The following is a 72,089-nucleotide window of genomic DNA, read 5'->3' as shown; positions in this document are numbered from 1 at the left end:
GTAATAAGAATGTTATGAGAGCCTAAAATATTTATTTAGTTGTGTTGCAGAATGTTTTGACCTGCCCGCAAAAGGAGAATAAAACACAGCTATATAATTTCTGAATACATCATAGCAAAAACATATGCGTGAAAGAAAAACATGATACAATTAACTACATGAAAATATGACATACATGTTCCAAAAACCAAGAAACTTAGAAATTAATGTGTAATACACATAACCAATGTTACAGTTACACAAATACTAATTTCTTTTATTGAAAAGGAACTCCTACAAATCAATAGTCAAGAACCCAGTAGAAAAATTGTCAATGGACATGAAGAGACACTTCACAGAAAAGAATGAAAATGACCAGTAAGTAGATATTCCATGACACTCATAATTTAATTAATCCAAAATAAAACAGAAGAATCATTTTTCTGTCTACTAAATTGGCAAATGATAAAATATCAAAAAATGTTACTGGTTGTCGAGTATAGGAAAACTTGCTCACAAATATATTGTAAATGGGTGTGTAAATTGGTCAAAACTTTTTAAAATCTATAACAAAGTATTATTTTTGTAAAGACAAAATACACCTGAAACATTATATGTTTGTCAAATATGCACTAATGTAAAATCAAGGACATTCGATGGGGTACTTACAGAAAAGAGAGAGGTATATTTGTTCTCAAGCAAGCTAAAGTGTTGACATCCCTTCAAACTGATATTGTAGCATGTTTTTCTAATAGTTAATGAAGGGCAGGAAAGCCAAGGATCCAGGCCCATTAGCAGAGAGCAGTCTCACTTCTCCTCTCTGACCCAGAAAGTGCGAGCTCTCCTCAGTGCTCCGGAGTCCTGCCCTGGAGAGCCATTTAGAGATCATCTGTAAGATTGTCTATTCAAGCATGATTCCTGGTTTCTCACCTCCTCAAATAATTTTTACAGCACTTATTCCTAACAGTGCTGGCAAAAAGAGTTGCTTTCACATTGCGTTTTGTGCTCCAGCAATGTCTAGGGACCCACTATAGACTTACACGTTGAGAAGCTGCCCATCTGGCTTATCATTCAGTCACGCACACCAGTCATTTTCCAAAACTAAACTTATAAACATATATCATTGTACAGAGAAACCAGCCCTTCTAGCAAAGTAAATAAGTTGAGATTTACTTTGAAATAAAAATTTTTAAAAACCTAATAATTACTTCAAGCCTAATGCATTTGCACTGGGCTTGAATTTCAAAGCCTGTGTATGCCCAGCATGTGTAGAATGACCATTCATTCCTGTTGGCTGTTGTCCCTGGGTAAGAAACACCCCAAGAGAGAGAACAAAAAGCCTTATAAATGTACTTCCCAAAGAATGACATTTAAAAAAGCCATTAAACCTATAAAACATGGCTCAACCTAAGGGAATGGCTAGTAAATACCTTACCCAGCGATGCCAGGTAAAAAGACTGGTGAGGGTGCGGTGCAACTGGAACTTTTGTCCGCGGCTGGTGAAAGTATGAAATGACACATTGGTCTGAAAAACTTTTACTTTCTATTAAAACGAACACACACATGCCTTATGACCCAGAAATCCCACTTAATGGTACATAATCGACAGACATGCATACAAAAGTCCATCAAAGGATGTAGTGAATCCTTAAGTGATAAATTCCTTTTTCGCATTGGCAAAGAATTGAAGATACTGGTTAGCAGTTTCCTTGTATAACGCAATCACGGGAAGACAAACCAAAGGTATTGTTTCCCTTGTGTATTGCGACTCATGGTTCTCTCTTTTCTCCTGATGTGAAAAAGCAGCCTACTGTTACTTGATAACATCAGTCCCCCACTAAGTGGTCATTTTCAGTATGCAATTGACTGATATTTGCATGTATTTTATCAGGTCTCCATCTCTTCAGAATAAAGATTTCCAATATATATATTTCTTTCCTAATTCAAGAATAAGAATTTAGTAGTCATTATGGTTTCTGTTTCCTGTGAAATTGGGTCTTTTAATTTAGTTAACATGAAAAAATCCATCTTACTTGGATTATTGTTAATGTTATACTAAAACAACATATTTATTTAAAACGCTTGATCATAAAATGCTTTTCCATGATTTCTGCACTGATTGCAAACTATAGTGAATTAAAGTTTTATTTCTGTAAATTTACTGACTCAGTCTAAGAGTCTTTAATTCATTAAGATTAATGTTGATATTCTACACATCATTCTGGCTAATTCCAAATCCTGGGTAAACAAACAAACAAGAGTGAGCTGCTTTCCTAATTACCTGACACTGGCATTAGCTTGTGGCAGATCTAGAGCTGGAATGTGTTTTGTCGGATGGTCCCCCCCAGGGCACTAGCTGGAAAGGATTGAGAATGACAGGGGATGGGCCTTAACTCCTTAGAATGGTCAGAGGAAGAGATGAATGTGGACAAGTTTTCATGGAGCATGACCCACCAAAGATGCTCTGGAGGTTGAAATTCTCCCGATCCATTTCCGTTTCCAATGAACTGGAAACAGCAGCTGAATGTGGAGTCCCCAGTATCATGATGTTTTCTGGAAAACAGTCTTGTGCCACGTCTCAGGTTTCTGGTAGGCATGACGGAGCTCATGGCAGACTGAGTTCCAAGGAGAAGAAGAAACAGGGAAGGTAGGCAGCTGGTCAGGCTGATCATCTGCATTGTCTCAGAGAGGCCTGGTGTGTGGAAAGAGTGATTGTGAGGCAAGGTGGTTCCAAGACTTGCCTGCCAGATCTTTAGATCTGTGCCGCTCCCTACCTTTTGCCTATGAGGAGTCCCTGTGGTATTTCTATCTATCTTTTCATTTCTTTTAGATAGATTGCCCCCAAAGAACTGATGAAATATGAGAAACAGAAACTGAATTGCCACAGAATGCAAAGTGGGCAGAGTGTTGGATTTTTTAGACAACAGTGGGTTGAACACAGGCACCACTCTGCACGTGCTTTTTGAAAGCACATTTGGTCACCCATTTGTCTACGGATTGAATCCCCTTCTCTGCGGATGGTGAACAGTGGACAGGTAAATTGAAACACCACCTTTAAAAATTAGAAGCCGTAAGGTAGGTAGCTAGACCTGTCTGTGGGGGCAGAAGGTCCCCTGAGTTGGTGATGCCGCAGTGGAGGTAGGGGGCATGCTAGAGAACACGTGCATTTTGGTGTGGGCAACAACGCCACCATGAGAGTGCTGCATTAATAGAAGAGATACGATTCAACGTGTGTCTGTGGTCATCCAGGGGAAGACAACGGCTTAAATAATCCATTGTACTGCCACTTAACCCAGAGACAGGCATCACAAGTATCATAACACAAATCACCGCCCCTACTCTGAACCACATTTAACATGTTGGGAGAGCCGCGGTGACTGATTGTGGTAATGGATCCTGGCCATAGGCTGCCCCATGAAACACCCATAGTCCCTCACTTTACACAGAGTGTTTTACACGTGACCTTGGGGTTTTTAGCTACGTAGACTGCTGCATGTAGATATTGAATGCTCGCAATGCTTCACTCATTCGGTATCAAACAAAATCAACAGAAGCGAAGTCCTCAGAGCAGAGAGGTGTTTATTCCCACATTTGGGCCTCACCTAATACTTCCTGGTAAATTGGCTGCTGGGGTTCCAGAGGGCTCTACAAGGTGGCTGGTGTTACTGCTGTTGTTGCTGTTTTGGGGGATGCCCTTTTAGCATGTAGCACATGTATGGTGCTAAAATCCACAGGCTGTGGGACAAAAGAAGGAGGGGCTTCTGGGTTGTTGATAGCTGCTCCCAGCTACAGTGCATTATAACAGGCTTAGTGTCACAGAGCCCAGAAAGCCGATTTGGCAAGTGATGTTCCTGTTTAGATGAGAGATTAATACTTCTGCTGTGAGTGTCCCAGGCAAATGCTGCAGGGACAGAAGTTCTCAAGACTAAGACAAAGGATCAGTTGTCCAACTGGAAGAGGGTCCTGGTGTAAGTCTGGATGGATCAGGGTGCCTCACAGGCCAAGAAGTAAAGGAATCTTTTCTTTCCTTGAACATCTGTAGTAGCCATCTCTAAATACAAAATGCCATGAGTACCAGGGTATACACACACATGCACACACACATGCATGCACATGGATGTGCACACAGACACACCTCTTCATCTTGTTTTGTCAAAGAGAAATTACTTTTATTTCCTTCTTATAAAAATGTGACCTAGTGCCCTGACTGGTGTGGCTCAGTGGGTTGGGCATCATCCTGCAAAGCAAAAGGTCATTGGTTGGATTTCCAGTCAGGGCACATGCCTGGGCAGTGGGTTCTGACCCCAGTAGGGACATACATGAGAGGCAACTGATTGGTGTTTCTCTCATACATTGATATTTCTTTCCCTCTTTCTCTCTTTCTTCCCCTTCCTCTAAAAATAAATAAATAAAATGTTTTTTAAAAATGTGACTTACTTTAAATGCTCCCCACTCCTCTAATCTCAGCATAGTAAAGCAACCTAGACAAACAGAGACCCAGCTCCAGAGATCCTCGGAAGTAGTTCCAAGGTTTACTTGGGTTCCTCTTGAGAAGGCAACCAATAGGGATTAGTATTTTAGAACACAGCAAGCCTTCCCCCAAATCTTCTACTTCCCACAGCAGCTGCTCATTTTCCCTCCTTTTGCTCATTCTCTTCTCACCCTCCCTGCCTTCAGCTTCCAGCCCAAATTCTGCTCTTAGTGGGAGTCTCCTTTCTAACCTACAACATGGTCAAGAACAAACATGAACAAACAGTATCTGGCCGAGCTGGCAGGTGATGACCCTGAACTTTATTCTCACAGTCCTGGAGGGCAGAAGTCTGAAATCAAGGTGTCGGCAGGGCCGGGCTCCGGGAGAAGTCTTCAGGGAAGAATCCTCCCTTGCCTCTTTCAGATTCTGGGGGCTCCAGGCATTCTTTGGCTTGTGCCCACAAATGTCTTATTCCTTCTTCACATGGCCTCTTTCACTGTGTCTGCTGTTCTTATAAGGGCACTTCCTTTGGATTTAAGGGCCATCCAGTTAATCCAGGATGACCTGATCTCAAAATCCTTAATTACATCTGCAAAATCCCTTTTTCTAAGTGAATGTACTTTCCCAAGTATAAATGAACACTTCAACTCACATTCTCCTGCATAACTACACACAAAGTAAAAGCCTAGATGGGTATACATCTCCACCTGTTATGTTCCCTGACATGGTCCAGAGTGCAGGCTATTTAATTTGGCTGAGCTGTGTGTGAATACAGGGAGCTCGGCTCTGCAGCCTCTGCTCCTAACCTCTCTGCCCCAGCATTAGCCAATGCTCCTGAGAGTGTATAATTGCTTCCACCTGGTAATGAAAATCCCTGCTAACCAGACCTGCACTAGAACTTGAAGCAGCTTTTCCATAGAAAGAATACAGAATATGAGTCAGAGCAGAAGTTGAAAAATGGGAGCGTCTTTCTGTCAAGTAAGTTTCAATCTGCCAAAATGAAGATTGTACCACCACCTCTCCTTGTCTTTGTCAGGAGCGGAGAGGAATTGCTCTGGCATCTTGAGAAATCCTGAGCCCATCAATGATGGACCATCTATGTGTTTATCTCTCAGACAATAGGAAGATTGTAACCTTGCAACAGTTTAACATGAACAATGTCTTCGAAATGTTTTAAAGAAGGAAACCATAGACAAAGTGAGAAATTAGAGGCTCAGAATTTCCCTGAACATAGGGCTTCATGCTTTTGGGAGGCCAGGGCTGTTGATGAGCAGTGTTCAGCCTGAACGAAGGGGGCGGTACACATCTCTCCACCTTCTCCAGGGACAAGCCCACCTCCCTGCCTGGCTTTCTTCTTTCCATCCTTCCTTTTTCCTTCTTTCTTTCCTTTATCCTTCTTTCTTTTTCTTTTTTCTATGTATTTCTTATTATGTAGACTTCTTTTCTGCAAAAGTACTTTTCTAAACCTTTTGTTAGAACATTTAGTAAAGCAAGTTTTGATAAATAAGACAAAAATATTAAACAGTATGTATAGCCCTTATATGAAACAGAATAGCTGCTTTATTCATCATCTTTTGCAGGAAATCTATTGGAATTATGAAATGAAGGTTACTCCCTAAAGAATATCCAAAAAGATTTCTTAAGACATATTAGTTCTATCTTGAGGGCATTATGCTAAGCAAAATAAACCAGACAGAGAAAGATAAATACTATGTGGTTGGTGAAATGCTTTTTCAAACACAGTAGAACTCACAGAAACAGAGTGGTGGTTACCACGACCTGGGTGGGAGAAATGGAGAGATTTCGGTCAAAGGGTACAGACGTCCAGTTATTAGATTAAGCAGTTTTAGGGATCTACTGTACAGCATGGTAATTAAGCTAATAATATTCTACTATATACCTGAATGTTGCTAAGAGAGTAGATCTTAAATGTTCTTACCCCACACACACAAAAAGAAATGGTGATTATGCCATGAATGGAGGTGTTAGCTTATGCTGTGGTGATATCATTTTGCAACACATAAATGTAGCAGTCAACACTTTGCACACCTAAAACTTATGCAGTGTTATATGTAACTTATATCTCAATAGAGCTGGGGAGAAAATAAAGTAAGAGAGAGGAAAAAAAGGGAGATATTGCTGTAGGCTTGGGAGCAAATATTTTCCCAGAACAAACAACAGGCCTTCCTTATCTCAGTGCATGTGATAAATTTGGATGAAGTTATATAGACTGGTTACATAATGGTTTACTTACAAGTTGACTTTGAACTTCACTCCTACCTTAAAGTCATTCTTTATCTGTTTCCATCATTTTTATAACCGTATGATAGCTTGCTGAAAATATAAATGCTTCACCACAAATCATGTCATAATTGAGTGGTGTACATTATTCATATTAGTGAAAATTTAGAGTTGTATATTTACTTCAGAGATATAGCTTGTTTTCCCAAAGCATGTTCTCTGCCTGTTGACCCATTTAGAATGAGATTAGCAAATATAAACTCTTTCGGGATCATCTTAATTTTCATTTTATATTTCATTTTTTCTTTAATTTTCAGAAAGCATTATTAATTCATAAATAATTTATCTAGACTCTGAGTCCATGTTTAGCCAAGAGTGTGGATTTCTATATGAAACCATCAGTTCATGTGGTTTGAGAGCAATCAGCAAAGAACCACAGAATTCTGCACTGAGAAAAAAATTAGGCCTGAGAAACAGGCAAAGAGCCTTTGCTTCCAGCAGAGCTCAACATGAAAATGCCCAGGCAAGCATTTCTTTGTTAAGTTTGATCAGTCTTCACCATTTTTCTTCTAATGTGAGGAATAATTTCCCAATGATAATGACATATCCAGCCACTTTCCCTGCATAGATTTCATTTAGCATATATTTATTTAGTATCTGTTAAGTGCTAAGACATTGGAAAATGTGAAAGGATGTGTAATGTTTGAAATTTGACCTTTCCAAATGTGAATAAGACTTCATAAAGTGGGAATAAAACTATTTTGCCCTAATTAGAAAACTTTCATTGTCAAGGTGTATGAGAGAAATATTAGAATCTCTCCTTTGCCCCATTACCTGATATATGCTTTAACCCTAATCCTTACATGAGTCATTCATTTCTTCAAAGTAACTAGCTCTATTGAATGCCATTGATCTATTTTATGTATACCCACGTCTTAAGGATGCCACATCTGTTAGCAGTGAAACAGAACCAGATGCTAGAAGTTCGACCTGGGTGTTTGAGTTTGGCTAAGAAAGAATTCAGAGTCACGAATTCTCTAATGCAAACAAATTATTTAGAAAGTCACAAGACATAGAAGTGAGCCATCCTGGCTGCATGGGCTCAGGAGACAAGCTACGGAGGTAAAAGCAGGGCCCTTGGAGTTTTGGAGGAAGAAAGCAAAGATACACGCCTAGAGGGAAGAAACAGGGAAGAAAAGGTCTGGGTGTGCTCTAGAGAGGGAGGGAGTTCACATTGGGTCCTTCATCTAATGGCTTTTATCTGGTTTTCAAAGGTGGGGTTTTAGGCAAGGTCTTAGGGGAGGATCTCACTAGAACATTCATCAGGTTTCCAGGTGTGTCCTTTCAGAGTCATGGTTTCTACAGATTGGTTGGTGCCAGGATAGGGGGGTCATTAGTCAATAGAGGTGATTCTGAAGTCAGCCACAGTCTCACTTGGTCTGGTTTTGCTGCTTTTCTGGACCTGGAGCTAAAACACAGCTGAGGCCTAAATGGTGTCTCCAGTTTGACGAAAATTCTGTCTCTCTGGTCAACAGACCTGAGGCTTTGTTATTAATTCCTGTTTGATGCAGGCCAGACCCTCATTGTCCTGAGGGCTTGTATTGGAGTCATTTGAGGCTATTCTCCCACCCCCTTGTTCATCCTCTAAGAGGGTCTACCCCCTGATTAGTGACATGCAAAGGGAGGAAAGGTCAGGGAGAGTCCGAACCACATGACCAGAGATATGAAAGGTCAGGGGGTCTAAACCGCATGACCAGTGAGTGATATGCTAGGAGAGGAACGGCCACTCTGGGTGGGTGGAGGTCCCACCCCACAGTCTTTGTTTCCCCAGTTTTTCCCACTGCTAGGCATCTGGGAATCTCTGTCCTGCTAACCTTCTGTACCTACCCTATTGTTTCTGCTCTGCCCACGTCCGCCTAAGTGCCCACCATATCACATCTAAGAAAAATAAGCAAGTGACCCAGGGAAGAAGAATGCCAGTAGCATGAGGAGGCTGGGATGGGGGTGGTGTCATTAGTAGCAACTAACATTGATCCACTCCATATGATTCACATCACATTCCTCTTCAAGAGTGTTTATGTTCTAATTTCTTGGGTCTCTGTATGATGTGTTGAATATATATAATACATATTATAACATATTGAATGTATATACCTCCTTTCTGTTTCTATCATCTTCAGCTTATTTCATATTTATTCAACAGCTGACACTGAGTGCATAAACTTTGTGCTGTGGTGATGTAGTCATGAGGGAAGTAGGCACAATCTAGTGGGAAAGTCTGAGAATTTAAGAGAAAATTTTACCACATTTAAAGAAGCCAGTCTTGCTAAGCCAGTCTTGCTAAGCATAGGAGGGTTGGTTTGGATTTTGAAGCAGGGTGGGATAGGAGTGGCTCGAAGTGACATTTAAGCTAGACTTGAAGGATAAGTAGAAGTTAGCCTGGCAAGAGTTAAGTAAAATTGTTCTGGATGAAGAGAGTAGTGGAGACAATGGCAAAAGAACCTGCTGGAGAATGCCTCATGTTTGAGGAATTCAGAGAAAGTTCCTGTGGAAAATGCTCTTATTTAGTCAGTGTAGTTTTCACTTCTTTCTTAGAAACAGAACTCTGATTTTATTTAAAGGATCAAAACATCCAGAATAAAAGAAACAGAAAAATAAGCAAAAAACTACATTTTCCTTTTGATTTAGAGGGAAGGGCCACTTAGCAGAATTCTGGCAAGTGGAAGCTGAACAGATGGTTAAGTGACCTATGAGTAGGTTTTTCTTTTTTGATATAGGTGTTATCTCTTCTTCAGTGCTGCTTCCTCCTTTGTCCCCTACCTGGAATGTGGCTGTATTGCTGGAGGTGAAGCAGCCATCTTGTAACCATGAAGTAACCAGAGAAGGAAAGCTGTGAGCTATGAGTGGCAGCATAGGAGGGCATAAGGAGGAGTCTGGGAGGTTAAGGATACCTCCTTGAAGCCTCTGTTCTAGTCCTGCCTACTAGGGACTCTGTCTACCCCTGGATTTCTTCATATGGTAAATAATAACAATAATAATAATATCACACATATCTGTTCAGTTATTCAGGTCACTGTGTATATGTGGCTGAATGTAATGATACAGTGCACATGGCTGTGTGAAAATTAAGGCTGACAAAGCAAGCAGGAAGCAAGGTCAGTGAGAAACCTTCAAATGTTAACGAGCTTCGACTTTATCCTTGGAGACTGTGGGATATACAGGTAGAAGATTTTAGATAAAGAAGCCAGCAGCCAAATTTGTGTGATTGAAAGTTCCCCTTGGCTGCAGACTATCCTAAAGAGAATGTACTGGAGGGGGTAAGAATGGAGGCAGGAGGACCGATGAAGCAGGCAGCCATGCAGATGTGAGATGGGAGTAGCATGAATCAGAGCAGTAGCTTCAGGAATGAACAGTGAATTCTACTCTGCTGAAGTGGAAAAACAGTAGGAAGAACTCTGCAAGTGATTGGATGTAAAAGGTGAGAAAAACAGGTGAATGAAGGGTGATAGCCTGTTTCTGGCTCAGTCAGCTGGGAGGGTGGTGGTGTCATTCCATGAGAAAGACACGATGTGAAAACAGGCCAGCCCTGGGATGTCCATGAGGCTACGGGAGTTCACGTGTTGGAAACACAGGTCTCAGCTTCCAGGGCTGTCCAACCTTTTGGCATCTCTGGGCCACACTGGAAGAAGAGGAGTTGTCCTGGGCCACACATTAAATACATTGTGACACGTAATCACAAAAAAAACCTCATAAAGTTTTAGGCCACATTCACAGCCATCCTGGGCCACGTGCAGCCCGCAGGCTGCAGGTTCAGCCCCCGCACTTCAGTGATATCTCTAGGTTAAAGATATAGATTTGGGAGTCATTGTCATTTAGTTGGTATCTGGAATCACAAGCAGAAACATGGAAGCCCGAGGAGGCATGTAGAGAAAGAAAGGTGAGGTCAGGACAAAGTTGGAGGAATAATAACATTTAAGGGAGACACAGTAGGGAAAATAGAGCCTACCAAGGAGTCTGAGAAGAAAGGCCAAAAAAAGGAGAGAGAAACCTGGAGAAGAGTGGTGTCAACAGTCTCCAAGCTGCTGAGAGATCGGGAAGGCCAAGTCCAAACTCTGTCAGCTTCAGCTCGAACAGCCTTGCTGACTTCTGTGAGGACAGTTACTGTGGAAATGCAGGGGCTAAAGAGGCGAGAACGTAAGAGGCAGTACAGGAAACTCTGGAAAGAAGTTCAGCATGGTTCTTGGCAGCGCAACCTGTAAGCCAGGCTCTCTCTGGCCCTCCTGCCGGTTCAAAGAGCTACCGAACATCCTTATCCAGCCCCTTTCTACGAACTAACTAGAACTGATTTCTTTGGTTGGGAGCTAAGAACCCTGACTGCTACGTGAAGACCAAAATGTTGGAGGTGAAATTTTCTTGGGGAAAAAGAAAAATGAGATGTAGCCATTTCTCATTCTGACGTCAGCGAGGGCTGTGCTTCCAGAACACTAGTGGATAATGCAGAAAGTTCCACTATCTCAGAAGAGTTCCCCAAGTTGCCTTAGCAACATTTATCTAAAAACTCTGAAAAAGAACCAATAGTTTCTCCCTTCTGTGTGTGACATGATTTGTTATTTGAGCTCCTCAGGACAGAAAAAGAGAAATCTGGAATCCTGATTCCCTTTAAATCACTTAGACTTAGGTTCCTAGGAGGGGCATAAGGGAAACACAAAGCAAATTTAAACTTTAGTGTTCATTACATTTGTTTAGGGATTTTTTTTTTTAGGGTTTTTGTTTAGGGTTAACATCACGAAGGGAGATTTATGTGGTGAGGTCTACTATAACAATGGTTAAAGAACATTCTGTATTTTTTATGCATGTTTTTATAAATAGGTATCATGATGCATTTTATTTCTTCAGATACTTGTACAGTGCTAGCAAGAAGGGAGACTATAAATATGGCATATGTGTACTGATACACTCTGTCTTTGCATTTGTGCATGTTTAATTTCCAAGACATAAATATCAGTCTGTCAAAGAGATTCATGTACATAGCACTGTCTGTGTTGATGCCAAAGTTTTACCGGTCCCATCAGTGTTCAGCTTGGTGAGGAGTCCAAATTGTATACATGGGAATGTATACAACACGGCTGCCAAAACTGAGATTTGCGTCTTTATCCACTGGCACTGTGGTTGCCAAATACCTTTGATTAATCTGTGTTTAGTCCGCTTCTTTGATGCTGTAGTGGTGCAATTTTTATTCTTTATTTGGAGTGGATTCTCTGTGAGATGAAAACACAAATGGATACGATTCTAAACTGGACCCCTGCAAGGCATTCTGCTGTTTTATGGTGTTTCCCATATATAGCTGGAGAGAGTCAACTAGTGTGTGGTAATTATTTGCTCATCAAACAGTCACCCTTCAGATGAGCAGATATTCTGACACAGAAACTCAAGGAGATCTGTTCAAGCCTGATGATATTTTCCCTCTAAAGTAAAGGAACTATAATGAATTCAGTTAAAATGTTAGTTCTTTGGAATGCAACATGAACAAGAGCCTACATATCTATCCTGAAAAGCATGAGTATTGCCAATATATATATTTTTTATCTCTCTAAATGTGCTAGATTTAAATATCCTTCTACTTGGGCAAGCGTGTAAATCTTTTTAAAAGAGACATGATTTACTTGTATAAACTGATTAGTTTTGGAGTTACTGGTATTGCCTCCCTTTTTTTTTTTTTACCAATTTAATGATTTTTTGTATAATCAGTATTTTATAATCATCATCAGAATCAAGTTCAGGATGTGTTTATAACCCTAAAAAGAAACCTTACACCCATTAGCAGTTGCTTACCCTTTTTCCCCACCCGCCCCCTTCCCAGCTTTAGACAGCTACCACCAGTACACTTTCTGTCTCTATAGGTGTCTTGTACTAGATGCTTTATGTAAATAGAACCTCACAACATTTGGTCCTTTGAGGCTCACTTCTTGCACTTAGCGTACTGTTTTCACAGTTCGTCCATGTTACAGCACGCACCAGCATCTCATTTATTCTTATTGCCAAATAACACTTGTTTGCATAAATACACACATTTTGTTTCTCCATTTATCCTGTCATGGACATTTGGGGTGTTTCCGTTTTTGGCTATTATGAATAATGCTGCTACGAACATTCACATACAAATTTTTGTGTGAATGTATTTTTCATTTCTCTTGGGTACATACAGAGGAATGGAATTGCTTATATGGTAGTTCCATGTTTAACCTTCTGAGGAACTGCCAGAGAGTTTTTCAAAGCAGCTGCACCATTTTGTATTCCCATCAGTGGCTGCATGTAACTTTTAATAAAACATTTCTATATTCTTGGAATTTATTAAAACTTCTAACTTCATGTTCAATAATATACTCTTTAATATTTGAATAAAATTTAAACAAATACAATTTTTAATATTTTGAAAATTTAAGTTTCAGATACAAAGTGTTAAAAGGTATTTGATTTTTAGAAGACTAATTTTAATATCTATTTCTCCAAGGAAAAGAAAATCTATTGTTTGCTTTATTACATACAAGTATACTTTGTAAGTTTAATATGAGTTTCAAGTTGTATATGAGCTTCAGAAGATCTAGTTACAGTCTGCCTTTCATTCCCGCATTACAAACTAACCCAATGCCCACCTCAAATCTCTAATTAAATAAATCAAAAGTCCACTTAGTGACAGAAAGTAGAAAATATTAACCATGTCCATCATTTATAGTTTTCATTTTTTTTCTAATTTTGATTGTTATTCCATTACAGTTGTCTGCCTTTTCTCCCCATCCCTCCACCCCACCCCAGCCAAACCCACCTCCCTTCCCCACCTCTACCCTCCCCCTTGATTTTGTCCATGTGTCCTTTATAGTAGTTCCTGTATTGTTTTCATTTTTAATAGAATAAACAAAATTCTTAATATTTGCCAGGCATATTTACTTCTCATTTTTTTTAAGCATTTGGCCCCTTTTACCCATTTCTCCCACACCACCCCCACCTCTGGCAACCACCAATCAGTTCTCTGTATCTATAAGCTTCGGTTTTTGTTTTGTTTTTAGTAGGGGGTAAGGATGGGTGGTGGTTGTTTTTAGATTCTACATGTAAGTGAAATCATAAAGTACTTGTCTTTCTCTGTCTGACTTATTTTACTTAGCATAATGCCCTTGCGGTCCATCTATGTTGTTGCAAATGGCAAGATTTCACTCTTTTTTATGGCTAAATAATATGCCGTTGTATATGTGCACCACCATTTCTTTATCCATTCATCCATCAACGGGCACTGAGTTTGTTTCCCTATCTTGGCTACAATAAATAATGCTGCAATAAACATGGGAGTGCATATATCTTTTCAAGTTAGTGTTTTTGTTTTCTTCAGATAAATACCCAGAAGTGCAATTGCCGGATGATATGGTAGTTCAATTTTTAATTTTTGAGGCACCTCCATACTGATTTCCATAGTGACTGCACCAATTTACATTCCCACCAGGAGTGCATGAGGGTCCCCTTTTCTCCACATTCTTGCCAACAGTTGTCACTCATGCACACCATTTACACATATAAATAAACAGGACTAAAAGTAATTATGATTTTATTCTTAGATACAAACATTACATTTTAAATTGATATGTTGATACTGATAGTTCAGCAACTATTGATCAGATTTTAACACACGCACACACATCTGTAGTCATTTCAAAGTAATCTTGTGGATCCTTTACACTTTTTCTATACATCTGTTTTAGAACAAAATACAGTTTTGTCACAGTATGAGACTAAAATGGTAGATTTGAGTCCTATTTTGTGGTCTATATCACAAATTATTTTATATAGATCAGGATTTCAAATTGAATGCTACTTATCTTTGTAATTATTCATTACATAGCTTTCTAATATTTTAGATTTTCCTTTAGACAGTGATGCCCTTTTATATTTAGTGTTTAGGGTATCTTTTTTAAAAAAAATGATTTTAGACAGAGGGGTAGGGAGGGAGGGAGAGAGAGAGAGGGAAAGAAACATCCATGCAAGAGAGAAACATCGATTGATTGCCTCTTGTAAACACCCCGACCAGGGCCTGAACCTGCAGCCCGGGCATGTGTCCTGACCAGGAGTCAAGCCTGTGACCTTTTGGTTTATTGGATGACGCTCCAACCAACTGAGCCACTTTGGCCGGAGCAGTGATTAGGATATCCTGGAGACAAGTTTAATTTCAGAATTTTAGAAGTATTTCAGAACCTGTCTTAGTACAACATTTCTAACTAATGTCTTAAGCTATGGTTTAAAACAGGGTGATATCCCAGTCTGAATATCTGAGTAATTTAATTTTTAGGTTCCTGAAGAAGTGTATTGCCTCTAAGTTTCAAAAGGCATCCTTCATACTTTCCATTTATATCACAGAAAATTACTATTCTAAATAAAATGTAAAACCCATTGCTTTCACGTGTGATGATCACTGGGGAGCTAAGAAAATGCCCAATTTTTTTAATTAAAAAAGCAGTTTTATCTTTAAATAGAAGACAGCTGGGCAGACCCCCAACACTAGTTATTTTCATGTGAGGGTTAAATTTTAAACTTATTTCATTCCCTGATTTTGAAACTACATCTGGAGATAACAAGACCATAAAATCCTTCTGGATTGAGAACATAAATTTGTTGCCAGCTCTCAGTACATTCCAGAGTGACAGTTATTAATCTTTAAATATTACGTCCTCATGACAAATACAGCATACCGAGAGATTATTGAGCTAAAAACAGGAAATGTACTTTTAAAACAAGGACATGATGGTCTTCCATATTCTTTTACTGCCCTAATTGGTTATAGTGGAAACTTTACGAAAGAATCTTTTTCCCTCCACATCCCGGAGTGAGTCAGCATGTGGTCACAGGCCCAGCCCTTACAGGGAGTCAGCCAAGCTACATCTCTAAAAGACTAGCCTAGTGGCCTCAGCAAACAAGTCATTTAACCTCCTGGAGGCTCAGTTTCTCTACTTCTTATAAAATCAGAATAAATCACACAGATCTTGCTTTCCTTATGAGGCAGTCAGAGGACACTTGATAAATAAAAACTCCTTTTTAAGTAACTTTATATACTAAATGCTCTTTATTCATGTACTTAACAAATACTGATGTTCATAAAAATGCAGATGACTTATCAGATGTCAAGTTTAGGGTTCAGTTTTCTCATTAAATTACTTGAAAGTAGGCAACAGTTTTATCTTTCTCTTCCATGGAAGGACAGAAATTAGAAAGTAACTTTGCTCAGTTTACCTGGTTCACACCAAACATATCCAGTACCTTAAAATAATTCTTAAATCCTAAATACTTATGAGTAAAACACTGCTGAGTTAATAAATTTTGTGGCCTGCAGGAAGCTAAAAATAAACATACTATACTGATAAAGTAGGTTTTATCTAACAATTATTGGTGTTGTGCATAGCATAACTTTATTTTATGCTCCCCCCCCAAAAAAAAAACCTCAAGGAGGAAATGGGGCACAAAGACTCTAAACACATTTAATTTGCTAATTTATTCATCCTACAAGTATTTTCTAACTGCCTGTAAGTTGTCAGGTGCTAGGCTGGTTGCAGAACACAGAAAATTGTTTCCCTTTGAGTCTTCCTGTGATCCTGTGCCACCTACAGAGGGCGCCCCTCCTTCCCACTCCTGTCTCAGATCTTCCCTGCCTGCTTCTTCTACCGTACTTTCACAGCACAGCCTTCTGGTGAAGAGAAGACCCCTCTGTTGGTCACCTAGCAATAGTAATTCAATGTAGCTGAACAGTAGCAATTTTTTCCTCAGGCCCCACTTGCGCCCTCTTTGAGTTCTGTACACAAAGATCACAATATTGATACACACTGGGCTGATTTGTCTACAAAATGGAGCAGCGTTCTCCCCTGCCAGAGCAAACACACCTCTTCTTCTGACCCCCATCGCTTTTGGCCCGATCTCTTCTGACCCTCTCCTGACAGCTGGAGAATTGTATCAAGTAATCTAATTTTTAAGACTGCTATGCATGTGAAAACACAGGCTTTCCTCCAACTTTCTGCCCTCCCGTCTTCTCTAGTAATCACACCTACCTTGCTTCTGAGCCAGAAAGTCTGGAAATTTATCCGGCACCCAATTTTATCCTCTGCTTCAATCAATGATTTCCAGCTCCTTCTCATGCCAAAAGCTTTGAAAGACCTCACCCCTGGGTAGTCCGATTCAGTAGATCTAGGTCAGAAGACTGTAAAATCTTTTGACCATACATTAGAGTTGTATTTGTAAAAAGACCAGATATTATCACTAAGCGTGCTATTAAAGCAACTATTTCAATGACAAATCAAAGAGACTGGGAGCTAAAAAGTTTTAGTCATAAAGAAAAATAATTTTTCCTGCACCATTTAAAAAAATGATGAGCATGGCTATACAATTGATACAAAATCAAGGAAATCCACATATGACTTCATATATATTCACCTCTGATTGCCCTTTCTCAACACCAGAACTCTTATTAGCACTGGGACTCTTATTCACAACTTACCACTTTTAATAACTGTTGACGTAGGAGGCACAAAGACACACAAAGCGGCTGTTGCCCAAGAAAATGGCATTTATTTTAATGCCTGCTGCTGGGTTTCCAATCATTGTTTTCCTGCTACTGTTTGTGATAGCACCATAATCAATGGCAGTTTGTCGCAGCGTGAGGAAATCGAAATATGCTCCCTGCTTAACCAATTATGATGTATCAACCCGTAATCTAAAAATTCCAACCCTAACAGAAATCTGTGCATTAAACAAACACACAAGCAAACAGACCTCACCAGGCGATTCTGATCACAGCTTTGAAAACCACTGGGCAAGACTGCTCCATATGTGCGTGCCTCACTCACCGCCGCTTCTACCTCCACACTTACTTCAGACTCGTCGTCTTTTCTACCACACTGGCTTCAACGTGGGGCTTCCCATTGTCTGTTCATGGTTCTACTGTTTCTAGAGCTACTTGGGCTAAATACACAAAAGAGCCACATGCTGTCTTCCTTGTATCATCCATCCCATCAATGACTAGGACCTGACAATGTTCTCTCCAAATTATTTAACAGTTTTACCCTTGGTAAAGGGTTAAAAAAACCCCACATGCTCCAAATGTCATTGGCTGTGGGTAAAACCCATGATACCAAACCTTCACCAGAATGGTAATTTTCATCAACCAGTCTGGAATGTTCTGGTCTATACCAGAGAGGCAATCTGTCACATGGGACCTCTCCATAGCACCCCCCACACACACACCCTGGAAGAAGGGGTGATCCTCATGATAAAACTCTTGCTGTTTCCTTCCCCCTAAAAAGATGTCCTGGTCTAAACCTTTTTTTTTCCTTTGCTTATAACCCCTAAAAAAATGAAACAAAACAGAAACAAACTCATAGATACAAAGAACAAACTTATGGTAGCCAGACGGGATGGGAGTTAGGGGGCTGGGTGAAAAAGGTGAAGGGATTAAGAAGTAGATATGGGCAGTTACAAAATAGTCTCAGGGGTGTAAAGTACAGTGTAGGGAATATAGTCAATACTATTGAAACAATTTTGGTGTTGCCTGGGTGCCAGACTTATCAGGGGGATTGCTTTGTAAGTAATATGAGTAAGTATCTAACCACTATTCTGTACACCTGAAATTAATATAATATTCCCCATTAATTGTTATGAAAAAATCTTTATAAAGATCAAAACAAACAAGAAAAAACTTTCCAGTGTGTACAGTCCCTCAGACCGCCATTTCTAGATGCTGGATGGGGTGCTACCTGAAGCACCATCACTTAGAAAGCCAATTAGATCTTTAAATTTACTCAGTGGAATGTTGTACATTAACACCGTCAGTCCATTTTCTCTGTTATTAATCTTATTTAGGAATTTAATGACCTCTAACCAGGAGTCTTACCAAGCCTCCTAACTAGTCCTCCCTCTAATCTCACCCATTTTTTTTTTTTGCTAGAGTAATCTTCCTAAACCACAGATCTGAGATTGGCCTTCTAATAATAATAATAATAATAATGATAATAGTAACTTTGATGAATATTTATTGTGTGATTGATATGATTCACCTCAAGATCATGGGTATAAATAAGGCCACTGATATTATTTTTTAATATAAAACCACCGATCAACTATGAGGTCAGCAGGAAGACCAGTGTCTCTCCTGGGGACTCTCATCTCTCGCTGAAGGACCTCATCACCATGAGAACTTAAACAGCCCAACTTACTTCTAAACACTGAGAGGAGTCCAGGATGATATGGCCAGTCTTCCATCACCTCTGCTTTTCAGCCCCTATTGTTTTGCTTTCTACTGCAGTGTTGCTGCTCCAAAAAACAGGAGGTTTTCAAAAAACCCTACTGCCATAATGTGATGATTGATCGGGGTCTCTGCAGAGGCCGCAGTGGTCCTGGCCCACGGGAAGAGGGGGCGGCTTCTGGAGTATCCACCCTGCTAGGAAGACAGGGCGAGGAGGGGCTTTTATTAACTACCAGGAAGAAACAAGTTTGTGCGACAAGAGCCAAAGCCAGAACAAAAACATTTTCTGAAGATTTTTATTTATTTAGTTTTAGGGAGTAGGGAAGGGAAGGAGAAAGAGAGGGAGAGAAACATCAATGCGAAAGGGAAACTTCGATCAGTTGCCTCTTGTCAGTACCCTGACCAGAGGCTGAACCCACAACCCAGGCATGTGCCCTGACCGGGAGTCAAACTGGTGACCATATTAGTTATAAACCACATTAGTTATAAAAACATAGAAAGTACCCGAGGATTAGTCTTGGGAATACTGAAATAACTGTTAAATGTAATGCAGATATTTTATACTGAGAAGAGAAGCATTCTATTTTGTAACAAAGGGAATTCAAACCTGTTTCTACAGGAATTTTTGCCAATTTAAGAATAAATAGGTACGAGTCATTTGTTTTCTGTATGAAATTGTTTCTTTAAAATTATTACTTGTTTTTGTGGAGACCTGTGGGTTCCTGTTAGAGCAGCTATTCTTAGGATATTAAACATTCATTCAATAAATTCACCGAGCTCCTACTAGGTACAGCACATGATTGACGTTATCCTTGCCTGCTAGAACTTTTAATGGAAAAGAAGGGGCCAGTTAGTGAGGGCACATGATAAACCAATACACCTTATACCAGGTGTGGCAAGTGCTAGGAAGAGAAATAAAGCGGAGTAAGGGATAGAGAATGGCGGCAGGAAAGGGTGGGCATAGCAGATGCTTTAGATAAGATATTCAGGGAAGGCATCACACAGGAAAGAGCCTGGGGAAAACCGCTTTCTCCAAGGAAACGCAGAGAGTACATTCGAGGACGAGGAACACAATGGACATGAACTAGAATGACAGCAGTGGAGTGGTAAGAAGTGGGCACGTTTGGATGTGTGTGTCCGCAGAACCTGCTGATGATTAGATTCGATGTATGAGGCCAATTCCTAGGTTCTTGCTCTGAGTAAATAGGTAAATCAGGTTGCCAATGTATAGGATGAGAAATACCGAGTATGAAGAGTCTGTTTAGGAGTTGTTAGAGGTGCTTATATTCAGTTTTGGATTTCAGGGAAGAGGTCCAGGTTTAGAGACAAATATTGGAGAGTAAAGGACTTTTAAAAACTTGGTACTGGAGGGGAAGACCTAAAAACTGAGCCTTGGAACACTCCAAGGAGAGGACATGAAATCTGTGACAGAGATGATTAAACTGTTTGTGATAGAAGATAGAAGTGTAAAAAGGATTGAACAGAACTGGACTGTTGAAATCAAATATAGCGCAGAATGCTAGTTAAACTGAGAAGAATCAGGACTCATCTGCTCTGATGCAATAGCTGCTTTGGGGCCCTGTTGGACTGGACATTCTCTTTGTCAGTCATTCTAGAAGAGGCGGATCCAAGACCAGGATCTGGGACATAGGAAGTAGGCCTTGTATAGAGTGCTGTATGACACCTTTCTACCACTGGGCCTCTTGGCAGTTGGTGTCCAGATGCGCATAAAAGCCCTCCACCTCCCAAAGGAGGAGATAAACGGTCTGTGAGGTCAAACCGCAGGGAGCTGGACCTCAGGGTTTTGGGAGGAGGGTTTTGGGCATGTGTTTCTGAGGGATTCTTATCTAGGAGTCATTCTAAATGAATTTTGGGTTGTATTTCTCTTCTGACATCCTCTTTTTACAGACTTGTCAAAAATTGTACCCTGTGAATCAAAGTGAATTAATGAAATGTGGACCCCTAGAGAGTGATGACTAAGAGAACAGACTCCAGGGCCAGACTGCGGGGACAAATCCCAGCACCATTTCCTATTAACTGAGAAATCAGTGGAGAGGTGAATTAACTAGTTTAGGGGAAACATCATGAGAACCAGGTGTATGTGGTGGAGAGAAATGGATTAAAGAGACAGTGGGGGCTAATCAGGAGTGGGACATAGAATAATTTTAAAAATAACTCTGAGGTTTCTACTGGAGGCTAGTAAATGAATTACTATCAACCAAAACAGGGACTGAACAGAGGACCGCATTGAGCAGGTGTGACAATCAAGTTTTGAACATGCTGGGTAGTTGAAGAGGAGTTCAAGAGGCAGTCAGAAATGGAGTCCAGCTCAAAAACACATTCTAATTATAAGGTAATGACGCATGAATAAATTACCACGAGTATGAATGATACTGAAACACATTAGAAACATAAAATTATCAATTCTTCTATCATTATATCCAAAGGCTCAGGAAAAATGTCTTTTATAACACATCCCCACCTGGCTTCATTGAGATATAAGTGACATGCAACTTTGTGTAAGTTTAAAGTATACAACATGGTAATTTGATATATATGTAATGTATATATCAAATATATAAATGTATGCAGTGAAATGGTTACCACAGTGCGGTTAGTTCAGACATCCATCATATCACATAGTTTCCATTTCTGTGTGTGTGTGTGCGCATGTGTGTGTGGTGAGGACATTTAAGATCTCCTCTCTTTGCATCTTTCAAATAACAATGCAGTGTCTTTAACTACAGTCCCCATGCTGTACATTAGATCCTCAGAACCTACCTTAGAACTGGAGGTTTATACCCGTATATGACTTGACCAAGCAATATCTGCCTATTTCCCCTTCCTCCCTAGCCCTTGGCAACCAGCATTCTACTCTCTGATTCTCTAAGTTCAACTTTTTAAGATTCAGATGTAGCCCTGGCTGGTGTGGCTCAGTGGGTTGAGCGTTGGCCTGTGAACTGAAGTGTCCCACATTTGATTCCTGGTCAGGGCACATGCCTGTGTTGTGGGCCAGGTTCCCAGTTGGGGGCATGTGAGAAGCAACCGATTTATGTTGCTCTGGAACATCAATGTTTCTCTCCTCTTTCCCCCTCCCTGCCTGTCTCTCAAAAACAATAAATACAATATTTTTTAAAAGATTCAGATATACGTAACATATGGTATTTGTCTAATTTTATTTAGCATAATGACATACAGGCTCATTCATGTTTTTTTTTGCAAATAGCAATTTTCTTCTTTTTTAAGGCTGAATAATACCCCATCACGTATATATGGTCTCACGACTTGTGTATCCATTTATTCATTGACATTTAGGTTGTTTCCATGTCTTGTGTATTGCGAATAATGCTGCAATAAACTTGGTGGTGCATATTTCTCTTCAAGACTGTTTTCATTTCATTCAAATATATACCCAGAAGTGGGATTGCTGAGTCATATGGTATTTTAATTTTTTGAGGAACCTCCATACTGTTTTCCATAGTGGTTTACATTCCCACTAGTGCAACACAAGGTCTCCCCTTCTCTGTATCCTTGCTGACATATTATCTCTTGTCTTCTTCTTTTTTTATAATGACCATTCTAACAGGTTTAAGTTAATATCTCATTGTGGTTTTGATTTGCATTTTCTTGATAATTAGTGTTGTTGAGCACCTTTTCATATAACTGTTGGCTGTTTTTACATCTTCCTTGGAAAAATATCTCTTCAGTTCCTTTGCTCATTTTTAATCAGATTTGTTTTGAAAGGAGAAAACTTAGCCATTTCCTCAGAATGTCTGATCATTAATTACTGGGATATTTGTTAAAAATACAGATTGCCAGCCCCTCCCCTGATGATTCTGATTTGGCAGGTCCCTAATGAAGACCAGGAATCTATAGTTTTACAAGCACTACCAGGTGATTCTCATTATAAGCCAAGTTTGGAAAACCAGAAGTAAGGACAGAGTTTCACAGAGTCCCTAGTGCCTCAGTCATTTTTTTCATGGTGACTCGGGCCAAAAGAAATACCCGAAGGTTCCCTTAGGTAGTGTAGATAGATCCGGACACCTTAATAGTTGTAATTTTAACAGAGTCCAACAGATGGCACTGTGCTCCCCTCAAAAAGTTAAACTATCCCATAGAGTCCCTTTGAGTTCCCTGAGCTCCTCGGCAGAGTTGATCTATAGGCTAACGGGAATATTTTCCTTGCATAGCATCTAAATAATATATCTGAATGGGCCTTCTACAGAAATATTGTGCGACAAAGTAGACAGTGTGTTTAATAAATTTCATCGCTTTTTGTATCATTTATTGCAGTTATATATGATTGTTATTGCTTATATACAGAGAAGTGTCATTTTCCTATGAAGAGCCAGAGAGCAAATATTTTTAGGTTTTGTGGGCCACAGATGGCCTCTAATGCATATTCTTATCTATTCAGTTGCAGCCCTTTAAACGTAAAAAAACACTCTTATCTCTTGAATTTGGCCCAGGGCTGTAATTTGCCACCCCCTGTTCTAGTTATAAGGTTGGTTCTGACTAAAGTGCAGTTCAGTGAAGATGATTTTGCCAGGCTGGAAGCTCTCAATATTTTCCTATCTCATCCTTTCGTTTCAGGGAAGTCTGCAAAAATGCACCCCTGCAACTAATATGGGAAGGACCTACTTGATTTCAAAGCTACTATAAACAGAAAGCTGTCATTGGATCGTGCTCTTTGTCCAGTTTAGTAATGAATCCTGTTAAATTTCCAAGAAAAGGAGACTAGTCATTGCAATGAGCCCTTTATCACTTGCTTGATGATTATTGTAAATGGCTAACGAGATTCCAGAATTAAGGCACGCCTTAACTTATACTGCATTTGCTCACTACTCTATACCCAAGCACATAGAATTGTTCCTACTGCCTATCAGGTGTTCAGTAAATATTCGCAAGTTTATGGGTCAAGTACATGATTTCATTTAATCAGAATTATCCGTTGGAAGGTATTATGCATTCGATGAGTAGTAGAATTACAAAATTAAGTTCCAGAACCACCACTCATTTTCCTTGGGACATTAGAAGCAGCAATTTAATCTTTCAGTGTATTTCCTCATCTATTAAACCAGGATATTTCCACCCGTAGCCACCTCACAGAAATGTTGCTAGGATCATGTGAAAGAGAATTTATTTTCTTTGCAAAAGGAAGGTGCATTTCAGACACCAGTTGGGTGAGAGGCACGTCCACGTCACCCGTTATATAAGGTGACCGCCCGTCGCGTGTCCTCTAAAATCCCTGACCTGCGTCACCGGCCACCGCCCCTAGGAAGCCCTTTAGTGGCCTAAAGATAGAAGGTCGAGTGGAACACCGGGAGCGGGACCGAAGCTGGTCATTGGCTGCAGAAAGCAACGGCTCCGGGGTTGAAACCAGAAGCCCCACCCCAGCTCGCCTGCTACCCGCCAGCTCCTGGACTATCGAACCTGACCTTGTTTTGTGGTTGCTAGGAGACCTGGCTTCCCTGCGCCCCCCACTGGCCCGCTCCAGGAACCGAATCTGGAAGGGGGCGGGGCCGCGGCAGGTTCGGAAGCGGTCTGCGAAGCACCGTTAGGACGGCCTCGCCCGGGGCGCCCGCCCGGCGCCTCTCGAAGCGGCGTCGGGCCCCTGCCACCGCCCAGGCCTAGCTGGTGCCCTCTGGAGCGGCTGTGAGCGATGTGGGGTCTGGACGGGACTGGGACGGTTAGCCAGGTGAGCCTCCGCCGGGCAGGCAGCTGGTGCGGCCACGCCCTGCCGCGGGAGACTGGCTGGCCGGGTGTGGAGGGGCGACGTGAAGGGATCTTGCAGCGGGGACGGTGGGGCTACTCCGGGCGTGCCGTGGGTCGGGTCGTTCACGCCTGGGCGCCGGCACGGCCGCAGGGAGCTCCCTCCCGCCAGCCGACAAAGGGTTAACGCGCCAGCAGCGACTGCGGGCCCCGGATGTGAGAGCCGCGGCGTGGCGTCTGTGGCCCGCGTTGCAGGTGCGCCCAGGCGGGCGGAGCGAGCAGCCAGGCGCCCTGACCTACCGGCGGAGGCTCCCCTGCGCTGCAGGGGCCACTCGGCTACCTGCGCCGGCGCCTTGTTTTCTAACTTGAAGGCAACAGGTGGTGCCTGTGGACCTAGGGAGAGCAGGGCTCGCCGCACGGGGAGCGGCAGTTACTCTCACTGATCAGGGCGCGGGGGCGGGTCCTGCACAGATGAGTTTACTGGGATGACCAATGGGATTTGGGCTCCTGGGTGGGCCGTGAGGAGTGGGCGTGGTCGGAGCCTGAAACCACGGTTTTAGTGCAGCAAGCGCCAGAGCTGCTTGGACAGCTAAGCTGTGTGGACGTGCGGGGATTCCCCCCACCGCGTGGAACCGCCTACCAATGCTTTCTCATTTTGAGACTCCAGTTCGGGAGGTGAGCCTTGTGGGTTTTGGGGGTGGGGGTGGGGGTGCAGGGGCAAGGTAGGAGGTTACCAGTGACCTTGGGCATGCTGTTAAGTGTGTGGAATTAGAGCCTTAAAATAGGATTATGGGTTATGAGTTTTCTGCCCCCCAAAAGGCACTTGTGTGGTTACTGCGACCTGGAATGGGGTCTTTGAGGTTTGGGGACTCAGAAGGGTAGAGAAAAGTACACATTACTACAAATTCACGGAATGTTAAGGAATTCGAATCACAATGATTGTACTCTCGTTTGCCTCGGATTGCTCACGTTTCATATCTCATTTGGTTTGTTTACCGAAGCAAGTTTTATTTATCAAGTTCCTCGTGTTGTGTATTTTAGAGAGAAAAACGTACATTATTTCACAAGAATAACTTACTCATTTTCCCCCTCAGCAGTCTCGTAGCTGGATCCCCTAGGAGGAGAAGTTGTAAAGCAGTAAGAAGAAAGCGTTTCAATTTCGAAACACTTTGTTTCAACTGGAAATGGGGAATGGACTGTCAGACCAGACTTCTATCCTGTCCAGCCTGCCTTCCTTCCAGTCCTATCACATTGTTATTCTCGGTTTGGACTGTGCTGGAAAGACAACTGTATTGTATAGGCTGCAGTTCAATGAATTTGTAAATACTGTACCTACCAAAGGATTTAACACCGAAAAAATTAAGGTAACCTTGGGAAATTCTAAAACAGTCACTTTTCACTTCTGGGATGTAGGTGGTCAGGAGAAATTGAGACCCCTGTGGAAGTCATATACCAGATGCACAGATGGCATTGTGTTTGTCGTGGACTCTGTTGACGTTGAAAGGATGGAAGAAGCGAAAACTGAACTTCATAAAATAACTAGGATATCGGAAAATCAAGGAGTCCCTGTACTTATAGTTGCTAACAAGCAAGACCTAAGGAACTCATTGTCTCTCTCAGAAATTGAGAAGTTGTTAGCAATGGGTGAACTGAGCTCCTCAACTCCCTGGCATTTGCAGCCCACCTGTGCAATCATAGGAGATGGACTGAAGGAAGGACTTGAGAAACTACACGATATGATAATTAAAAGAAGAAAAATGTTGCGGCAACAGAAAAAGAAAAGATGAACGGTGATACCGTTCATATCTGTGTGGAGTAGGTTTTCTGTGGTCTGATTTTGACAAATGGAAGAGTGTCTACAGCCTGGTTTGCCTGCCTGCCCTCCTGGATGCTGTTAAAGCTTTGTTTTTCTGAACAGTCAGATGCCCAACTTCGTTGCCTTGTGAAGATGAGTAAATGCAGTGCTTCTTAAAATGGTCTCTTCTCCCTACCCCACAAATCTTTTTGGTACTACCATTTTGGGAAGCCAAGCAAAGATAGTAAATTGACAAGAAAACAGTTGTGGAATTTGAAGTTAGTGAAATAAAACTTTGAAGAAGAATATCTGTCTAGTATTTTGTGCGTATGTCTTCTTGGGGGATGCCTTCATGAGGAAATTGCTTACGAGGCTTTGTATGTATGTTAAGATAAAATGTTAATGAATGGAAATGTTAAGGTAGATTAATATATATATACAGTTATATTGATCACATTGGTCCACTCAGTAAGGGACAAGGAGAAAGTGTGTGGTTTTTTAGGTTTTAGCCAAATGAATTTTGACATTTTTTTGCAATCAAATAATGTAATGCTATATCTTAATTCTAGACATGTTTAGGTTGGTCTACCTTAAAATAATAAAGTATTTGGGGCATATTCAAGTGCATGGATTAGTTTTCCCAATAAAGCATGTTTTGGTGTGTAGTCTTCTACTTTTTAGAATAGCTATACATCTTTCTACACAGGTTTAATACACCTTTTCGGGGTGGAGGGGGAGGGCGGTGGTGGATTTAGAAATAGTTTGTTACCAGAAGCACTTTCACTTGGAGAACCTAAAATAATTTACTTAACTCTTTCATATAGTAAATTTGGGTATGTAGACTAATCATAATTGCCTATGTTTGGATGTATGTCTGGATTTGTGAAGAAAGCAATTGATGAATCCAGACAAGAGGATGTAATTACAATAAGTGGTCTCTAAAGTATTCCAGTTGTAAAATGTTTTAGTAATATTTGCTGGCTAACCACAGATGTGGTTTTTCATATATTTTTGTAGTGTTTTAAGAGAAGCAGAAGCTTTATAAACAGCACCGGATGCACTGTGGAGTGAAAATGTAAGAGATATATTATGCTCTGAGCTTTAATTTTTTGTTTACAAACTGAACAGTGTTACACAGGCAGTCCAGTCCTGATTATAAGGTAGGAAGAAATAATACAGTACTGCAGAAAAGAATTAGGATTATCGAAAATGAAGAGGAAAGTAGCAAAGCTATGTTTTGTGAAAAGTCACTGGTGCTGTTTACATTGGAATCCAAAACCCTAATAAATTAAAAGGAGGAAAAACCTTTATCTGATTCTTATCTACAGGCAAAGAAGTAACTTCCAGGGACCCTATATGAACAAATCAACATGATTCCTATGTGTAAAGCCAACAGTTATCTGTAATGAAGATAATCAAAAGAAATTCACTTTGTTAGCAAGGGTTTTTTTTGTTTGTTTACTTTGTTTTGTTTCTGGCACAGTTTTGGAGCCTTGATTCTTGTTACACACAAAATAAAGTAGCTTCCTGTGGAGCTTCCATATGTTAAATGTACCTGCACTAGTGACAGTCACTTAGAATGTTTATATTTATAGAAATGTGGATAATTAACTACCAATAAACTACTTGAGGCACTAGGAGAACAGTGTTTGAGTTTTACTGTATTTCCACTTTGATGAAGCTTTTGATTAGGGGATGAAAACTTTGACAGTGGGTTACATAGTCCTGTAGTAGTTTGGTTCTGCTGAAGTGTGACAGGCACTGAAAGTGTTTTCTGGGAGGGCCTTTATTTACCCTTCCGTGGTATGAAATCATGGTGTCTACTACAACATACTAGATCAGTAATTGATTCATAAGGCTTGCTGGGAAAAAAAAAAGTGAATTTAGATTTTCAGCCTTTCTGTGCTTTTTACATACTTGCTGTATAAAATAGTACTGTTTTAACTGTCTCTTGAAAGTTTGCCCTTATTTTATTTGTGCGTTGCTACTTATTTTGTAGCCTAAGAATTAGATAAGCAAGTCTATGTTATCTAAGTTTTTTATATTTAGCAAATGATGAAAAAGAATGTTAACATCATACCAGCTTTTATTTATAAAGTATAGTTTTCAGTTACAAAACTCATTGTACAGTTTTCTAGGTGGTTAAATTCAAGTTCCTCACCATCTATTCCATTTGTTAATACCATTAGGATAGTAGGAAAATGAGGCTCAAAATAAACCCTGAAGAGTTTAGACAATGTTTTCGTATCTAGTTTTTTATTAAGGTACACTTTTTCTGAAGTGTCTTTCTAACATTTTCTTATAGTTGAGGTTATTCAGTTCAATACCAAATATTAATCAAGGACTGGACAAATCCAATTTCAAATTACTATCAAAAGCAACATTAAATTAAAATAAAACCTTTTGATACTTACGGGACTTAAAATTAAAAAGTCCAGAGGTGTTCTTAAATGGATTATAAGCATTTAGGAAAAAAGGTATACTTTAATTATAAAAAAATAAGTCATCAGAAGCTAAGAAGTGAAGTTATTAGTATAAATATATGTATATAGAGAATCACTAGTGTCTAGAAGAATGGTGGCTATAAACTAAGGGAAAGGCATAGACTTAGAATGTTCTTGTTTTACAAGGCATTTGACACTTAAAGAGTGTTTCATTAATTATTCATGTTGACCTGGAAGGAGATCTTCGGTAGATGTTTCAAGGTTCTATTTAATGCAATTTCATCAGTAACAGAAACAATGGTTTCCTCACACACACAAAAATGTCTCTTTTAACCTTTTTAGTGATACAGCAGTTAACATTTAGCTACTACAACATGGAATCTCGAAGTTTAAATTTAGCCGAACATTCCATAAATGGTGACGATGCTTGTGCAACGTTGTGAATATACTTAATGCCACTGAATTATACATCTAAAAATAGTTGAAATAGTAAATTTTATGTATATGTTACCACAATAAAAAAAAAAGCAGAATGTTGAATGTACACTTAGTTTCAAAATCAGCTAAGAGTAGATAGAGTAAGGGCAACCTGGTTTAAAGACCAGATTTATTTACAAATTAAATTGAAGTTTGGGATATTGAACTAAATTAAAGCTTAGTATGAACTGATACAGCATGCTAATCTAATAAATTAATATTAAAATATGTCAGATAATCCCAGCTAACCACAACTGAAGTATGCATCCAATTGTGTGTATGTGAGTTAGAAATGCACCTACTTGGGAGGCTCTGTTAGGGGAATGTTAGGTGAACTAGCTTAAAACAGCAGAAGCTTTGCATTCATATTAGGGTTCATATCCTGGCTCTCCCGCTATTACACGTGGCCTTTTGGCATGTTCCTTGAAACTTCTCGTGGTATGAATGCCTTCCTGGTAAAATGAAGATTCACACAGAAATTTGAGAAGTTTGAATGAAATAATGTAAACTATTCAGCACGTCACCAAACATTTGATAATTCAGAAAATGGTAGATATTATTGAATCAATATATGTTTACAGGCAGTGTGATACAGTTGATGATGGCCATATAAGTGCAGGTTTGAATCCTGGACCCACCACTTACTAGTTTTATCTTGGATAATTTGTTTAACTATTACCAGCCTTAGTTTCTTCATTGGTAAACTGAGGCATATACCTATACCTACCATTTCAGTTTACTTGGTTGAAAGAATTAAATGAAATAATATATGATATCTAGCAGAGCCCCTGACACTTAGTAAATAACTTAATTTATAGTTGTTACTAATAGCAAAAATATTTTCTTTGCATATTTAAAAAAATACTTATTTTAAAGGGGACTATTTCAGAAAAAGTTCTTTTAAAAAATATTTTTTTTCCAATTATAGTTAACATACATTATTAGTATCAGGTGTATACCCCAGGGATTAGCCATTACATAAGTAAGTGACTATCCCATAAATCTTGTACGCATCTGACACCATACATTGCTATTAGAATGTTATCAACTATATTCCCTATGCCGTACTCTGCCATCCCATGACTATTCTTTAACAACCAATTTCTACTTCCTAATCCCTTCACCTTTTTAACTCATCCCCCAATTCCCTCCTATCTGGCAACTGTCAAAATGTTGTCCGTATCTATATTTATTTCCATTCTGCTTGTTTATTTTGTTTGATTTACTTTTAGATTCAATAGTTGATATGTATTTATTGCCATTTTATTGTTTATATTTTTGACCTTCTTAAAGACAACCCTTTAACATTTCATATAATACTTGTTTAGTGGTGATGAACTCCTTTGCTTTTTCTTGTCTGGGAAGCTCTTTGTCTATCCTTTGATTCTAAATGATAACTTTGCTATATAAAGTAATCTGGGTTGTAGGTTCTTGCTTACATTGCTTTGACTATTTCTTGCCGATCCCTTCTGGTCTGCAAAATTTCTGTTGAGAAATCAGCTGACAGTCTTATGGAATCTCCCTTGTAGGTAACTAACTGCTTTTCTCTTGCTTTTAAGATTCTCTCATGTTTCACCTTTTGTATTTTAATTATGATATATCTTGGTGTGGGCCTTTTGGGGTTCATCTTGTTTTGGGATTCTCTGTACTTCCTGAACGTGTATGCTTATTTCTTTCACCAGGATGCGGAAGTTTCCAGTCATTATTTTTTCAAATAGAATTTCAATTCCTTGCTCTCTCCTCTTTCTGTCATGCCCATGATACAAATATTGGCATGCTTGAAGTTGTCCCAGAGGCTCTTTACACTGTCCTCATTTTTTTGAATTCTTTTTTCTTTTTGCCTTTCTGATTTTTTTTTTTTGCTTCCTTATGTTCCAAATCACTCATGTGATTCTTGATTTCATATACTCTACTGTTGAATCCCTGTAAATTATTCTTCATTTCAGTTAGTGTATCCTTCATTTCTGCCTGGGTCTTTTTCATGCTGTTGAAGTACCCAATCAGTCCTCGAGCATCCTAATAACTAGTGTTCTGAGCTCTGCATCTGGTAGCTTGCTTGTCTCCATTTTATTCAGTTCTTTTTCTGGAGTTTTGTTCTGTTCTTTCATTTGGGACGTGTTTCTTTGTCTCCTCAATTTGGCAGCCTCTCTGTGTTTATTTCTATGTGTTAGGTAGGGCTAGTATATCTCTGAGGCTTGGTAGAATGACCTGATGTGGGTGTTCTGTGGGTTCCAGTGGCGTACCCTCCCCAATCACCTAACCTGTGTGCTCAAGGTGCAGCCCATGGGTGGGCTTTGTTCACCCTCCTTCTTATAGTTGATCCTTGATTGCTGTTGGCATGTCAAAGGGAGGTATTTATCCCCCTGGCTGATCAACTGCAAGAACTGGCTGTGACCAGTGTGGAGGATCAGCTGTGCAGGGGCCCACTTGTGGAGGTGGTTGGGTGGTGATGCTACAACATAGTCTGAAGCTGTCCACTGGCAGCACTGCCTCTGAGGCCTCCCCGGAGGTACAGCCCAAGGTCAGTTGCTGCCTATGTTCTGCCCAGGGCCACTCAGCGTGAGCTACAAAGAAATCTACAGATGGCTGCTACTTGTGCTGGGCTTGGAGGTGCCCAGGTGAGGCCAAGCTGTGAACCAGGGCCAGCTACTGCTAGTGCTGGGCCCGAGGCCACTTAGCAGGAGGTACGGGGCTCACTGAGGCCAGATGCTACTTGTTTGAGAGATTTTAGGAAAATCTAAAGCATGAGTTAAGACAGGCCATTTGTATGGAAAAGTTACTGGAAACAGCTTGGGTTGGACCTGAAAGTTGGGTGGTGCAGGGCCTCAGGGAATCACCAGGGTGGCACAAACAGTGTGAGCCAGGTTGATGGAGTCTCAAATATGCAACCCACCCACCTGTTTTGTGAAGAAAGGGCTCATCAAAGGAACAATGGTCTAAGCCAGCACTCTCGTCTGGGGGAAAGCTGCCCTCTCAGCTCTTGCCCTGATGCCAGACAATTAAGTTCCTCCCTGTATATCTCTGGTGCATTTCAAGCTGCTATTCCAGTGCTGGTGCTCAGAGGGAATGAGTCTGAGTAAGTCTGTGTGGACCTTTTAAAAGGAACTGCCTGAGACTCTAGAAATTTGTCTTCCACAGCTTCAATCCCCACTGATTTTTACAGCCAGAAGTTATGGAGACTTATCTTCCTGGCACTGGAACTCTCTGCTGGAAAGCTTGGTGTGGGGCTGTGACCACTCACTCCTGAGGCGGGACCTCTGCAGCCAAGATATCGCTCCCAATTTTTATTTACCACAGATGGGTGTGTGACCAGCCTGTTCCACATGTCCGCCCCTCCTACCAGTCTCTATGTGGCTTCTTTAATTCCCTAGTTGTAGGACTTCCATTCAGCTAGATTTCAGGTAGTTCTGAATGATAGTGTTCTGTAGTTTAGTTGTAATTGAGATGAGGTTGTGGGATGAGGCAAGTACTGTGTTCATCATCATTAAGCATCATCATTACCAAAGAATTTGGCTTAAAATGGAAGTTCTCAGGCTTCATTCCAGACCTACAAATATATATTTGGGGTTAGGCTCAGCAATCTCTTCTCACAAGCCCTCCAAGTGATTCTGATATTCACTAAAGTCAACCGTTAAGAGAAAATCCAGTCATGTCTCATGCTTCAAAGAAAAGAAAAAAAACCCCAACTGAATTACATAAACGTTTAAATAATTGCAATATTATAAAAATTCAGGCTTTTAAAAAAAGTGCTTTTCCAAAAACCACAATGTTTGCTTTATTTGCAGTAGTTATCCAGTAAAACTTTCTTGAATAAACTTTAATCAATGCCAGCAGAAACACAGTACACTTTAGGAGCCTGTCTTTTATAAACTGAGCTACATGGATATTTTTCACAAGCAAGAAGAATTTTCTTCTAGATATTTTTTTCCATTTTTAGTTTGAACACATACTATAATTGTTTCATGAAAATTTAAGTTCACGTAGGTTGCGTTGGAAGACACCTGATAGAGAATACCCTCTGGTTGAACATGGACTCTTGCCATCCTACTGTCACTCTAAGTAATAGCAATAAGAATATACATAGTTATTTTTTAAAATTTAAATGCAGAAACTGATTGTCTAAGCAACATGTAATTAGAAAGCATGGCATCCAGTAGACCAACATATTTTTTAAATATGAAAATGAGACATACTTGTTTCCCTTCGTCTGTCATCTCTGTAGATGCCCTGAAGTGGGTCAATGACAACATGGAGTTCCCCAGAACAGCAGTTTTCAACCTGGCTGTACTTCAGAATGGCTTAAGGAGCTTTTTAAAATTCCTAGACTCTACCTCAGACGCTTTTAATCAAGTGTCTAGGAGATGGAGTACTTTATGATTGTAACTCTTCCTAAGTTTTTAACACACATCAGCCAGATTTAGAAACGACTGCTTGGTTGGAAATGATGGAGGGATGGTACTTTAGGAAGTCACGAATAGAGGGGTCATGAATTGAATTAGCCTAGTGAAAATTTACCTGACTCTGTTTGAGACCTTTTCTTGTATATGGTGTGTTTTTGTTTCTTTGTTTGTTTTTTAACCTACTTGACATTGGTGTCAAAACAACTAAACTAAGAACATGATCTGATCCAGGGATGTCTCAGATCAGATGGTTTGGGGCAAATTTGAGAGTGTCCAGGGGGAAGGCAATGTGGAATAGAGAATAGAGACTTTCCCTTATGGCACCTTGAATGTACTTTGTGCTACGAGGCACAAGGTGCCCCAGGATTTTACAAGTAGTTCTGTGCTCCTCACAAAAGGTAGAGACCAGTCAGAGACTAGAGATAACTGGTGCTTCCTGGGCTACTTTTGCATAATCCACTGGGGGACTTTGAGTGTCAGACTTCAGTGACCCTAGCCACGTTGGGACCAACAGGTGTGATAAGGAGAAATCAAAAGTGTACCACAGCAGCAGCACCTGAAGAAAATGGCCATTGTCCAATGGCCTCGATTAAACCCTGACACATCTGAATAATAAAATAAATAAAACACTTCGTCTCTCAGTTTGGTAGACAAAGATTATCCTTCTTGCTCAACCTGTCAACAACTCCCCAGGCTCAAAACAGGGTGTTTTAAACTTTACAGAGAGAGGTTAAATCATGATCTTGACATGCATTAGCTGTGTGACTAAATGCAAGTTACTTAATTTCTCTGGGCTTCACCCTTCTCACTTTGAAATGGTGAGACTACCTCTCAAAGTGTTAGGTAATGAAAGGTTTGTAAGTCCTCTGGCATGGTTTCTGGTACATAGATCATTCAGTCAAGAAGTATTTGAGTGATTGCCTCATACTGCCAGGTATTTGGGATACAGCAATAAGCAAAACAGAAATGAGTACTGTGTCTGCCTGCTGCACTAGTAAGTCAGCTCCAACAGGACATTAATCCATTGTATCCTTAGCTCTTAAAACACTGCATGGCAAATGCACACCATGCACATACTAAAGATCCTCATATGTACATAATGGATAAATAAAACTTAATTTTGATTGGGAAGCCAGGCAAAAGTTAGTAAACAAAAAATATACACTATGAAAGTACTAGAAAGGAAATGAAGGGCTGAAAAATGGAAAACAATAGGGAGGACTTTCTTTCGATAGAACGGTAGGAGAACATTTTCCTGATCTATCTGAACAGCCATGGGAACACTAGAGGGAAAAGCATTTCAAGCAGAGGGAACATTATGTTCAAAGGCCGTGACATGGAAAATCTCTCAATGGGGTTGAGAACCAAGGTAAACTAGTGTGACTGGAACTTGTGAGCAAAGGAGAGAATGGCAGGATGTCATATTGAAAGATCAGAGTAAACTTTTATCCAATCTGACAATTGTATCTTTAATGAGAATGTTAATTTGCTTTTATTTAGTCTTCATATATTTCATTACAGATTACTGCTATCTGTGCTTCAATCTACCACAACATTTTTCCATTTGTTTGACCATTTCTATTTATTTTTAATGTCCCTTTTCCTTCCTTTTTGATTCATTAAGTATTTTTATTCCCCTCCCCCCATTAACTTGCTATGGATTCTTTTATTCTTTTTGTTGTTAGCATAATTACAACATATATTCTTGATTTACTGAAGCCTAATATAATTTACTACTTTGTCCTGCTGGTGTGGCTCAATGGATTGAACACCAGCCTGAAAACCAAAGGGCCACTGGTTCAATTCCCAGTCAGAGCACATGCCTGGGTTGCTGGCCAGGTCCCCAGGAGGAGGCACTAGAGAGGCAGCCGCACATTGATGTTTCCCTCTCTTTCTCTCCCCCTTCCTCTCTCTAAAAACAAATAAATAAAATCTTTAAAGAGAATTACTCCTTTGCCATTTCCACTTTTTGGACAATACAAAAACATAAAACACATTTAACTACATTTACCTCCCTTCTGATATATGGGTTATTATTATCGTATATTTTAGTTCTGCACATTAAAAATCCTCCAAGACACTATTATTTATTTAGTGCATGACACCCTTTCTGCTATTATTTTTGACTCTCTTGGAGTCTAATCTGGTATAATTTTTCTTCTACCTGAATAATTTTCTTTAGTATTTTCTCTAGTATTATTTTCCTACAACAAATCTTTCCATTTTCGGTATCTGAAAATACTTTTGTTTTTATTTGCAACGGATATTCTCACTGTATATAGAATTTAGGTTGGAAGTTCTGTTGTTTTTAGAGATTTAAAGAAAATCATTCTATTGTCATCTTGCTTCCATTATTGTTGATAGGAGGTTGGCTGTTAGTATAATTTTGGCTCTTATGAAGGTAGCATGTCTTTCATTCTCTGGTTGCTGGAAAGATTTTTCTTTGTTCTTAGTTTTGCATTTTGTCTGTATGTCTACAGGTGGTTTTCTTTGTATGGATTTTGCTTGGGATTTGTAGAGCTTCTTGAATTTATGGCTCGAATTGCTGTCAGATAACAACAATATCTGATAATCTGTGAGCCTATTTGTCTTCTGTTTTTCAATCAAATTTTGCCCTATTGTATTTCTGGTTTTCTTTTGACCACCATACACCATGAATGAAATTTTAGTCATATTTGAAGCTCTAGAGGATGTCGTCATTCTCCAGAGAGAATTTGCTTTTGTTACTGGCGGTCAGCAAGGGTTAGGTTAGGTTCTCTCTCTGGGCTTCCTTTTCCTTTTGCATCTTTCCCCCAAATTCTCTATGTCTTTGTAGCTTTCTGATTCTGTTTAATAGATTGAAAAACAACAATTGTCTAGTTTCTCTAGTTTCTTTTAGCTGGAAGTTGGGTCTGAAAGAGTTTAAATAATAAATTTTATTATAAAAGCAATAGAAAAGTATTAAAAGTATTTTAAGAATTGATATAATCAGCTTCCATTTTAAGATGATCTTAAATAAATTACTTTGTTATCTCATCCCTTAAAATGTCTATAAAGTTCCCTTTCATCTCCATTTCCACTGTTAGAATCTTGTTCTAAACTCGAGCTTGGATTATTGCTTTTATCTCACTTTCTCAATTCTTGAAGGCCATCTAACATATCAATGTTAGATTTCCCCCAAAATATACTATTTCTATTATATCTAGATTTCAAACATAAAAATAGCTATGCAATCCTTTCAATAAGTAGTTTTGTTAGTCACATTTTATAGAAGAGCAATGAGCTTGAGGTGGTTAAGCAATTCACTCAAGATCACACAGCTGGCGAAGCTACATATTGAATGGAGCTACCTTTCAGAAGGTAGATCCATTATTTTATTTACAAAGATAGATTCTACTCAAACTATATTTACTGTAAGTGTAGCAGCATGTATAGTCTGCTGATGCTACAGACAAAACTTAGTTACAATTTAAATTTTTAAAAGTTAAAACTCTTATTGTTGTTCTTGCTCTATTGATGTCTAAGTTAGAGATGTTCACAGATACTTTCTTCATGGATGTTTAACCCTGACCTATATAATTGTTTGAAATATTTCAGAATGAATCATTTCTACTTATACACAGATTTAACATTATGTTACATGTACACACAACACACACACATGCACACATGTGAGTAGTTCAAAAAGAAGGTATAAGATATAATTTAGTGCTTTGTAATTACTTACTATCTAATTTTTTTAAAGGACCAGAGAAATTTGTTTCCTGGACTATAGATTTTATCTTTAATTTAATATTTCCTAGGTTCTATGACATTTTTATTTTGGAGTATTTTTAGATAAATTGAGTACTGAAATCACTTATTTCATGATTATTAGGATACATTATTTTTACAAGCCCGAGCATTGGATTGGGTAGTGTGGGGAAGCAAAGATTTTGTCTTTTTAAAAAATAAAATTTATATTGATATTCTCTTCATTAATCTATGCCCTAATATCTGCTGTTTATAATTATTAAAGTTTCAATTTCACTTCAAATATACTTTAAATTCTTGATACTTTAAATAACTGGATTTCCATGTATTCCAGAGTGTGACTATTTTTCATTCCCCAGATTTAAAATGCTCTAATTTCAGATATGATAGACAAAAATAGAAAAAGTTGTGCTAAAATAGTGGTGGTCATGACCTGTACAGCTAGCTCTCTGAGAGAGAGCAGTCCGATATTAAGAGCTTGGGTTGTGGAACAAAACTCCTTGGGTTGAAATGCTGGATTTACCATTTAGCAACTGTGTAACTTTGGATAGGTTACTTAACCTCTGTGGGCCATAACATTAAAGTAGGATAACAATAATACTCCCTGTTAGAGTTGTTATGAGGATTACAAGAATCATTGCATGTTAAGTATTTGGAAATCTTGTCCCACCCTTAGAAAGCATTCAATTTATTATTATTATTATTATTATTATTACTACTACTACTACTACTACTACTATTACTATTATTATTTTACCAATAACATTTTCTCTGAAGTGTCTTCTCAGATAGAATAGAGTTTGTGTAGATCTCTGCAGTCCCTGGCATTGTGTCAACTGATGTAATTTTTAGAGATTCTTCAGCAATTTGAATGAGCTATGACTCTCTCCTGTATATGGCAATTTGTGGTCTGTCTAATAATAAGTAAATGTTTATTTAAAACTTAGTATTAGAAATGGGAAGGGTAGATTTTGACATAGATAAGGATGGGAGAATTGAAAACATTTTTCAAGCAGCAGCACTTAAATTTTGCCTCCTGGCTGCAGTGGGGAATTTTCAGGAAGCTCGTTCTAAGGCAGGAGCCGCACAGCCACAGGTTTGTCCAGGTTCTCTGCCTTTACTGGGCTCCGCTGACCCCATTTGTAACTGAAAGTCAGGTAGATGAAGGGATGCTGCACCCTGGAAGTCACCCATAAATGTAAGTAGTAAGTGATACCTCTGTAATTACACAGTCTCGCTGAGATGTTGATGGCCTGGGGTTGCACAGGTGCACTGCAATACTGAATTGTTCATGACCACAACAGGAAGTCATTGTCATTCTTTTCAAATTACAGAGCAGCAATTTGGTAATGTGTGAACACCTGGATCTGTACCGCCTTTAATGTGCAGTAAAAGGGAGAGGGATGGCTGAGTCTAGTTTTGTCTTTGTGAGACCTGCCCATGGCTCCCTGTCCCTTTACACACTAGTATTTGGATAGGTATGTTTTTGCTTTTTTAGAAGAGCTCTTTGAGGGAACCATTACTTTTGCCATATTATGTAAAACAATGTGGGTGCTAGATGAATGTTAAGTACTAATAATAACAATACTAGTAATTCACAGATGAGGCTTTTGGTGAGTCACTATTTACTGAGCGTTTACTGTTTAAACTTGGTTTTGCAAATGTATTAGATTGTTTCTTCGATGAACTTGATTATTCCGAAATTCAACCATTGGAGTCATGGTCAAAAAGTAGCAGCACTTACATTTTTTTGTCACTTTTAATTCTGGAACAATTTCAAGCTTGTAGAAAAGTTGCAAGAGTAGTAAAAAAAATTCTGTATACCCTTTCCCCGGAGACTTTATCCACACTCAACAAGCTGTCTCAGTGATGTTCTTTATGCCTGAGAGACAATCCAGGATCCTTTGTGGCACTTGGCAGTGTCATTTATTCTGAAACAGTTCCTCCCTCTTCCCTTGACTTTCTCAGCCATGCCAGGGTTGAAGCTTATAGGCCCAGCTATTTTGGCAGCTGTTCCTCAATCTGGGTTTATTTAATGTTATCTCATGATTATATACAGGTCATGCAATCTTTGGACAAAATTTTACAGAAATGATGCTTTGCTTTTTTCCTTACATCCAGTCAGGTGGCACATGGTGACAATTTTTTTATTTTTTATCACTGATGATGTTTACTTTAATCACTTAAGTAAGACAGAGATGGGTATCTCTCTGTGGTTTCTCTACTGTAAATGCGATTTGGTTTTTTCATTTGGAACTTAATAATTATGTCGTGGGGAGAAATTTTGAGATTATACAATCCTCTTCCTCAGCCCACATTCACCAATTAGTTTTAGCATCTTTTGCTGTTTCTTGCCTGATTAATTATTATTATATTGGTTGAAGAATGTTAATTTTCTAATCCCTTCATTCCTTCTACATTACAAAATATTAAACTGTAAGGAAGAGCTTTTTTGTTCTTCCCATTTATTTATTTACCTTTACCATTGAGAATTTGTGAATTCCTATTTTATTGGATGAACTATAATTCAGTACAGCCATGCACTGTATAAATGGCACTTCTGTTAATGATGCATATATGACAGTGGTCCCTTAAGATTATAATAAAAACGAGACACTCCTGCTTAGTGACATCTTAACATTGTAGCGCAATTGCTTGTGTGCTTGGTGGTGCTGGTTTAAACAAACCCACTGTGCTGCCAGTCCTATGAAAGTACTGCACATACAATTATAGCAGCAGGCTATACCATCTAGGGTTATGTAAATTCACTCCATGATGTTTTCACAAGGACAAAATCACCTAGTGACACATTTCTCAGAATGTATCCTGTTCATTAAGTGGTGCATGACTGCACTGTTATTGTGGATTTTGATGCTCAAATTGACCCAGACATGTCCAGTAGGAGCCCCTTCAGACTGTAATATGTATCCATCATTCTTTGAGCACTTCCTTACTTTCTGGCACAAATGATTCAAGCTCATCTTGTTCTTTCCTTGTACCATTCCTGGGATCAGCCATTTCTCCAAGGAGCCCTGTTCTTTAAGCAGAGTAGCATCTAGAAACAAGGATCTGGGTTTTCAAGGTGTGCTCATTCTGGGATATTGCTACTTGTGGACTCCTCTAGTGGACAAAGGAAATTTTCTTTCCTTCCTTCCTTCCTTCCTTCCTCTCTCTCTCTCTCTCTCTCTCTCTCTCTCTCTCTGTCTCTCTTCCTCTCTGTCTCTCTTCCTCTCTCTCTCTCTGTGTATCAGTATATGTGTGTATATGTATGTATATATACATATACACGCATATTTATTTAGAACCACAAGTACACACCAATATCTCCAAATTCTATTTCTTATCACCGCAGCATTTACTATAGTTTCCCCTTTTCATATCTGTACCTTTCTTCTCTGACAGTAAGAAACTGGTCTTTCATTATCTCAATATGTTATTTGCTGAATCCACCTGTATGTAGCCAATCTTGCTGGGCTGCCTTCCTGCCCTCTTGGGCCTGCCTAATGGCTTTTGCACTGAATAAAGGTATGGGGCAGAGAAAAGAATAGAAGAGGGGAGGGAATAACCTATTTTTAAATCTGAATTAAATCTAAATTAAAACTGGAAAAAAATTTCAGGGCCTGGCACAAATAATGCCCCTTTTTATTATAAAATCTTTTATTGCAAAGTCATGAGCGTGTAATTCTGTAATATAACAACATCATACTCAAGCATACCATATGACATTTTAGGTGAAATGTTCAAATTAAAACTATAAATTATTACACTTATATTATTACCCTCCAACCACACTCAAGCAGGCCTTACCTCTGCCTGACCCTGTACTTTCTGGTGTTTTTTTTTTTTTTTTTTTAATGTATATGTACTGTAGAAGTAAAGTTCTTGGAATGGAGTTTAATTTTTTCAGATTTTGAAAGTGTATTCTATTAGTTTGTCTTTATTCATTCACAGCACTTAATGTAATAGGCATTAGGCTTAATGTAATAGGCATTAGGCATACAAAGATGAATGAGACACAGTCTACAGAGAACCCAGCATTTGATAACACGAGTAGACAGGTTGACAACTCCTATGACAGTATGGTAAGGTTACAGAAGAGAAACATAAAAATCTCCAGGAACACAGAAAAGAGACCAATAGATCTGACAGAGGCAGCTAAATGAGTTTCTTCTCCATTAAGAGTAATACTCAGCATGCTAAAAGGTTCATTTCTGGTTGGCCTTCTGAATCCTGCCTTTTTCTTAACCTCCTTTCCCTTCTGCCCTAGTACGACTGCAGAGACCAGGAAGGCTAGACAGGACGGTCTCCCTTCATGGTCAGCTAGGAGTATTACTGAGCCATAGAAAACACAACTGGATTTAGGACCCTGTTGTCCCATTTCTGCCAGCTCTGAGGTTGGGGGATTTTGGTATATTTTGAGTGTAGCTTCTGATTGCAATGGATCAGAATTTGTTATATTTAATACAGTGTAATTCTTTTGAAAATTATATTTTCAGTAATTTTTAAAGCCACTATTATAAAATTTCTTTTATTATTAAATAATGTCAATCTTCTAGAATTTTTGTGCAAATCAAATGTGTCATATAAAATGCATGGACTTCTAGGCAAAACACTTCAATTTTTGTTATTTTAGGTAAAGCCCTCTTCATTGTATAAAGTGCCTTTAAAACATGTCATTAGTTAAGCCTCTCAACAATGTGGAAATGTGGGCTGGTTTCATTGCTCTCCAATTAAAAGTTATTGCTCCATGGCTTCCAAGAAATGATGTTAAAGTACTTGGAGAAATTGGTTCAATTTTCCATGATGGGAGTAGAATAAATCAGTGCAGATGAAGGAACCTTGACCTGTTCTCTGCCCCAAGCCATCTGAGAGATAAATATGCCCCCTGCTCAAACTGAGTATCAGATTCTACCACAGAAAGCCATTGTGCTTTCTTAGTACTGGCCTTCAAAATTTGAGATGCTCAATTTTTAAATGAAATTAATCTACAATGAAAAAAATGTTCTTTGAGAGTACAAAAAAATTCAGTAGTGATGCAATTTAAAAATCCATTCAAGTTATCTCTCTCCCTGCATTGCAGTAATTGACAACTCTTTATGTTATAGTAACCATATTACACCACTGTTTATATATTTTACAACATAAAGATGTTTCTTAAGTACTAATGTCACTTAGAACTGCAGTCATCCATCTGTATTGATGTCAAGTGCAGACACTGATCAGATCTTGACAAGGATCTCAGGCCTGTTGAAAGATGATTGAAACTCAGGGTGGAGTCTGCATGAGAAGCCCATGATAATTATATATCTTGGATACAACACAGTGACACTTTCCTTACAGCTTACAAGTGCACAGAGTTCATAGGCAATTCATATAAACTCAGAATGTTTGAGTAGCCATGTAAGAGACTATTTGTGTCCTGGGGGCACCAGGATCTCAGTTTTCAATTCATTTCTGTATACCTAGAAACTGCACAGTTATCACCTTAGAATTCTGTCTTGGTGGAGGTACAATGAACTCTCATTACTTACTTTGGATTTGGATGGTTTTAAAACCAGAAATTCACTAAGTACAGCACGCTCCCCTTGTTTACTCTGTTAAAGCTTTCTTCTTTTAAGTAGAGAAGAGTTTTTGAAAATCTGTTTTCAAAGCTGTTAAAGGAAGATACTCTTCTGAGATGTCCCACCTGGATTGTTTTAATTGGTAGAATACTATGATAAGATATTTTCACAGTTATCTTATCAAGTATAATATTCAGCAAATTATAATATTAACCTTATTATACAACCTTATTATAGAGTCTTAGGAAATAGGTAACAAGTATTATTTGGTGCTTAGTGATGGAGACATTAAGGCCGACAGTAGCAAGTGATTTTTAACTAATGATTAAGTTCCAGCTAAACCAGTCTTTTGACAAGCATTCACTGAAAACACGCGTTTGAGAAAACAGCAGTGTAATGGTGGCGATAATACGACCCAGCAGGATAGACTCGCCTCTTGCCTGCCTCTGACTCTGGCGCAATGTGTGCAGGTGAGGATCATCGAAACCACGGGAGCAGCATCCCGTGCACGGTGCAGAGACCTTTGTCCTCAGATTACTAGCTAGTGATACTCTATAATGATTTGGTAAATCATTGAATTCTATTGATTCTTGTATAGTTGGGAATACATACTTAACAGTATAAAAGTCTGACAAAGGACTTGGAGTTGGCACCTTTTCTTTTAGACTCTTCACAGTAACCTCCCACCATGCTCTCAGCTTCCGTGGAATGCCTAGTGTTTGTCTCTCAATAGATGCAATGAAATGTCAACAAGAGACTTTCATCTGGAAACTCAGCAATTTCATAAGCCTAATGAAATTATGCTCATTATTACAAAACTCTACTGGTATTAATATTACATAACAAAATCTTGAGTTATTCGTAAATCAATTCATTGGTACTTTCATAACACAAAGATCAAGAAACATAGCATAGTCTGCATTTTTCCTGCTAACAAATATCTATTGTGTTTTTAAATTATATCTGAAGTTATAAGAAATGTCACAGGTCTTTAAAAATATATGATTTTAAGAAATAAAAGTTATATGAGATGTACCAACTCACAATGGTAGTAAGTACTACTGTTAAGCTGAAATATGAAAGTCTGGCTGAGCATTTGTTGAGGATAAATTTGTAAAATATGTTTTGTTTTTGAGGAAAAAATCATATAAAATAAATTGAAAGTATTTTGTTTTAATGTGGTTTGGATTTAATTAAAAAAACAACAATAAACCATTTTTATTACCTTCTCCTGATGTATTGTAAATACAGCCACTTTTTAGGATGTTCTATCTGAGAGACTCTCAGACTTTTCTGGTTTATGGCATTCTTAGTGTCTCCGTAACTTTTTCATGGTGACCCTAGGACCAAAGAAATAACTAATATTACATTTGCTAAGTAGTTAGGCCCAAATGTAATAGCAGCATTGCAGTAGTAGTCTGTGTAGTATCTGACAGATACTGCTGTGCTTCCTTCAAAATTTAAAAATATCCACGACACTCCTGTGAGTTCACGGCAGCCAGCACAGCTTGAGAAACACGGTCCTGGGAGTATTACTGGAAAACCACTGGTTATGACTTACATGCTCATTAATTGGGTGATGTTTAAAGGATAGTGACTCTATATGATGTAAAACTATATGAAAGTTAACAAGAATGAAATAGATCTGTATGTACTGATTTAGAAAGGTCTCCAATACTTATCATTGAGTGAAACTTGGAAATTTACAGAGGAATAGTTATATGATACCATTTAAAACACATGCATGTATATTGAAGCAAAACTGCATATATATTATATATACTTCACTATACCTATGTACATATACACACACACATGGATGCATAAAAAAAGGCCTGGAAAAACTTATCTCTGACTGATAAAAAAATATTCCTACATGGACTATAAGGTTGAAGTTAATTGTGAAAGGTCCCTTTAGTTTTATCTGTAATGTTTACAAGTTCTATATATATTAAATTTATTTAGATTAAGAATATTATAAAATTTATGGTACATTTACACAATGGAATTCTACGCAGCAGAGAGAAAGAAGGAGCTTATACCCTTTGCAACAGCATGGATGGAACTGGAGAGCATTATGCTAAGTGAAATAAGCCAGGCGGTGAGGGACAAATATCATATGATCTCACCTTTAACTGGAATATAATCAACAGAAGAAAAAAGCAAACAAAATATAACCAGAGACATTGACGTTAAGAACAATCTAACAATAGCCAGAGGGGAGTGGGGAAGGGACAGTGGAGAGAAGGGTTTTCAGGAACTACTATAAAGGACACATGGACAAAACCAAGGGGGAGGGTGGTGGTGGGGGAAGGAAGTGGGTTTGGCTGGGGTGGGATGGAGGGGTGGGGAGAAAATGCAGACAACTGTAAATGAACCACAATAAAATAATTTAAAAAAAGAATATTGTATAATTTAGTTAAGGTCTGATATTTTTCTAACAGCTGACAGTATAAGATAATATTATGTGAAGGCCTAGATCTACCTAAAATCTAAACAGAAATAAATAGAAGTAAATATTGAAAAAAAACTCATCCTAAAATCGCTTTAAAGATATATAGGAATAAAAACATTCCTTTTTCCTGTATACCTCGACCTATGAAAACAAGATATGTTATTTAAAATAATAATAACAAGGTAACACAAATAAAAATGATTACAGCCTCAACTTCCTCTCTAATCCCAGTCTTTGAATCCATATACCTCTGCATCTAAACATAGGTAGTTCTTTTTTCATTTTGTAACTGTTCATGTATGCCAACTTGCTGGCGTCACTTAACATGGCATTGGGGATCTTTCCAGGTTGCCCGGCTGGTCCAGGTTTGTCAGGGAGTGAGTGTCCTTACTTTAGCACTGGAAGTCCTGAGCGTTGGCCTTATCCCCAGCCCGAGACAGAGCGAGAGGCTAGTTACCTCAGATCTCTGTCAGTCTATGTCCTCGTCTATCTGCCCCAGTTTCAACAGATGCGTGATTGTCCCTAAAATGGTAATACCCCAATTACTAGTCACTGAGATTGTTTTCCATTATGTTTGTTATTATAAACGATTAGATTTTAGTTTCTCCTTCATAGATTATATTTGTTATGCATCAAGTACCTGAATCATTCTTGCCCAACTTGGTTCTTTTGACCTCAGGTTTGCACATTTCTCTCCAAGTGCCTCCTCCTCCTCCTCCTAGCCTTTCCTGTGAGGGTCTCTCACACATTATACAGGGACTCCAAACCCTGCTTACTCCACAGTTGCATTCACTACAGAATCTTCCCTCTCTCCTCAATCGCCTCCACATCCTTCCTTAGTATGTTCCCCATATAGAACTAGGTCTCCCCTGCAAGGTGAGAAAGGGTTCCCTTGGTCAGTTCTGCCTGCCACGACTTCTCAGCTCTGTAACTTGCATGCATGCTGTTTCTGCTCTAAAGCTTTTGCTATAGCTTATTTCTGGCATGTTGTCAGTATTGCATTCTCCCAGAGGCCTTCCCCACCCTCCCAATTTAAGAAGTCTCTCACGTAGGGATTCCAGATAAAATACAGGAGGCTGAGTGAAAATGCAATTTTACATAAGCCATGAAAAAACTTTTTAATGGAAGTACATCCCAAATATTGCACGGAACATATTTATACTAAAAAATTACTTCCAGTTTGTCTAAAATTCAAATTGAACTCAGCTTCCTGTATTTTTATTTGCTAAGCCTGGCAGCACTACCTCTAGTTATTTCCAAGTACAACACTCTGTTGTAATTTTCTCTGTGCACTCACCACTCTTGTTGATGTAGTTGTCCGTGTGTTTCATGCCTGTCTTCCTCCACAGTAATGTAGTGTCCATGAGAGCTGGGACCGTGTCTGTCTGGTTCCTCACTGGAGTCCCAGGATCTAGGACCTGCCTAGTGTACACTAGGTGTTCCAGACACTGTCTTCGGGGATGAATACATGCCTGTCAAAGACAAATGTTATTCTCAAGGGTAGTGCATTAATCTTTTTTAAAAATTTAAAACATTTCAATTACAGTGTACATTCAATATTAATGAGTAGATATTTATGTAACTTAGGAGGGGATGCCCCTGTATTTCCAGTACCCACCTGGCACCATATCCTCCTATAGTTGTTACAATATTATTGACCGTTTTCCCTATGCTGTACTATCCCTATGACTATTCGGTTACTGCCAATTTGTACTTCTTAATTCCCTTCAGGTTTTTCACCCTCAACCACCCTCCCCTCTAGCAACCATCAGTTTGTTCTCTGTATCTATAAGTTTGTTTCTGTTTTATTCATTTATTTTGTTTTTTAGATTCTACATATAAGTGAAATCTTATGGTGTTTATCTGTCTGTCTGACTTATTCCACTTAGCATAATATCCTCTAGGTCCACCATGCTGTTGCAAATGGTACAATTTCATTCTTTTTATGGCTGAGTGATAATATCCCATCATGTACAGGTACCACCTCTTCGTTACCCATTTGTGTATTGATGGACACGTGGGCTGCCTCCGTGTCTTGGCTACGGTAAAGAATGCTGCAGCGAACGCAGAGATGCATGTATCTTTTTGAATTAGTGTTTTGGATTTCTTTGGATAAATGTCCAGAAGTGGGATTACTAGGTTAAATGGTATTTCTAATGTTAAATGGTTGAGGAACTTCTGTACCATTTTCTATGGTGGCTGCACTGATTCGCAGCTCCACCAGCAGTGTACGAGGGTTAATGGTAGTGCATTTTGAACAGAAAATTCTCCACTTGCCTTGTATTTTGTAAGAAACCTCACCTTTCATGGATTTCTAGTGTCACATAATTATAGACAGTGTAGTTTATCTTTTATTGTTCCCACTGTGAGCTTCAGAAGTTCTAGAATAAGAAGAGTCATGTAATCAGCCATAGAAAAAAATCTTTAAAAAGACCAGTCTAAAAAACCTCACCCAAACCTTATTATATTACTACATTTATTGATCTAGATGAAGGGAAGGGAAAGCCTGTATTTTACCAATTGTATGTATTTTAACTATTTTTTAAAACCTTCATGAAAACATTCATGAATGTTTAAAAATTTAACGCATAGGTTATTTCCTGGGGTTAACTTTGAATGTTTTTTTTGGCACGAATCTCACAATATAGCTTCTCTTAATGGTCTGTTTGTATTTTTGAACTTTCTTTTTGGTAAATGTAGCATTATATCTAATTCATGAATTTGTTAAAAAATTAATTTGTTCTTAATCAGTTTTCTGATAGTTTAAGGAAAGGTATAAGGAGGTACCCCCCAAACTGCAATTTACTTATAAAAAAATTGTGTATTTTTTCTTATGTTTTTAAACTTCAATCACCTTCAAAGTACTCGCCATTTGATACAATAATTGTTTTTTCCACTGCTCAAAACAGTTTTTGAACTTGTCAGTTTTTATGCCTTTTAGTGCTTCTGTCATTTTTGTTTCTCCTCTTCCTCATTGGCATAACATTTCCTGTTGAGGACTTTTTTCATCCAGGGGAACAAAAAAAGTCATTTGGGCCACAATCAGGTGAATAGGGAGGGTAGGGCACAGGGATCATGCTGTTTTTGCTCAAAAACTGCCGAACATTCCATGTGGTGTGGGCAGGTGAGCTCGTGAATCACCCATCATGAAATGGGCAAATGCACTGAAAGAATCTTCAAAACTGATTAAAAAATTCACTAAAGCAGAACGCAGCCTCTCACAACAATACCAGCTGGTATGCTGACACAGATGAGTTCCTAGAACACTCACCTAGTGGGAGAAGCCTGTACTACAATGGGCCTGCCCTCCAAAGGATAATTCTGGGGGGATTTTTTAGGGGGAGGGGTCCCTCCCTTGTAAAGCAATAGTGTTTCTTGTTCATCATAATAAATGACTTTTTTTCCTGAATATGTTTCCTTGGATGTAAGTTCCACAGAACATTATTCTTATTAATAGAGTAGAAAGTTCTATATTGACTTTTTCACAAAAAAGTTTCTACATCTTCTTTAGGTGACGTTGACTAAGTGGTATTTAGATAAAATGATCGGATTCAAATTAGAGTTCAGCAATTATAGGACGAATCTAGTCACTATGGACTGATTTGCATAATTCAGACCTCCTTTTTTTAAATTTCAGGTACAGAGGTCAGAGGGTGAAAATCCTCTTAACAGTTTCTAAAATGTGTCCTGTTTATTTATATGAGACCTAAACTAGTGGTGGTAATAGTGTTTGTGTAGAACCTAAAAGAGTACATGAGTAAAATCTTTGATTGATTTTAACTCACCAGTCACTTTGTACACAACAAATGTGGGGCTTATTGGTATTTTGCTTTCAAAAACATAGATCTCTTTTGCACCTTGACAAACAAAACATCTATCTATCACAGTATCCAGAAATCCCCCCAGTATTAACTGGGGATGTTCGATGTGGTGATCTCTCTCACTGCCCCTAATATGGGGATTCAGCACAAAGGGCCTCCCTTCCTCAGTCCCTGAGAGCAACTAGATTTTTCTTGAATGAAGCAACGGAAAAGCAGGAGACTGGAGAGAGGTAGCAAAGAGCTTGCAGTGGGCTCCACCCGAGTGTCCAAGGGCGTATCTCATCTTCTCTTCTGCTCAGTGCACGAGTGTGTGTGTGTATGTGTGTGTGTGCACAGAGCTGATGAACCCCTTCCTGCTGCACTGTGATGGAACTGAGAGGGGAGGGTGTCGCTTTAGAATGTTCTGAAATCTAAGAACAAGCTTCCTTTCCCACCACTTTCCGCTGAGTCAGTTCACTGCAGTGCTGGGCAGGATCTCCAAGCCTTTGTGTTCAGATTATTTTACTGGCAGCAAAAGCCACACCCTTGTGCTAAACAAACAGAACACTTTGTCCTTCCAGGAGGTCGTACTTTGACCACAGCCCTGGAATTTCTAAACTGCCTCACAGTGTCTCGCCTATTGGGATGGAGAGTGTTAGGCCCGGGAGAGGCTCCCATCTTAATGCAGGTGCTTACAATTACTAGCTCAGGGGCTTACAGGCTGGTGCAGGCTTTGAACAAAGATCGACTCTACCACTTAAAACTGGCTCAGAAATCCGTTTATTATGCACTCAGAGAGTGCCCCAACAATGAGAAACAAATGAATTAATGTGTTTTGATTTAGAAAAATCCATATTTTACTTTAAACAACATATTAATCCATAGCAAACACCCGTCTATATGTTGGGATAGTAAATGACCCATTGGTCTACACAGGCAGCTCTAGGAAAGTAGTGTAGCTAGAGGAGGGCTGGCCTTGGAGCCTGAGCTGCAACTGGCAAATAAATCTCCTGCTTCCTACCATAGCAACAATCACATTCATGAGATTTTAATCATCTTCCTATCCACCTCAAACCCTGTTATAGGTTCAAATGCATCTTGTGTAACACTACATTCTGAACTCAATAAATCAGATAATACAAAACTACCTTTTATTGAATGGTGAGTTCAGGCACTTTGCTAAATGCTGTTAAAAACAAAATTCAACTAAGTAAACTTGAAGATCTAATTGGCTTCATTAAGTGATTCAGGAATCAGGCAGCATCCCATTTAGCAATTAGAAGGATGCTCTGAAGGGCTGCCCGGACAGAAGGTTTTCATACGAAGAAGGGTGGGGCCACGAGCTATTAACAAAAGAAAACAAAGGATTATTTTTAGACCAGGACAGCTTCTTTAGGAGGGAAGAAATGGCAAGGATTTTTATCATGCAAGGCTTCTTTCTGTAGGGGATGGAGAAGGCCCAGGCGACAGGTTGCTGGTGCTTGACCAGAAAACTCTAGACTGGTTGATTAAGATTACATTTCTGGGAGAGGTTGAAACTGCAATTAAGTCAGGTATTTAATCTAGGTTTGGTATCCTGGGCCTCCAGTCCAAGTGACACCATTTTCAGTCTGTGATTTTCGCTTTCACAATGCTATCTCTGTTCATTTTCTCATTTCATTCTCTGCATAACTTTGTGAGGTGAGCTCTGCAATCCTCTTTGCACTAATGAGGAAAGAGAGGCTTAGAGGTGTTAACGTCTCTTGACCTGCTCGCTCAGTTAATAATGGGAAGAACTGGGATTCTAACAAGGCCTAGTAGAACGCAGAGCTCAAGATCTTAACCAGTAAGAAATTCAGCCCATTAATTACATCAGCCTTTACATTAAAGGGAGGGTGTCAGTCTGGTCAAACTGGGGGGCCAGAGGGACTGGCTTAGAAGTAGTGGCATAAGAAGCATGTTGTTTTTATGTAGATTGGATGCCTACTGGAGGAGGGGATGATGTTGAAACTAGTACTGCATAGTTAAGCACCTTCCCCAGTGGCCTCTCTCCTAACCCCTGACAGAATCACCATTGCCTGTTCTATTGCTTGACAGACTTCATGAAACAATCTGGGATATCATTTTGAGCCTACCCAAGCAGATGTGATTGAAGACTTCCTTTTTATTATCAGACACCCTTCCCTGGGACAGGTATTTGCTATTGTCCATCAAACTATATCCTAACCCTTCTGCAAAGTGAATTTCACAAAAACTCATTGACATTTTTCTAGTCTCACACTTACAAAAAAGTGTCATGCTTAGACTATTCCTACTAGCAATTTCCGTCCTTTCAAGAAATCCTGTAAAACAACCTACTCCTGCCTCTTTTTCTTAACACAGCCCAATTGGGTCTGTCTGAGGCATTTAGAAAATTGTTGGCTTCTGTATGCATGTGTTATACTTTTTAAATTTTAGATACATGGTTTTAATTTAGCCAGTATAAATATAATTCATTTGGTGAGCCCTAAAACTGAATACACATAATTCTAAGAAGTTTTTTTCTTTCTTTTTTTTTTTTTAAGAGCGATGACTTGGTCACTATTCTGGAAGTGCAGTTTTCACAGCTTCTGTGGCACTGCAGTTATCTTATTTTCTCTCTGCCTCATTTGCTGTTTCTCCTGTTTGTCTTTGCAAGTTTTTCCTTCTCTACTTAACTGCTAAATGCTGAAGGACCTTGGGTTTGGCTTTAGTCTCTCTTTTCTGTCTATCCTCTGTGTCTTTCTGACCTCATCTGGCTCCACAAATTTAAAAACCACCTCTACTCTGACTAGTCTAAAACTTCTCTCTTCAGTCCTGACATCTCCCGTAGCCCTAGATGTCTAGCCTACCTCTCCCTTCATCTGCCCAATGGCAATGATTGTCACATGCACAAAGAACGACTTTTAATTTTCACTATTTCTCTCCCCATCTTGTCCATCTTAATTAAAGATGGACTACATACCCTATTGTTCGAGATATTTTCTGGTCTCTTGTTTCTACACCTTTCTACGTCTCTTTCATTCTATTCTTCTCTACAGACAACCTTTTCTGCTGTATATTACTCCCCAGTGCTAGCAGCCAGGAGAGAGGGCCCGAAGCTTCTGAATCCCAGCTCCATCCCTGGCTTAGAAAAGAGTCAGCGGATGAGCTCTTCTTACCTGTTTGCCCTGATCTGCAGTAGCCAGAATAGGACTAAGTTCTATAGTCAGGTCCGGTTATGGGAAGGGCATTTTTCAGAAAATGGGGGTTGCTGGTGCATGGGTTGGACAGACATCCTAATAATGTTGACTATACAATCTTACCAAATTTTCAATCTTACCATTATTTTATATCATGACCCTCTTAACTTGAACATTCATATAAAGAATCATAAAGGATAGTGTTTTTATCAACAATGATTATAGTCAAAATGTAATGGGGTGCAGAATGGGGGTCCCTCAAATATAGGAGGAAACTCCCAAATCTTTAGTTGGGGGAAGGGGAAAGTGGATGATATGGCATTTAAAATACTTTGCATAAAAATGGTCAGATAATAGCTATGTCTTTCTCGAAGGGAGAGGGCTGCCGCCCAGGGTGGAAAGTGTACGTGACTTTAAGAGCATATAGTGACTTGTGACATAGCTGGGGAGGTGGATGCTCACCCAGGATATCCGTGAGTCATGGGGAACTCTGGCTCTGACTAAAGATGGCAACCAAAAGAAGGTAAAAGATAAGAGGGAACTGCCAAACATGGCACATCACAGGAGGGGCTGGCTATGAGGTCACATAGGAAGTTCCAGGACAAACATTTAAAATAAGAGTGGGCTGAGAGAGAAAGAAGAAGCAGCCGTGTGGGCTGAGAGAGAGGAAGCAGCCATGTGGCCTGAAGGGTGTAGGACAGGGCCTGGTCCGCCATGAGGTCTGGAATGTAAGGAGATGACACGTGGTTTGGAGAAGAAGAACCATGTGGGCTGAGAGAGAGGGAGAAACCATGCGGGAGGGAAGAGTGTAAGGAGAGAGCTGATGGATCTATGCGGGGACCTGCCTAACCAAGCACAGATTTGTGGGAGATGCTTGGAGCTGAACTGTGACCGGGAATGCAGATTTCTGCTTCTCTGAAGGATGTACGGAGAAGCCACTCTCTTGGGACATGTTCCTCCCTGGACTCCGCCATGATCCAGTGTAACATGGCACATGTTTCCCCTGAACATGTGGAGGCTGAGAACAATGTACCCCAGATCCTGAAGGAGAGAGTTACTGCGAGAGGATGGCAACTCTGACAACCACAGGAACAAATTCCAGGGAGATGGAGACCTGTTGCAGAGCTGTTTTAAGAACAGATAGGGAAATGGGGGACTTCTGGGCACGGTTTTGGCTTATTGCCTTTTGGGGAGCAAGGGAAGTGCTGGGTCTTGTGCAAGAGCAGGGCTCTGAGCAGGACTGCTCCCAGCCCCTCCAGGGCAGGGACCCTGTAAATAAAAACTGTTTCCCTCAACACTGATTGTCAGGTCATGTGTTAAGGCACCATGTGGCCAAGCCCCGGTTTGCTTGGTTACAAAAAGACTTCTTTCTCTGATCCATTATTTCTTCTTTTTCCTTATTGATTAAAAAAAAAAAAAAAAACTTAGACTATATGATTTCCCAACTCTCCTTGACATAAACTCTTTATCTAATCTCAGCTCAGCAAATTTTTAAATTTTATTTCTTCCCTGAATATGCATGCCCAGTTTAGACTACCAGCTTTTGCCAAGTAGGCCTTTTGGGAGTAATCAAATATACTAGGAGTAGTGGTGAGTAAGTTGCTTCAAGTTCAATGGACTTGGCTAAAGTCAATTTCATTGTAATCATTATAATACGATCCTGAGTAATTGACAAAAAGTATACAACTGCAGGAATTCTCCAATACAGACAACATCTAATGAAAGAAAAAAAATACAGCAAATACTCTTAATTTGACGATTAGTGAAAGTCTGGTGGATTGCACTCACCTTTCCCTTGGCCAGGGTTTCGTTCCATACCAAGTCATTGTGCGTCACAGAAGGAAAAGGCGGGTTGTGCACTGGGACTCATCTTTCTAAAATAAGTGGCGTGCGTGCTAAAAAAGCAGGGGAAAGCCTCTCTTTTAATGAACTAGAATTATTCATCTTATTTCTTACCTCATCAACTTCTCAATAGTAATTTTCAAACGGAAATCTACTGCTCCTCCCACCCCCTGGATGGGCCTTCCTGTCTAGCAGTGTAGCTATTTTCATGTAACTATTACATAATTATTATGGAAATTCCCTTTTAAAGGCATTGCTTTAAAAAATCGTGCAACATTTCTGCCTAAACTTCTTAGAGAGTACATATGTCACACCAAGAATAAATTATGTGAAACTGCTTTTCTGTGACACTGTGGCCTTCAGAGAGAGATTGAAGCAAGTCTTAGTAGCTTGTTGCTTTACAGAATGCGTATAATTCTTGTCATTCTTCGTGAATTGATTTTTGTGTTTTTGACAACAGAATTCTTTACATGATAGCTAAATTGTTTTGATTATTTAAAATGAGACAATACAAAAGATGGTGCAACTGTAACTTCCTTACCTTTCCTCCTTTATCTAATATGGTAATTTTCAACCTTTTTCATCTCATGTCACATATAAAATAATTACTAAAATTCTGTGGCACACCAAAAAAATGTTTTTTGCTGATCTGACCAAAAAAATAAGTATAATTTTGATTCCTTTACATCGGGCAGCTATTGTTGTGTTGGCTGTTGTCTTTCTTGTTATTTGACAATCTAAAGGAAAAGAGGTCAGTGACTAAATACTCAGGTATTGCATGTTTTAAAAATACTTGCAGTACACCAGTGGAAAATTGCTGATTTAATCCAAATTATACACCAAAACTGAGAAAAATAAGTCACTGGCTATTAGAGATTCACAAACAAATGAAAGTAGAATAATAATAATTTTAAAAAGGATGAGTCATAAAATATATTTTGTACTAGATAAAATCCATTTATCCTCATATATTTCTATAGTTTTTAAGAAAATTGTAAAAAACAATTTTTAGTAGAGTACTAAAGACTAGAAAGAAGAGTTCACAGATGAAAGAAACACAAAACTCTTTGTAATTCTGTTAAATCTTTTCTGTGGATGTATTCATGATCAGCCTACTAATTAAAAATAATTTGCTTGATAAAACAAAAAAAAAAGAAGAAGAGGATTCAGGTAGGGTCCCTGCTGCCTTCTTCCTTGTTTTTTTTCACGGCTATTCTGTTGTTGAAATACATGGGAAGAGTCACTGATAAAGCTTAATAAAGCTTTATTAAGGTTTATAATAAAGCTTAATTTATTAAGCTTTATTAATATAGAGCTTAATATATTAAGCTTCTGGGAAAATTATCATTCTTGCCTTTTGGGGAGCAAGGGAAGTGCTGGGTCGTGCGCAAGAACAGGGCTCTGGGCAGGACTGCTCCCAGAAGGGAGCAGTCCCTGGGATGATAGGAGACTGCTGCCCTCCTATCATTCCCAGAAGGAGAGAATTGCAAACTCTCTTCAGGACACTTGCTTCGGTCACATGAGTTTAGGGATCACTGGTGTGTACACACGCCATGATGTCAGCACAGCCCAGACTTCTTAAGTGTCAGCCCCCACAGCCAGCACCTTTGTCACCCGTCCTGGAAGTTCCACAGGCCATGCAAACTCCAAAACTGAGCTCACAGTTTGTCTCTCCCTATCTGCTTTCCTCTATTCACTTCCTGCCAGCTATCCTGCTGCTCGAGTCAGACAGTCATTCCAAACACCTCTCTTTGTCACCTCCCCTCCCCATCCTCCTCGACTGAAGTCACCCAGTTCTTTTATTTTATGCCGTTCGGATCTCTCTGACAAACTCCCCTTTTCTCTGTTGTCAGTCAGGCCACTGTGCAGGCTCTGGCTTATTCAGCCCGCATTCATTCCCCTCTTCTTCTAACTCACCCTTCACACTGTTGACGCAGATTTCCTACACAAATCTGTCTCAGCAGGTCCCCTTTTAAACATGTTAAAATTGTTTCTCTTCAGGATAAATTTCCTACCTCTACTCTTTCCCCTGCAGATTTCCTGTCTCCATTACATGAACCCCGTGCTTCACAAGTTTCCTGAAGTCACTGCTCTTTCTTTCCATCCTGACTGAACATACTGCTTTGCTGAAAACACCCTTCCCTTCCTTGTAGGATTGACCAATTTCTTCTCATTGAAGGCTCAACTCTTGTGTAACCTTCCTGACACTTCTGTCTCCACCTTTCTGAGTAACTGCCCCTCCTTTATGCTTCTTAAACAGAGCTCTGACATAACGCTCAAAGGCAATAGGATACTCAGTTGTTGAAAGGTTATTGCTACTAGAATCAGGCAGATCTGGGCTTGATTAATGGGTCTTTGATTTATTAAACCGAAACTCAGACATACAGTTTAACCTCAATATATTTCAATTTTTTATTTGTAATTAATGATATTAATACCTGGCATAAAGAGTCTATGTTTTGTAAAGATTTTATTTTTTAATTAAAATTTTAAAAATTTATTTAGAAAGAGGGGAAGAGAGGGAGAAAGAGAGGGGGAGAAACATCAATGTAAGAGAGAAACATTAGTCAGTTGCCTCCTGTATGCGTCCTGACTGGGGACCGAACCTGCAACCGGGCATATGCCCTGATGGGGAACTGAATGCCTGACCTTTCACTTTGAGGGATGACGCCCAACCAACTGAGCCACACCAGGCAGGGCAGAGTCTTATGTTTTAAGTAAAATAAAGGATATAAAGCATAAAAATAGTGCCTGGTATGATAGGCAGATGTAGTTCGATTTCTGCCTAATTGTGGTTCTGTGTGTTCCCTTTGGGGTTCTCAGGCTGGAGCAGGACTGGCTTTCAGATAATGCTGACAGGATGTTAGCATTTGACACTGTTGCCAACTTGCTGCTAAAACACACTCTCCTGTCTTGGATTTTCTTACACAGTTCTCATCTATATGCCTCCTTCCATTCTGGCTGCTATTTTTCCATATATTTTGCTAGGAGTTCCTTATACACGAAGAGGATGAAAAACTTGCCCTCTACCCTCCCTCTTAGGTTCAGTCTCCAAGGACTGAGAATTAAACTGGTGAAAGACCGATTCACAAGAGGAAAAGCACAATTTTCTGTGTCATTTTACATGCGTGGAGGCACCACAGAAAAGAAGTGAAAACTCAGAGAAGCAGTCAGACCTGGTAGCTTGTATACCATTTTAACAAAGGGCGATAAATTACGGGAAGGTGACTAGGAAATGTATGGCAAATATTCGTTGTTCATAAGGGTTGTTACACAGACTCTTCTCTTTGCTATCTCTGGTTTTGTTGGTATGGAAGGGGAAAAACACCTTCACAAATGAAAATTAATGTCATCATTACAAAGGGAATTGTATGCCCTGCTTTTAAGCAGAAAGGGGGAGGGCAGAGAGTCCTGTGTCTACTGTTTCTCAGTTGCCTTCAGTTCAAAATCCTTATGCCAAAGTGACATATTTTGTGGTGGCATATTCTCATCCCCTTCATGTATTTACCCTTTATTTTTTTTAAAGATTTTATTTATTTATTTTTAGACAGAGGAGAAGGGAGGGAGAAAGAGAGGGAGAGAAACATCAATGTGTGTTCCCTCGAGTGCCCCCTACTGGGGACCTGGCCCGCAACCCAGGCATGTGCCCTGACTGGGAATCAACCAGAGACCCTTTGGTTTGCAGGCTGGCACTCAATCCACTGAGCTACACCAGCCTGGGCCATATACTTACTCTTTAAATGTTAGAATTCATCAGAGCCTGTCCTTACCTTCCCTCTTCTTATCTCACCCTTTCCCTCTCTCAGGGCTTCTTAGAGTTTAATTGACCAAGTGTATAAGAATCACGCACCGTTCCTTCCCTGGGTACAGTAAGAATAGCTTGGGTTGGAAGGAGGTACATTCATGGATCTGCCCTTTTAACAAGTTCTTCAAGCGAATCTGGGACAAATTGCACTTGAAAATTCTGGCCTTAGAAATTTTACTCTCCTGTTACTTTAATTACCTCACATTTGCTAAAGACTTTCAAATTTCTGTCTTCATTCTATTCGTTGCTGTTGGACCTCCAACCAATATAGCCAACAGCCTGTTTGGCATTTCCTGTTGGAAGTTTTTCAGGTAACACGTTCAGAAGTAAAATTTTCATACTCCTCCGCGAAGTGTTTCTTATCCTACAGGAAGCAATGTTTAGCCAAATGCGCAAACCTAGAGTCAGTTCTCCCCTTCCTCTTACTTCCTCTTCTCTGGCACCAGAATGCCTGTCATACTTCTAAAATCTTTACACTTCTCTCTAACTCCATGGCCACACTCTCTAATCTAAACCACAATTATCTTTTATCTGAATTTCTATAATGAGCTCCTAACTAAGCTTCTGGTATCCATAGTAAACAGTAATAAATTATGGACTCTGAAATCTGACTTCTAGGTTTCAAAATCCTTGTTTGTTCACACCTTGCTTAGGTTGACTTCTTCTTCCATGAGATGGGAATGAAATAGTATTTACCTCAAAGGGGTTTCATGAGGGTTACAGAAGGTAATGTACACAAAGCACTCTGTATTGTGCGTGGCCCTTAGGAAGCTCACAACAAGTGTTAGTTGTTGCTACTATCCACTTCTACCCCCTTTAGCCCATCAACCACCCAACATTTGTGATCTTTTACAGAAGGCACATCAAATCAAGTCATATATTTCTACTAAAAACTTTTCAGAGACTTTGAGACAGTTATAGAGTATTGACCTTTATAAGATTTGCATGACCCTGTGTGATCATAATTTAAAGTCCCAGTGCTATCTTTCACCACTTTCCCTTCTGATTCCACCCCCTCCAGCAATCCTGGGTTTCTTTCATTAGTCAAACACACCACCCTCCCTTCTGCATCCAGGTTTGTCTGGCATGAAGTTCTGCCACCCACCACCCCAAGTCCCCCAGTCTTTAGTTGTTTAGAAAATTCTACTCTTCTGTCAGTTTTATTTTTCTTTTAACAGGTCTTAAGGAAAACCCCCCCCATAACAATCACGAAACATCTTTCTTGGGGGGGGCACCTTTCTTTGGGTTTAGTTTTTCCTTTTTTGTAGCATTCATCACAATTACAATTTCTTCCTTTAGCCATCATATCTTCTACAGAAGAGCACGTATCTTCTTCATGGTGTGTTCCCCAGTGCATAGCATGTTGGAGACAATTATATTTATTAAGTGAGTGAATGTTATGATCGAGGTATCAACAATTTCCCATTTCTCCTTTGAATATTTCTTCTCTATTAAGTATTAAATCAACATTTTATTTCTCTAGAATCTCACTTTGGTTATCATATTTGAATTAGTAGTAAGAACTAAGAACAATGCCCTGGCTGCTGTGGCTCAGTGGATTGAGCACCAGCCTGCAAACCAAAGGGTCGCCGGTTCGATTCCCAGTCAGGGCACATGCCTAGGTTGTGGGCCAGGTCCCCAGTAGGGGACGCATGAGACGCAATCACACATTGATGTTTCTCTCCCTCTCTTCCTCTCTTCCCCTCTCTCTAAAAAATAAATTCATAAATAAATCTTAAAAAAAGAACAACTGAACAATGTTCTGAAAATCCTGAGATTTTTCTCAGAAATGTCTATATCTGCAAAATTTTCCTTAGGAAATAAGTTTCCAGGAATTAGACACTTTTGATGTTTAATAAATCAGTGATTTATTCAATAAAATTTAGTGTTCTTGATTATAAACATATTTTAATCATGTTTAGGGTGTTGCTATTCTATATCATATGACAAAACTCCTTTCAGACATATTTTACCCTCAAAAAGGGAAGTTGGGTTTTACTTGGATATGACTAAATATTTTATAAAATTTATTTTAATTATGGTTTGACCTTTTCTAGTCTTTAATGTGATAATTTATATAGTGAGAATTGACCAGTTCTGTAAGCCACTGGAAAATCTGGGGTCTGTTGCATTGAAGGCATCAGGACTCCTTAGCTTGTTTCATGTTGTATTGATTTATTTTTAACAGCAAAGAGAATCTTTAGCCTTTTCTCCCTCCAGACCTGTAGCAGGTCATCAGATTTGTCCCCACCTGCACCTTTCATTATTCTGTGCTTTCTTCACCCTTTAGAAAAAATCCTCTCACTTGTTCCACACGGCTCATTAGAACCCACCCTTTTCATCTGTTACACTTTCATGGACTCTGAGCTCCCAAGCCGGCACCCACATTGCCTCTGAGATTTATAGCTCAGGATGGTAGCTATAAATAGCCCATTTCTGTCTACACTTAAGATTAAAAAAAGGAGTGTTTCTGTGGGTAAGGTCAGAAATAAGGTTCAGTGAGTAATGCAATTCTGGTACGACTGCTAACCAGCTGCTAGACAGAAAATATTGTGAGGAGACAAAATTTGAGCCCTAGGTCTCCACTGTTCCCACATTGTCATAAGTCTTGATACCTCTGGCTCTCATGTCATTTATTTCACAGAATCTCTCTGTGCCTCAGATAGAAGCTCTTCTCCCAGGAGATACACGAGTATTTTTGAAATGAAGAAACTGCGTATCATCGTGGTTAAGGAATAGCCCAGATTCTCCTGTATGGTAAGTTGTGGGGCGTGGTGTTCACACCCAGACCATCCTGACTGTAGAGTCTGGGCACCTTCCAAGGTACCTTATTGCTTCCCCTCAATGTGCAGAGCAAGACAGCTCTGTGTGCAAGTGGTGATTTCATACACGATCCTTCTTTTTTCATGTCTGTTTCAGTTACCTGCCCCTTCCCCATTACTTGGCATCCATTGGTTCCTCCTCGGTTAGCTTTCCCTGCTACTCAACCCCTCCCTCCATCTTTTGAAAGGTAGCCTTCCTTGAAGGGATTGCATAATCAAAGTACTATTGCCATTAAGGGACTGGTCTACTAAGAGCAGGATTTGTTCATAATAAAATAGTCTATTTCTGAACAAAGTATGACATAAGGGATGGCCTTAGCCAAAATTGTGTCCACAGAAATCTCATCAATAAATATTCTGTCCTTTGCCTTTCTAAGTCACTTACAACTAACTATAATTTATCCAGGAGGGTTAACACTTACTGCCACTTTTTATGGTAGCTTACACTGAATGTTTCAGTCAATAGCTTTTCTTCTACCAATAAGCTGAGATGACCTTTCCTGAGCCAAGATACATTTTAACGTGGGGTGGCGTAGGATGGCAGGACTGGGAAGGGGGTTATAGGTGGCGATGGACGTTACCACATTTGAAGTTCAGTTTTGGAGCTGAACATTTTCTAGGGAGAGCAGTTCTGGAACAAGGCTATTTTCTTATACCAGTTCTGCCAGAGATTGGCAAAATCTCCCGTGCCGTCAGAGCAGGTAACATGAGACAGAGGAAGATGCTAGGTCTCGGTCTGCAAGGTAAATGTTTCCTAGTATGCGTAAGGCCAGTCTCTGAACGCTGAAAAGGTGGTACACACTTGCGTTCTCATCTTCCTGTGATAGTTGTTTTCATAGCAAACGGGCTTCCATCTGAGTATACTTCGTTTCATTGTAAATACTGTCTGTCTCAGTGAGAAATTATTAGGTTGTGTGCTCCCCACTCAGCCGGGCTCAGGAGTTTTCTAGGGGGCATCGCGGTGGCTCTCATGAAAGAAAAGTGTGGGACATGCAGCTGGCCTCACACAAAGTGGACATTGTTCAGGAACTGACTCTTTTTCTTCTTTCTTGGACCACATGGTCTCTTGTCTCAGCTTCTCTCTGGGAGCCAGTTGTACACTTAGGTCTTTGAAGACTAATTTCCTATAAACATTTCCAAAATTCCTATACAGAAAGGGTTAGAGACAACGTTCCGTGGTGGTTTTGGCTGGAGTGTGATGACTGGTACTTGAGTTTTGAGCAAACTGTTTTACATTGGATTGTGTGTTAATGGGGGGCGGTGAGTGGGGCTAGCCACCCACTTGCACTTCGTGTGATCACGCATCCCCTGCACTGGGGCTGTCTGTGAGTATCCTGGCAGATGACTCAGCGTGGGCTTTCAGTGTCCGATTCCAATTTCCTAGGCCAGAGAATACAGTTTCCCAGCTTCTGTTTTCCTCTGGTGAGAAACATCAGTGCTCAAACTGTTGTTAATCGTTCCTTCCTCTTCCTGAATCTTTCAGCTGGAATCAAGAAAAACTGGCACTAGGCTGCAAGTGAACAGCTTTCTGTAACAGAAAAAACGTGGAGCTAATACCCTCCCAGATGTTATCACCTTGGCATTTCTTTTTGCACATATGAAAGACAAAGCATGTATCCTGACTTAGCATGAAAAGCAAAACAAAAGTACCCATTGGGAGAAGCCTTCCTCAAATTCCCTGAGCCAGACATCTCCCATTTCCTTTGCTTAAGCTCATTTCCTGACAGCCAGCCTTATGCCTTTCTGAACTCTTTTTATTTGCATTTGCCAAAAACAAGTAGTTCCCTGCACCACCTCTTTGCATGATGCTGACATCATCTTGAGAAGGTAGTTTCTGAGGCTTCATCTATATGAATTCTTTGATGTGGTTAAATTTTACATACACACATTATTTCAGAGTATTTTTGAAAGTCTAGAAATGCAATTGTCAGCAAAATTATATGCCTTTTTATTTTCAGACTGTCTTCTTAAACACCAACAAAAACATTGAATTTTTGCTTACTTACTCCAAGGAAATTATTTTCTTTCCTCTGTAGCTTCTGGGAGGAAAGTAAATTGATTTTTTAATTTTTTAATTTGTGTCTATGCATCAAGTTAATGTTGGTGAGATCTCCGAGAATTTTCTCCAATAAGGTTTGACGTGCTCGACTCTTTTTTTCCTTTCTTTTTCTGCCACACTTTTCTATAATAATCATTGACTAAAATTTATTTCTTTATAGCATTCGCTTCATCTAGAACTCATTTTTCTGGGTTTTTTCTCCTAAATAAATAAAATGAAACTTCAGTTTGCAGCTTAGGTCAAAAAGTGTGTGATCATTCAAAACAAAACCGAACTAAGCCACACACGCAGGCTGCGGCTCTGGCTGGTTTCCAGGATCCCATCCAGCAGACAATGGGTGGCCCCTGCCGGCTTGCAGGGGTGGGCGGGAGGAAGCCTGTCTCTCCCTCTTTGGGGTGTCCGGGACCTGAGCAGGGTCAACAGCAGGTTGAGGCTGGGAATGGGATAGACCAATTGTTTTGCAAATGGGTGGTGATAAATATCTGTCAGGGCCTGTTTTACTTAAACACGCATTAAAATGGAATTAAATTCAGTAGTGCATACTTTAGAAATCCATTATACAAGTTTATTTTTTTTACTCTTAGAACAGTTCACACTAAACCATGACCAATTTTGGAATAACTACAGCTGAGCAAGAAATGGCTTAGAGACAAGCTAAAAATAGATGTCTTCCTTTGTATTCTTTTTCTTGTTTATTTCCAAAAAAACTTGCCAGCGTACTCGGGGTTACAGTCTATAAAGACTAACTTAGTCAAATAAGACAATGAAAAATGCAAGGAATAGCAATTTTTTTTGCATAAAAAGGAACCACTGCTTTCTATTTTTGGATTTCTGAATTCCTATAGTGTCTCAGCAATTCTGTGTCAATAGTCGTAAGAAATTGACAAAAGTGAAGCAGACTGACATACAATCAATACACAAATCTAAAGTTGTATTTTTGACAGGACACTTTAATTTAAAAAAAAAAACATGTGAAATTCAGTTTACCATATATTATTTCAGTTACTCCTCCAGACGACCCCTGCAGTTCCTAGAATGTGTACTCCACAAAGGTGGGGGTCTTGGATTACTCTGCATTGCACCCACAGACCATGGAGAGGAGGTTGGCGTCCCAGCACCAGTGTGAAAAACTGTCAGGAAGGGGAAGGGTGGAGAAACCGTGTACTCATCACACCGAAGCTCTGCTGGTGCTTCACATACACAATTTCATCTCCTGACAGGGCCTCCCGCTCACCCTGAACCGCCCACTCCTCATCCTACAGTTAGGCATTTTTGTCACATTTTACAGATGAGCACATTGAGGCTGAAATGAGACCTACTCATTCTTATTGAACATTTTTTCTTCTGTTTTATTCTAAACCACAACACCACAAAAATTATATGCTGAAAGTCGCACAGCTTCTCATTGGCAGACCTAGTACATCTACCCACATGTTCTGTCTTCCAAGTACAGTCTTTTTACCAATTGTCACCTGTTTACTGTTTTTTTTTTAACCTATCATTTTGCAGACATGGAAGAACAGGGAGATATCATTAAGACTGGGCTAGAACAGAAAGTAAAAATTTAGGTTTCGTCTTGGGAGGTCTGGCAAAGGTCTGGAAGGAAGACTCGCATCCCTCCCAGTAGGATTACAAAGGCTTGGAAAACACTATATAGTCCCCACATTCATAGTTAGCAGCAAGGTGGGAAAACAGGATCCAGTCTTTTAGGGTTCCTGTGTTTTCACTCCTGCCTTCAGCGCTGCTCTTTCTCTGTTGCGAAACACTCATTGTTCGAGACCTAGCCCTCTGTTAGTTACCCTTTTCTTTTCTCTCCTCCTCCTCCTTTCGAGAGCAGCTGTCTACCCCAAGCTTTTAAAGAAAAGTAGGACCTGCTGGCTTGAGCTTGGAGCGAAGGGTGAGCATCTGGGGAGGAAAAGTGCACAGGTCTTGTGCATCCACAGTGAGTGTTGATTTGATATCCTGAGTTTCAAGTCAAGGGCATCCCAGTAACTTCACAAAACCTCCATTCCAGGTTACTTTTGTCGTATGAACCTGAGTCAGGCAGGGGGACGGCTGTGCTAGATACACGGGGAGGAAAACACCGTGTCCGGGGTAAGGCAGACTGCCCTGTAAGTAAACAGGGTCTACATGACCTAAGGGGGAAAAAAAAAACAACAGAAGATTTTAGACACAACTTTCACTTAAGTTTTGAACTTACAAGGATAGAAGTTGGCTTTTGCCTATAACAGGAACAATTTTTTTGTAGGAAATGTATTTAAAAATCTCAAATCCTTACTATGTATTCATTTTTCTTCATTTCTATTTCTTTTTTTTTAATCCTCACCCAAGGATATGTTTATTGATTTTAGAGGGAAAGGAAGGTGGGGGGAGGGAGAGGCAGGAGATGGGGAGAGAGAGAGAGAGAGAGAGAGAGATGATCTGTTGCCTACCATACACCCCCAGCTGGGGATCCAACCCCCAACCTAGGCCTGTGACCTGACTAGGAATCAAACCTGCAACATTTTGGTGTATGGGATGATGCTCCAATCAACTGAACTAGACAGGCCAGGGATGTATTTCTTTTTTTTTTTCTTTTGTAGTTTAACATGTTTTATTATGAATATAAATTTTATCTAATATATTGGCAATTCTCGATTTTTCTGTTATGAATTTTAAGAGAAACAAATACTAGTTGAATTGACAGTTTTTTTTTCTTTTTAATACACATAAGGGAGTGAATGAAAACAAAGGTTTTTATTTATTTATTTATTGCCTGTACTTAGAACATGTGTGTGTGTGTGTTTATCTAGGATAACAGGTTGTCCAGCCACACCCATGCCCAGGAAGTCTCTTAAAAATATTGATAAAGCCAAAGCTGTCACTGCAGACACATTGTTAGGTAAGGGGAATCCATGCATTACTGGTGTTAGAAATTTGTATTTTATTTAAAAAAAGATACTTTCTGTAAGTACCAGGTCTAGCAAAATATTAGAAAATGTGTACATGTGATGGCATTAACATACACTTTTAAAAATTGCCATAACACTTTAACTTCTGATTTCACTCACCGTCACTGAACTCTTCTGAGACACTCTGACCCTCACAAGCAGATCGATTGTGTAGAGACGTTTGTAGACCTCATTTTGGTGAAGTGAAAAGGTTAGTACAGTATGAAAAATTATCCAAGGTCAGGGATTTTGAAGCATCCACTAGGACTAGATTATAAAACAAGTGCAGATTAAAACCAAATGTTCCTCTAAATTTGCCTGCAGCTGCCATTGTAAAGGAGGTTTTGAAGGATAGTTTTGCACTCAGTGGAAAACTGATTAATAGCTGGTTATTAGCTGATTATCATCTTCCTATTTTAACATAAAAAGAGTACATGAGTCCAGCCTGCACATTTTCCAGTTAGTTTATAGGCCTATTTATACTTTTAAGATTCTCCAATCAAATGTTTTCTTCAGCCTTTTGACTTGATTGGTGTATCTGTCAGAGTTCTCTAGAGAAAAAGAATAGAATGTATATATCTGCCTGTCTGTATATCTGTTGCGAGGAAGGAAAAATAATTTTCCCTCCATTCTGCTGGAATCTTGGCTGAGACTCCTCTGTCAAAAAAGACAGATTCACAGGAGAAAACCCACATGTATACCTGCTGTGTACAAGGGAGATACCCAGAAAAATTGAATAACTTTCTCAAATGGCCCAAGCTACCACCTGAAATACCAGGTCCAGCAAAAGACAAAGGAAAGATGCTGGGGGAAGATAGGCCAGTTATGGGAGGTTTCCAGGAAACTCATGGTAAAGAAAGTTACGGTTGTTATCTGATTTAAGTTGGAGCCTTCTCCATTCATAAAAGTTTCTAAAGATTTGGTGAACTTCCTCTTTGTACTGAGGGAGGCACGTTAACAAATGGAGATTTCCCATATAAATATGAATGTCTCTTACAAACTTTTTTTTTAAATTTATTTTTTATTGTTATTCAATTACAGTTGTATGCCTTTTCTCCCCTTACCTCCCCCCCACCCCAGCTGAACCCATCTCCCTCCCCCACCCCCACCATCCCCCTGATTTTGTCCATGTGTCCTTTATAATAGCTCCTGCAGTCCCCTTTTCCCACTGTCCCCACCCCACTGGCCACTGCTAGACTTTCCCCCGCCCCCTCAATGTCTCTGGTTGTATTTTGCTTGCTCTTTTCCTTTGTTGATTATGTTCCAGTTAAAGGTGAGATCATATGGTATCTGTCCCTCACTGCCTGGCTTATTTCACTTAGCATAATGCTCTCCAGTTTCATCCATGCTGTTGCAAAGGGTATAAGCTCCTTCTTTCTCTCTGCTGCGTAGAATTCCATTGTGTAAATATACCATGGTTTTTGGATCCACTCGTTTGCTGATGGGCACTTAGGTTGCTTCCAGGACTTGGCTATTGTAAATTGTGCTGCTATGAACATTGGGGTGCACAGGTTCTTTTGGATTGGTGTTTCAGGGTTCTTAGGGTATAATCCCAGCAGCGGAATTGCTGGGTCAAAGGGCAGTTCCATTTTTAGTTTTCTGAGGAAATTCCATACTGTTTTCCACAGTGGCCTCACCAGTCTGCATTCCCACCAACAGTGCACTAGGGTTCCCTTTTCTCTGCATCCTCTCCAACATTTGTTTGTGGATTTGTTTATGCTGGCCACTCTGACTGGTGTGAGATGGTACCTCATTGTGGTTTTAATTTGCATCTCTCTGATGGCTAGTGATGCTGAGCATCTTTTCATATGTCTCTGGGCCCTCTGTATGTCTTCCTTGGAGAAGTGTCTGTTCAAGTCCTTTGCCCATTTTTTAATTGGGTTGTTTGTCTTCCTGGAGTGCAGTTGTGTGAGTTCTTTATATATTTTGGAGATCAGGCCCTTGTCTGAGGTATCATTGGCAAATATATTTTCCCATACTGTTGGTTCTCTTTGTAATTTGGTGCTATTTTCTTTGTTTTCGGAGCTTCTCCTGTGTCTGCAGTTTGTTAAAAAATAACCAGCTCAAGATAATGTTTATGCCAAAGAGGCATATTTTGAAGTAACAAATTCTGCTCCCCTTTACTATCTATCTAGAGATTTATTTCTTCATTTTAAGAAACTGGCTTACAGGATTATAGACGCAGGCAAGTCCAACATCTGCAGAGTAGACCACAGGCTGGAGACCCCGGGAAGGGTTGCAGCTCCAGTCTGAAGACAGTGTTGGGGTAGGACTCCCTCTTCTTTGGGGGACTTCGGTTGCTTTTCTAAGGCCTTCAACTGATTGGATGCCCCCCAACCACATTGTAGAGAGTAGACTGCTTTTTTCAGAGTCTACTAATTTAAATGTTAATCTCATCTAAAAATACCTTCACAGCAGCATCCAGACTGGTACTGAACCAAACATCCAGCTGCTCTGGCCTAGCCACATTGATAGTAGAATTAACTATCACAATCATCAATTTAAACCCATCTATTTAATCTCTGAAGTTAGATACTCAAACTAGATTCTTTGAAGAGAGAAGGGACCAGCACTACAAGGGGATGGAGTGATTCCTATGGGTTCTGTGGCAGGCAGGTAATACTAGCTGTCTGTCCAAGAGTTAGTGTCCCCTTGTTAGGGTTGCCAGATCTAGTAAGTAAAAATATAGGATGCCATGCCTAGTTAAATTTGACTTTCAGATAAGCAATGAATACCTTTTTTTTTCTGTTTTAAAAAATAACTATGTCCCTCTTTTTGTATGGGGCTTACTTTTAAGAATTTTTTCATTTATTTAAAAGTCAAACTTAACTGGATGACTTCTGTTTTTTTCCCTCTAACTGTATATTTAAAAATTTTAAATATTTATTTTAATTTTTTTTATTGTTGTTCAAGTGTAGTGGTATCCACTTTTCCCTCTCCGCTCTTCCCTATTCCACCCATCCCCCTATTTAAAAATTTTAAGACTTCTTTTGAGCATAGGTTCATAATAAAACTGAGAGGAAGGTACGGAGATTTCCCATATACCCTCCATTCCCACACACGCAGGAGGCTTCCCCGTTGTCAACATCGCTCACCCGACTGGTACATTTCTTACCAAGAATGAAGCTGCCTTGACACATCACAATCACTCCAAGTCTACTGTTTACCTTAGGGTTCACTCTTGGTGTTGTACATTCTATGGCTCTGGACACAAGGCTAATGACATGCATCCATCATTTTAGTCTTCTACAGACGGTTCTCGCGACCCTAGAAATTCTCTGTGCCCTCCTTATCCACTCCACACCCACCCCAGGCAGCATCCAGTGATTTTTTAATTGTTTCCGTAGTTTTTACCTTTTCCAGAAGATGCCCTGTATTTTTACTTACCCCTTTTTACTTACTACCAAATCAGACTTTGGAGAGTGGGAGCATCTTGGCCAACAGAAACAGGGTTCCTGTCCTCAGCTCGGCTGGGTGTTGGACACACAGTTGTGGCCAATGAGATGTAATTAGAAGTCAAATGATTGACGATTTTGTTTTTCTTGCTATTTAATCTTTGCACTTTCTTTCTTACTTCTTTATGCCCAAACAAAAACACAGTGTCCAGAGGAGGTGAGGTCATGTTGGCACCATGAGAATGAGAGGCTCATATGAAAAGTGGCAAAGACTATACTTTTAGTGACCATTTCTTTTTTCTTTTTCTTTTTTAGATTTTATTTATTTGTTTTTAGACCGAGGGGAGGGGAGGGAGACAGAGAGGGAGAGAAACACCAATGTGTGGTTGCCTCTCACGCGCCACTTTCTGGGGACCTGGCCCTCAACCCAGGCATGTGCCCTGGCTGACTGGCAATCAAAGTGGCGACCATTTGGTTCACAGGCCAGCACTCAATCTACTGAGCCACCGCCAGCCAGGGCCCAGAGATTGCTTCTGTAGTTTGTTAAAAATGGCAGAACATGAGTGATCTGTATATTGCATTGTGTGCCTACCACCCAAAGTCTGTCATCTTGTGTCATCATATACTTGAAATCTGCCAACCACTGCCACCTCAATCAATCTAGTTTTCAAAAAAGTGGCAGAGCAGAAGAGGAGAAGGAACCTTGTTTCTTGATGACATTCTTGAGTTGATGCACCAGCCTGAAATTGCCCACTTTGGAATTTCCTACTGTGTGAAAATGTGAACTGACTTGGTTAAGCCATTATAGTTATGTTTCTTTTACATGAAAATACAGATTTCTGCTAGTCTTTTGGAAACAAATTCAGGAAATACTTGGGTATTTCTGTAGGATATACATCCCTTTATGCTCTTCTTGTCCATGAAAAACAATTTTTTCTGCTTCTTGATTCCTGAGTGAGTTTGGAGATAGATAAATTTGCGTCCAAGTGAGTCTTGAGGAAATGATAGGATATTTTCTTGTATTCTGTGTACTTATACACACACATATGTACTGTAGCACTGTGTGAGGAAGGGGAAAATGCTCCTTTTCCTTTTCTGCTTCTGTTTGGCAGAACAAATAATCAAATCAACAGAAGGAAGATTGACAAGGGAAAATTAAACTTAATCTTTTGCACATGGGAACTGCACATACACGAGAGAGTCTGAGACCTATATACCTGAGAGTTTCAGAGGTAAGAATGGGGATTGAGTTGTATAAGAAATCCAGAGCTAGGGACGAGGTGAGGTGCCTTAAGGACTTCAACAGGTCATCGCAGTATAAGAAGAGCAGACAGTCAGTAATTAGTGGTTTGCCCTGCCCTACAGATAAGTGAAGGGAAGTTTTCTCTAATACTTTCTTATGGGCAAAGCCTTTAATTCAAATTCTTCTGGGTGGTTAAAGGCAGGGAAAGAAGTTTCTCTTGAGCCTGAAGCTAAAATTGCCTTTAGCTCAAAGTATTCTACCAACCACTGAGGCACATCTTGGGATGGCTTGTTCTGGACCCCCACAACAGTTAATTTTATCAAGTACCAAAATAAGACAATGGTTTACACTTAAAACAACTATGGAAGAAAAAAAAAAGTTCCTTTTTTATCTGCTCCAAACCACTAAAATTCTTTCTAAACTCTGTTGGTCCTTATTAGATCAAATAAATTTAAGAAACAAGAATACAGTCAGCTACTTTCCCAAGAGATCTAGTAAAAAGTAGGCATTCTTGAATTCAAGTGGATTTAGTAGGCTGTGGAGCTATACATTGAACAAATGGGGAAAAATGTATTGTCAATTATTTCTAATAAATCAAATAGTGGTTACAAGTAAATTAGGTGCTTGAGTGACATGGGTAAATGTGGAAACATAAATACAAGTATTCCTGTATCTAAAAATAATGCAGCTCTCTCATGAAAGCAATGGAGTTTATGTTTATTAGGTACAAAATAAATTTAGTGTACCTTCGAAGGTACAATAAAAATCATAATCCTTTCCAACGTCTTTATCATCCATACATCCCTGGACCTCTGTTCACTTTGAAGGAATTAGTGATTTGAAAGGGTTATTTGTGGCAAGTAGAGGATTATATCTGGTTCTTTGAGAACAACTATGGGTAGAGGACATAGTGTATGATTTTTATATTACTTAAGAATGGAAATTGTTTTTATTATAACCACACCATTCAAACTTTCTGAGCCCTAATCAGGATAAAAAAATAAAGATGATCGTAAATATACTCCATTTCTGAGGGATGTTAAAATAATTAACAAGAAAAAAATAATATTCTTTGTGCAAGAAAACAGATGTTCTATCACATAAATTGTTTTATATTGTTTTTCAGGATATAGGAAACATATTTCTTTAGTGAATAAAACAATATTTGACAATAGTCAGGAAGTAGATATATGAGTTTTATTTCTGAAAGGAAATGCAAAAAATAAGAATGTTTTAAAAACAATTTGTTTTTTAGACAATATATACTGACCATTATTTTACTTATAAATTACACTATTATGCAGGGTCCAGCAGAAGTAACGCCATTGAGCGTGGTTCGTAGGGTACGTGAATGTCTCTCACAAGATGGGCAGCAATTTGGACATTTCACCTAAAATGTCACAGGGTGTGCTTGAGTGTGATGTTGTTATGTTATAGAATTACATGCTTATGATTTTGTAATAAAATATTTTGTAATAA

General features: G+C 39.5%; 1 protein-coding gene across 5 annotated transcripts; it reads left to right on the top strand.

The window, feature by feature from the left end:
* Positions 1 to 24,332: 24,332 nt before the first annotated feature.
* ARL4A (ARF like GTPase 4A) lies at positions 24,333 to 28,109 on the top strand. 5 transcript variants are annotated; one of them, XM_024577280.4, is made up of 3 exons: positions 24,333 to 24,657; positions 25,237 to 25,346; positions 25,769 to 28,109. In XM_024577280.4, the coding sequence occupies exon 3, from the start codon at positions 25,856 to 25,858 to the stop codon at positions 26,456 to 26,458; it is 603 nt and encodes a 200-aa protein (XP_024433048.1). In that variant the 5' UTR covers positions 24,333 to 24,657; positions 25,237 to 25,346; positions 25,769 to 25,855; the 3' UTR covers positions 26,459 to 28,109. The 5 variants fall into 5 exon arrangements, with proteins under 5 accessions (XP_024433048.1, XP_053783070.1, XP_053783069.1 ...); XM_053927095.2 differs by having other exon boundaries at positions 25,232 to 25,346; XM_053927094.2 differs by having other exon boundaries at positions 25,232 to 25,346; positions 25,766 to 28,109.
* The last annotated feature ends 43,980 nt before the right edge of the window (positions 28,110 to 72,089 follow it).

This window comes from Desmodus rotundus, chromosome 6, assembly GCF_022682495.2.
Source record: "Desmodus rotundus isolate HL8 chromosome 6, HLdesRot8A.1, whole genome shotgun sequence".
NCBI lineage: Eukaryota > Metazoa > Chordata > Mammalia > Chiroptera > Phyllostomidae > Desmodus > Desmodus rotundus.
This window is presented reverse-complemented; position numbering and strand designations above follow the sequence as displayed.

What these genes read in the sequence shown, in the direction of transcription:
- ARL4A (XM_024577282.4), top strand. Translation starts at nt 25,856, where the DNA reads ATGGGGAATGGACTGTCAGACCAGACTTCTATCCTGTCCAGCCTGCCT.